The sequence below is a fragment of the Micrasema longulum genome, unplaced genomic scaffold, assembly GCF_059751315.1.
Source record: "Micrasema longulum isolate JH-2025_06_02 unplaced genomic scaffold, ASM5975131v1 h1tg002096l, whole genome shotgun sequence".
In the NCBI taxonomy this organism is placed as follows: domain Eukaryota; kingdom Metazoa; phylum Arthropoda; class Insecta; order Trichoptera; family Brachycentridae; genus Micrasema; species Micrasema longulum.
In genome coordinates this window covers 5,619-75,557 of record NW_028279263.1, presented here as the reverse complement: position 1 = coordinate 75,557, position 69,939 = coordinate 5,619, and the positions used below count along the sequence as shown (strand labels likewise).

General features: G+C 31.6%; 1 protein-coding gene across 1 annotated transcript; it reads left to right on the top strand.

Moving 5' to 3' along the window:
• The first annotated feature begins 9,489 nt into the window (after positions 1–9,489).
• On the top strand, positions 9,490–54,322 carry onecut (homeobox protein onecut). The gene is made up of 4 exons (XM_088239227.1): positions 9,490–10,489; positions 46,295–46,318; positions 48,322–48,437; positions 53,216–54,322. The coding sequence occupies exons 1-4, from the start codon at positions 9,583–9,585 to the stop codon at positions 53,462–53,464; spliced, it is 1,296 nt and encodes a 431-aa protein (XP_088095353.1). The 5' UTR covers positions 9,490–9,582; the 3' UTR covers positions 53,465–54,322.
• Positions 54,323–69,939: the final 15,617 nt, after the last annotated feature.

Here is a 69,939-nt window from a genome sequence, read left to right as displayed (position 1 = left end):
GTATTTGTGTGAGAGTAAGTGTTCAGGTGTGTGTAAGTGTGTGCATCATTAAAAAGCAAGTGGGCGCGTTTTTTATTTTTTAAATTTATTTATTTTTTAACAGACACAAAAAATGGCAAACACAAATCTTTATAATATGAAACATACAGGCAAAATTGATCAAAATACAAATAAATAAAATTAAAGCTAGGACAAAAAATTTAACAGTAATTACTATCGCAACACAAAATATGGTCTATCTTAGTGATTGTTTATTTATTTATTTATTTATTTACATACATAAGTTTAATGTACATTATTTAAGACATAAGTCCCAACTCCATGGGACTAAAAGTCCTGTGTTGAGATGGGACGAGCAATTAGTTGACACAGCCACATGAGTATATCACCACAAATATAAGATCAGAAACACAAAAAAAAATATTAAAAAAAAAAAAAAGATTATATGGCACATCAATATGGTAAATAGTAATCTCAAACATTCGGAAATTACCAAGGAGTTTCCTACTAAAATCCAAGTTTAAATCTAGAAAGACTTACACCTAAAAAGTCTAGATCCTGTCACTTGTCACTCTCTCGCAAATACCTACCTGGTATTGAGTGAAAAAGACAACTTAATGTCGGACTGATTATGCCTAACTAATTAAAAAATATATATTTATAGTCATAGTTATAAACAATGCATAAAGAATAACAACAAATATCAAGACTAATTACGAGTTTCATATAGGAACAAAAATTAAAAAAAAACAAAACGGACAGTTTGCTTAGGGCGAAAGAAATAGGAAAGGAAAAGAAGAAGAAGATATGGTAAGTAAATCTAAAAGAATGAAAAAAGGTAAAATCGAGGTTTCGTTGTCCCGTTTTTTGCACCCCGGAACTAAAGCAGTTTTTTTTGAGAAAGAGATCTGTGTCGGTACCTCCAAAAATGGCAAATAAAACTAGGTGCTTTTCGGATTTTTGGATGGTTCCAGCTCATATAATAATAGATCAAAAAAGCAAAACCATAGTCTGCTGAAGTGCCATAATCCAGGGAGAAAATACGGAAATGCGTTTGTGTGAAAAGTCAGTTAGTTAGTTACATTCAATATTTGTATATTATTAGTTTTTAGTTTCGGAATTCAATCATAAACAAGTACCTAGGTACCTCCTTATCAATCAAAAGTCTTTTTCCAAGCTTATAGCAGGCACGCCAACGATCAGGCAGGACAACGTCTGTTGGGTCCGCTAGTTTTAATTAATATGTATTTTATTAGTGTTGAAATGTAATTGATGAAAAATAGTGTTTTATCTTAGTGTTGAAGAGTAAAAAACCAGAGTTTACACAATGTTATTAAATTGAGGTCAAATCTCAGAGTGATGGTTTGCTAAAAAAGCCCTTAAGCTTTTTTGCAAAGAACAAAAGCATGGCAAATTTTTGGATTGGTTTTTAGTTAAAAAAAAAAAACAACAAATTTACAAAATTTTCGAAACTCTAGATTTCCTAAAAATTTGACTGTAAACAGATGCAATACAACTGCAGCTTTAAATTATTATTCATATGCTAGGAAAAAAAAAACTTTAACAATCTTCCAGAAATCTTAAATACATCCAAATATTAAAACGTGATCGGGTTGTGGTCCTGTGGCTAGTGTCTCGGACTTACGGACCAAAGGTCTGTGGTTCGAATCCCACTCTACTCCAACTTGATTCCATTTTCTAATAGTGAGTTATTCGCTCGTTGAAAATGGCCCTCAAAATTAAATAATTGGGTAAATCATAAAAACGCAAATATTTATTTTTTCTAAAAAAAAAAAAACAAATCTAAATTTAAAAAAATGGGTATCTTTTAGAATATAATATCTAAATATGTTCTCATCATCACTATGGCAGCATCATCTGCATGGCACGTGATGTTATCTTATCACACCTTATCTCCCTTAGTAGATTCACTACTTTTTTTTATTCTTAAAAGCGTTATTTGTATATATTTATTATCTTTGTGTTAGAAAAGGTTTAAGGCGTATATATTGTTGTGCTATATTTAGTTATAAAGGTGCTAAACTTGCTTTGTTTCTTTGTTGTTCTCAATATGTGTTATTTTCTAAATGTTAATATTATTTATGTCCCGAATTCAGTTGTTTATTTGATTTATAAATAAAAAAATTAAGAAATCTTTTTTAGATAGTAAAAATGAAATGTTAACAAAATATAAAACATATTTATTTATTTACGGTTCCATGAACTTTTTACATAATTAAAATAAAACCAGTGAAAAAAAAATACAAAAAAACATAGCATAATATTAAAAAAAGAACATAACTACGAGAAAAGTATACAATGACAAACAGTATTTATATTTATAAAAAAAGAAATATTACATCTGTAATAAATATTAATATTTACCTTACCTAAGGTGAATTAAAGAAAATAGCCGTTTTAAAAAAGAGGAAGGGAAGAAAAAAAAAGAGAAAAATAAATAAAAGGAAAGTGCTTTAAAAGGAAAGTTAAAAAGTTAACTTTATGGTTTATATAAATATTAGTAACGAAACAATAATACATTTCAAAAATAATTATACCCACAAAAGTAAAGAGTTAGAACAAAAGTGAAGTACTAATCATTATTTGAATTTTTAATTGTTAATTCTTTTTCAAAACACAGGACTTGATCATCAGCGGCGTGGTATATAAAATAAATCTAAATCACCACAGAGTTGATTTGCAAGTCTGACTGTAAAACAAAAAAATAAGTCTTGTTGGTCTATGTGGAATACGAAAGATTATTAAAATTAATAGTTCGGGGTAATCTATATTATTATTTAATAATTTATAAATAAACAACAGATCATTTATTGTCCTCCTGCTTGGAGTAGAAGTAAATTTAAATCAGTCATCGGGGATTTATAATTTATATATTTTTAAAACTTTCTTTGTACTCGTTCAAGATCATGTAAACATAAAAATAAAAATAAATGTGAAACTGACTCCCTCTCTAAACACGAGTTTCCACTCTTTAAGAGACGTAGACGTTGTTATTTATGTAAGTACAAATCATTTGTTATTTTATACTAATTAAAAATAAAAAAATCAATTTTAAAATATTGAAAAAAAACTAAAGTGCAATCCGTTACGGTCCGCGCTTGCAGTTCTCGACCTAAGTACCTACGCCCCTTTGTATTGTTGTAAACTGTAGCTGATTTCGTGGTTAATTATCATAGAGTGGTTTTAGTCCATATGGGCGTCTCTATTAGACAGCAGCGTATTATTACTCATCATCATTCCCTTTCCGCACCTAATGGTGCATAGGGCACTGCACTGGTACACCAATCGCAGCGTATCTTGATCGTTTTTGTTACATGGAGGAAAGATGATCAGTCTTACGCTTCACGTACCAGTCCAGAGACTATGAAATATTCTGATGTTAAAACACCCTTTTAAATAAATTTCATATTTTCAATTTCATTTCATATCAACCATGCCGGGAATCGAACCCGAGACCTCTTGCATGGTAGGCAAACGCACTGATCATTACATCAAATTTGATAGTGATAGTTATTAATATAGTTTATATACATAGTATATAAAACTTTTTATTTTTTATTTTTAAATCAGTCAATGACAGGCCATAAGCCCTTTAAATGCCTAGATTTCCATATTCCCTTGTAAATGTTTTTGTGCTTTATACTGTTGTAATATATTACGTTCGTATTTTTTTGCACAACAAACTGGAAATCAACAAAGTTACGTCACAGTACACCTGGGCTTAGGAAAAATGTATTTTTTTTATCTACCGGGTATCAATCCCGGAACCCGCTGTGCATGAGGGAAGTGTCTTACTAACCTTACAACACGGAGATTGCCATGAAAACAAATTTTTAAACAAGTGTTTTATGTTATGATGAACTGAAAAAAAATGCATAAGTATTTAGGGAAAAGGGCAGCAAAATATTTGCACTGTAAATTTTTTCTTCACAAATTACGAAACACAGCCTTCAAATTTTCCATTTCATTTTAAGGGTTGTTATTTTCAGGAGAAAATGAGACAAGGGAAGTACTAACAGGATGGTTCTCCGTCACGTTCTAGCGGTGTTATTACTGCTCGGTGGGAAAGGAATGGAAAATCTGGAAAATGGGATTGGCGTCTCTTTCTCGCTAATGTTAAATTGACGAGGGAAATGAGATAACTTATATCGTGTCGTGGACGAAGATTATGATACAGTGTGGCTACAATTTGTTTATTTAATGTCACATTTTTAAAGTCTCCCGGAGCCGTGTAAACACGTGATTATATAACCCCCGGCAGCAAAAAAATACTAATAAAAGTCACTAGAAAAAAATAAAATGCATTTTTTTTGACAGTTGGTAAACCACGTGAATACACGGGACCAGGACACAACGCGTGGTTATTATAATCATGTGTTTACACTGCAACTGCTCCGGGATAAAAACCACAAAAAAGAAGTGAGACTCTGTATATGTCCAAACATTGCAATGTGGGGCTCTCCATAAAAGCCAATGTCGGCAAAACTATCATACAAAAATGTTTTATTAATTTTTTTCAAAGAAATAAGAGAAGTTTCAATTAATTTAACTAAGTATTTTTATAATTATGACACTTTTGAGAAACCCTTCACAAAACATGAAATTAACATATTACAACAGAGATGAAGATTTAAGATAAGGTAATATAGAAGTCTAGGCATCTACAGGTAAAATAATTCAATTAGACGAATCTCACCCGCATAAATAAAGGTTTCAGCTCTTTATTATTATTTATTTTATTTATTTATTTTATTTATTTATTTTATTATATTTGGGATTTTTACAGCTATAACATAAACAAAATAATTAGAAGAATCTTAACAATACTAAAGACAATTAAAAAAATCCACTGTAAATATAATGACACATAATATATAAGAAAAGAAGTTTGGTAATTGTATTTGTGTGACGTTTGTATTCATGTGTATGTGAATGTGTGTATGCGTGAATGAATGAGGGAGAGGATACATGTGCGTGTGGGAATGAATGAGGGAGAGGGTGCGTGTGTGTGGGTGCGTAAGTATGAAAAAAATAATTGTTTAAAATTGTATTAAAAATCGTACAATAAAGAGCTTAGTAAAAAGTTAGAAACCTTTTTGTTAAAATTCAAATGACGAAATGATATAAATTGTATTTTTTTTTTTAAGAATGTTAAATTTCAAAACCGTATTCTGAAAAAAAATGCATTTTATTTGAAAATTTAACTGATACACATCGAATGAATAATGTGCGACGAGTCCTAACTTCACAAACATCAAAAGATGAAAGAATTGAAGGAACATAGAAGTGAATCTTACACAGTGTGTAAAGTGGCCACTTAAACCAGCCATTGACAGGTCATAAGCCCTGTAGATGCCTTGACTTCTATATTTCCTTCTCTTTAATGTTCTTCATCTCTGTTGTAATATGTTAATATAAACAGCTCCCCAGGGAGTTGAATCCAATCCTTGTCTACAAAAATTTGGACAAACTCAAAATATTGTTGAAAACATTAAATTTCACAAAAATAGGCCGGGCACAGGGTAAATTCTATGTGTATTCGGCCAGTACTCAAAGTGTTAAATAAGCATCCGTAAAGGAATATAGCCACCTAAAAATGATGTAAAATTGTAATAAATGGCAATTGAACCAGTATTCTTTTAAAAATGATTTTTGTCACTTTCAAATACGGGTCGATACCTTTTGATAAATACATCATATTTTAAATACTCATATTCTTATAATATACAAAATGATAAATCAAACCTCTCATACTGATCAATTAACTAGAGCTAGCGCGTTTGCAAACTCACACAAACGCATTTAAAATCTACAGGATGTTGATTAAAAAAAGGTTGTGTTAAATTTTTACCAAATGTACTATATTTTTTAAAACCCGTGTTAGATTAGAGGGTTGTCTAAATGAAAAAAATACAATGGCATAAGAAAGTGTAATATATTAATTTATTTACACAGGTACATTTTTTATCTTTAAATATAAAATTCATCTGTACGTGTGATGTCACAGTACTTTTCCTAAACGGCTTAATCGATTTACATGCGGTTTTCAGAGAAATATAGATCTTTGCGCTGTGCGTGTTCGTAGATATTAAAATCTTCAATCGAATATGTAAAAAAAAAGTTAAAAGCATAAATGTTTTATTCGTCGATCTACTAGGGTTGCATTCAGAGAGAATGCATTTGCCAAAAAATGGAAAGATGTTTTTTTTTGTGTATAAAAAAGGTTTTTTTTTTAATGTTTACAAACAGCACTTGTTTTTTGTGGATCTCAATCAGATTCTTTCTTGAAATTCCTTATTATTTCTACCCATTTATTTCTTTTTATTGGATTTTTGGTAACACGAAAATAATATTAAATTCAATACATTTTTAAAAATTGTATTCCTACATAAGTACACCACTGTGTTGGTCAGACAACCGGAGGTTGACGTTTGCAAAAAGAATGCCATATTTGAAAAAAAATATTTATTTTATGTTTTGGAATTCAACCATAAACAAGTACCAACTTAAATACAATATTTTTTGAATATCAACAATTTTTAGTTTTGGAATTTAATCACAAACAAGTACCTAGATGAAAATTATTTTTCCAAGATGATAGCAGGCAAGCCAACGTTCGGGCAAAACAACGTCTGTCGGGTCCGCTAGTTTATAATAATATTTTGTGTTTATTATATTCGACGAGCTAAATAATAAAAAGGCTTTCTGCCACCATTTCTGGCAGATTTTTTGGGATCGACACGTTATAAATAAATATACGAAATTTTCTATATTTATTTATAACGTGTCGATCCTGATTGTTTTTTTTTGCTCTAATTCAAATAGGGTTTTTTGAAAAAACAGCATATTTGACTGAAATTTAATATGAAAGTTTTAAAATCAATATTCTGTTCATTAAAAATGTGTTTGTATAAGTATTGCGAACGCGCCAGCACTAGATAATCAAATATATTAGATTTAATGAAAAAGCATGTTTAAAAACCAGTGTTTTTAATCCATAGCTAAATATTTAATATAATATTATTTTTTGTTATTAAGAATCGCAGCAAAATTCAGACGAACGCAGATGCATCCTGTGTTTATTTTATTACCATATCGTTAGCAACTAACAAAACAATAGAAGTCTATGTTACGCTCATAAGGGCGTCTGAGCGCGAAAGAGACAGATATTATTTTCATAATGCGTCTGCCGTACGACATCATACCATACGCTTATTCACAAAAACTAGAAAATAGGTTTTTGCAGGTTTTGCGAACGCGCCAGTTTTAAATCATCGACCAGTACACACGTTTGTCTGATATTAATGTATAAAAATAAAATATACAGGAATGTTGCGTCTCAAAACGAAAAAATACGGACCAAAATCAACACCAAGACGTTGGAACAATAGGGATCATCCCTCTGTAACTACACATGTGTATCTTCCATGAATTATCAAGCAGCCAGTTGGTTACCTGGCGGCGGTATCTATCCACTTTCTACAAAAGCTTTTTTTGGGACATCTATCTTTATATTGTTCACCATAATGTTGAAACAGTGCTTTATTTTTTTAGTTTTTTATTGTTTACTTTTTGGCATGAACACTTGATAAATTTACTACTACGCTCTATGTTTACGTTTATATTTTGTAAATTCATTGATATCATTTTAAGTTGCTAGAATTCCACTCGTCCATGCGCTTTGTAGCTGCACGACGATTGTAAATCTTGCTTCTATATTTAAATGTTATCAACTATAAAATATCAAAAATTTGTAAATGGGGTCTAAAGGGTATTCCAATCGTCCATGCACTCAGTAGCTGCAAGACGTGTTGCAATCTTACTCCTTTTTATTATTAATATTATTTTATTTTTTTAAATTTCATTTATGCACTAAATTTCTTTGACAATTTTAACAATGTGTAAACGACGGCTAGATTTCTTAGCGTCCATGCGCTCTGTAGCTGCAAGACATGCTGTAATCAAGCTCCTATCTGTACATGTGCTCTGTAGCTTCAAGAGTACTGGGATATTTATTTACTTTACAGCGCTCTTAAAGTGATTTTTAAAAAAAATGGCGCTTTATAAATTATCCAACTTTATATTTATATGAATATAAATTATTCTACTCGCTTATGTTTACATTCTTTAATAATAAAAAAAATGAAAAATGAAAAAAAAAAAAATATTAAAATAATACTCTTTAGAATCATCCTGTAATATTGCATATCTTTCATTCGCGCAATAACGGTACAAGTACGAAAAGGATAGCTGATATCGGGGGGTCGCGCGTGCGCATTGTTCGGGACAAACCACTTCCTATACGAGGGGAGCGTAATCACCCTTCCGGGGAGAGTAAACTACAAGGGGAAGAGAAGGCTCGACCAGAAAGTGAAAGACCTAGCGAAGCCGGAGGAGACGGATTACGTAGTTTTTCCCGCGAAGTGGCGGAATTAATTGGGAGGGTAATCGAAAAATTTTCGACGCCGGGATGGCTAGTATCAAAAGGACAGACGCCGAAGGTAGTGACGCGCGTAACGATGAAAGGAAATAATCGAATTATTTAATGACTGTTACGAGAATATTCGATTGAGTGGCCGATTATCGAATACCGCAAATATAATGATGGGATTAGTTCGGAACTAAAGTCAGCCAACTAAAGACCTTTCTTCATACAAACTAATTCCGTATTTCCTCCCAGGATTATGACACTATAGAATTGTTTTTTTTGCATACTTAAGGTATTTATCTTTCGCATATCTTTATTATTTTGCTTGTTTGATTAACTGTTTTTAATGGCAGCTAGGGCATCAGCAACCATTCAAAAATTAAAAAAATCACCCAGTTTTATCGGCCGTCTACGGACGTACTCGTATGGTATACAAAAATGATAAGAAGAAATTAAAAAATAGTCATATCAGTTTTGTTTTGGGGTGCAGAAAACAGGACAGTGAAACTTTGATTTTGTCTATTTTAGTTAGGCAAAATCGTTACGACGGGCAGTTGTCTTTTTTGGACAGCATCGAAGAGACATTTGTGAGATAGTGACAGAAAAATAATGTTCAAATATTTATTCATCAAAATTCCCAAACACCGCCTATCTTCTTAAAGCGAAAAAAAATCATAGGTTTTTTTTATAAATTTAAGAATCATTCGATGTTTTTAAATGCAATCATTTGTGGAGGAGGATGGAAAAGGCCTACGTTTAGGAGTGGATGGCTACAGGTGTAAGAATGAGAAGATTTTTTGAAAAACTGGAAATAAAAATTTTCAATAAATTTTGAAGGATTTTTTTTCCTAATCATCGTTTAACGTTTGTTTTGTAACGAGTATTTCAAAATCAGTACAATGGGTAATTTACCGTAAAAGCGCTAAATAAATGACAGGTATAAAAAGAAAACGTAAAAGGGTATAATCGAATAGCTGGGTTATTTTCTTTACAGAATTGATCGGATATCACAACCGGTTACGCGCATCCCTACTTCCAACAGACGCTGCCCGACCGCCGCAGCGTGAAGTCGCGTCATGCGGTTAAGTGGATAAACGACAAATAGCGCGTAGTGCAAATATGGCGCGGTGAAGATGGAGTCCGACGACGGCGGACCTCGCCGGCGTGACGTCATCGTCGCCCCCGAGAGAGAGGGGCTCACGGTGATAGTCGCCCCAGATCAGGACAAGCTGTCCGAGGCCGGGTCTGACGAGCTCCTCGGGGGCGCGCTTCGCCTCGAGCCGGCGTACCAGACCCTAACTGCAGTCAACGGCCGCCTGACTCCGCCGGGATTCGACGCCGGGTCCTCCTACGCCACGTTGACCCCTCTTCTACCTCTGCCTCCTATCTCAACAGTCAGTGATAAGTTCGCCTACCACGGCGGCCCCGGGTCTTTCACGGTGATCCAGAACAACCAATGTTTGAATCTAGGTTCTCCGTACCTTCCCTCCATGGGGTTATCCCCGGGAGGGTACGGGTCTCCAGGTCTAGCTCGGAGTCCTTTAAGTCCACCGGGGTACAGCCAGGAAGGCATGTCTCCACACAAAAGCATGTCTCCAGCCTCGTACGACTCCACGTACCAGAGAGAGCTAGGGGGAAGAAGATCTCCCCTGAGCCCTTTATCGGGATCTTTGCACAGCCCTCCTCCTTCTAGTCCGCCAGCTCCCCAGCAGTTGCTTCCTTCCCCGTCTCCGCCGCCAGCGCCAAGTCCCCAACCCTTGTTAGGAAAACAAATCCTCTCTTCCGCGTCCATCTCGGACGCCGAAGAAATCAACACCAAAGACTTAGCTCAAAGAATTAGTGCAGAACTCAAGCGATATAGTATTCCTCAGGCGATTTTCGCTCAGCGAGTGTTGTGCAGATCTCAAGGGACTTTATCAGATCTGCTGCGTAATCCCAAACCATGGTCGAAACTAAAATCTGGAAGAGAAACGTTTAGGAGGATGTGGAAATGGCTCCAGGAACCAGAATTTCAAAGGATGTCCGCTTTAAGATTAGCAGGTGAGTCCAATCAACGTATTCCATTCAATTCACTTTTAAAAGCACCGAATCAAATCCCACATTGAACCATTGGAAAATTATTTGTGACAAATTTTATTTAAATCAATGTTCCTATATTCATTACTTAGTAATCAAACCAAAACAGTTAACAGTATAATCTTGACTGTCATTTCTGTGTAAGGAAAAATTCTCAATTTACATACGGCTTTATACAAAAATACACATACATAAAGAAATTGTAATGTTTTTGTGTGTTTTAATACTGTAATTGAATTTTTAACAGCAAATTAAATTTTTTTTCATGCATAAAATGTAAATTCATGTAATTTAATTTATATTCAGGTAGAATATAAACAAATCAATTTTCCATTCAACAAGAAACAAGTACTCTCAGAGCCATATTCTTCGCCTCCTTCCCTCTCGCAGTGCTCAGGGGATGTCGTCTCTTTCTCATAGGGTTGCTTTGTACCGTAGTACATTTAATAGGGTAAATGAGAGTTTCACAGTCGCCATTTTGTTTGTTTTACGACAAGTTATGCGTCATTTTACACGAAAAACCACTGACGTATAGTAAATACACACGTTATTTCTTACTAAATGCATCTCAGATTAGCAAATATTACGTTGTTCTCAACAATTTGAAATAACGATAGGTGTTATTATAAACATTTATGTGAGAAAGAGATAAAGAAAGACAACTATCTCCGAATTGAAATGCCATGTATTACGCGCTTGTTACGTATCAGTTTAATTTTACGTCATTGCAAGAAACACAATGATGATTTAATACTTTTAAAATTCGATAAAAAAAAAAAAAAAAAAAACAACTAAACGCAACTTTTTCATGCTTAGTAAAAAAAATTAATTCCATGTTATTTTTTTAAAAATATTTGTTAATAGACAAGCAAATTGAGTAAAAAGTTAAAAAAATGGTGTATCGCATTATTATCACTACATTTTTTTTCATTCGCGTGACTTCACTAGATCTCTTCTGTGAGTTGTTCTTAAACTTAAATCTATCACAACACTCTACGATTGGTTGCTTTAGAATAACTTGTGACGTCATTAAAAGTGTTTTTTAAAATTTTCATACATTTCGGAAAAATTTCGTTATATAATGAGGTAGTTCAGTGTTTTTTTTAAATATTTGTTTATTTGTTAATATACTAATAAACTAAGCGATTTTTTTTTTTTTTTTTAAATTTCGTATTTATGAAATTACTTCTCGTGTGACGTCTCTCTTCCCCTACTTGTTGATGAGTTCTGCTGATTCGACAGTTGACTTACCGGAAACCTATCACAACTCTCTTATCATTGGTTGATTCTGAAGAACTAGTGACGTCATACAAAGTAGTTCATTTGAAAAAAAAACTTTTTTTTAATCCATTTTCAAGGAACTTCGCCATACAATTTAATGCTCTTATTTTTATGGCGTCAAAGAATACACTTTTTATTTATTTATTATAAATACGGCCTAAGCCAATTACAACAGTTACATGAAGAAACATAAATGCAAGAAACTAAACAAAAATAACATGAAACTATGTAGCAAAGACAAACAATGACAAAGACATAAGACTTTGAGCTAAACCATGCCAATCCAACTTCATCCCACACTGTTTAGTCGCAATGAGATCTACGAATTGTCGGAAGATCTATCCCAAAGAATTCCAAGTCGTGTGAAGAATTGACTAATCAACACACTCTTGACATTGGGGCATAAAAATAAAAGTTGCTCTTAGAAGAGTTAATAAATAGCAGATTTTGATTTCTGGTGACATGTTTGGGAACATGAAAAGAAATTGATTGCAACAGAGATGGGTCATCACTTATAGCATTAAGTATTTTGAAAATGCATATAAGGTCCATCTCAGTTCTACGTCTCTCCAATGAAGACAAATTAAGTGATTGCTCTATTTCAAAGTAGGAAAAATTACCCCTTTGTAATCCGAACCATGCCACTTTTCTTAGAAAACGGTGCTGGACAGACTCGATATGGTCAATATGAGTCCTGTAGAATGGAGACCAAATAGGAGAAGCGTATTCTAGATGGGGTCGAACTAGTGAGCAATCAAAAGTTTTGATGGTATTAATATTTTTGAAGTCCGTCGTCACTTGATTGATAAGACCGAGAAGTTTGAGAGATTTGTTTACTATATTATCAATATAATTTATATCCAATTTTCTTTGTATCACAGAACTTCATCATTGTTTCATATGATACTTGCTAGTGTGGTGCATTATAAATTGTAGAGCATCCTTTTGAAGAGCAAAGTAGGGCTACGCGTGAGATGTTGGATGTAGGATTTCAATTGACTCCCTACACCACACCACGCCTGTAGCGTAGGACTAAAAACATCTACGCTAGAGTAGGCCGATGATGTATAACGATTTTTATTTTTTTAGACATCAAAGTGAAAGGGGTAAAAAAGATGCAAAAGATGGACCACATTGAACGTAAAAATATTCCATACTACTGTTGGCCCTCAACCGAGGTTTAAAGTTTAAAGTTAACTGTCTGAACATTTTGTTAATTATCTATGTTGATAAAATTATTTTTTTGTTGGTAAAAATATAACTTAATCACATTACCAATTCGAACGCGTTTTTTTTTATTTTTTAAAAGAATAACCCGCTAAGCCTCTATTTTAGAGGCTTGTCAGCAGGTGGGCAAGAGAGGATATGGAAAGAGGTAATGAAAAATTTACCACAACACGCAGACCAATTAAGAAAAAAATCTTTCATGGATTCTTTTCTTGCAACTGGTGGGAATCGAACCCGTGACGCCAGTTTCACAGTCGGCCGACTAACCAACTGCGCTACGACGCCTGTCTAAACTACTAAACTAAAACTACCAAAATGCAGAACGTTTACACTCCGCGGAACTGACTCCGTTGAGCGCCTGCCTAATATTGACGAAAACAATGGCTCATTAAAACAATGCTACCCATTTATTACAAAACAAACTGCAACTCACGCCCTTAGATGCTTATTTGATAAGGTCTAATGCATATTTAAAAAAATAATTGGACTGATTTTCTTTCTTAAATACGAAATGACTTTATCGCAAAAAAATGACTTTTTCTAAAACTTCAAGCTCTGGTTGAGGGCCAAAAGTCGTATCAAATATTTTTTTGCATTCCGAGTAATCAAGGAGGCAACTTTTTAGACCCCTTTCATTTCAAAATTCGGAAAAAAAATATTAGCCCACCCTTATCTACGCGTAGCGTATACACGCTGATAGGCCTACCTACTGAGCCAGTAGCAGACTCGACAATTAGCCGATCGCTAATGAGTGATCTTCACCACGATTGGTGGCCACTACAACTGGTGATCCCGACAACGGGTCAATCCAGGAATCAAGCCTGGAACTTAAAGAAAGTACATTCATCGGTTTCTCTTTCCAGGATTTTAACCCGAGCGTAGCCATCTAGCCGAATACACTCGTCCAGGATTATTTTTCTGTTTCACAAAGGGAAAAAGTAAGATAATAAATTATCGTATTATTACACGACAGGACAGCTGATAAATAAACTTCGTGATAAATAAGCGCAGATGCGTCCATTCAATAGTGAGTTCCTTAACCCCTAGTTACGATGGGGTAGTTTTTTGTATCAAACCAGGGTTGTACCCCCGATGTAAATATAATGTCCGTGAAACGTCACAAAACATTTATATCGGATAATTTATCAGCACTACGTAACTTTTAAACAGAGGTGAGTCATCCATATAACAGTAACGAAAAATGTTGACATAATAATAATAATAATAATTATAATCATAATAATAATAATTATAATTATAATAATAATAATTATTATTATGGATATCTTATATAGCGCCATTTTCATAATATAATACATCAAGGGCGCTTTACAAAGTGATTATATAAAGATATAAATGTAATATTACCTTTTTAATTTAAGAAAAATAATGTACTTTTTCATATTACTTTTTCACCACATGCTAAGAATTTGTTCAAATGATTTAGAGAACAAGTGGATTTTAAGTTTCTTCCTAAACATCACTTCACTCTCACAGTTTTGGACTTCTGCTGGGAGAGCATTCCATGCCGTAGGGCCTGCGACCGCAAATGCACGTTCGCCGAATTTAGTGCGCTATTTGCATAGAGGTATAATAACTTTTCCTTTCGACGTAGATGTAGCTGATCTAAGCGTAAAACGTCTGTCAGCTAGTTCATCTGGAATGCAGAGTTCCCTTAGATATTCTGGAGCAGAGTTGTGCAGTGACTTATACATAAGCCAACAGAGTTTGTCTTCCACCCTCTGTGGAAAATGTAGCCAGTGCAATTCCCGAAGTAGTGGAGTGATATGACTGAACTTAGAGATTCCAAAAAAAGTCACGCTGCAGCATTCGATACAGACTGTAGGCGAGTCATTGAGTCAGTAATCGACTCTAGACACTACAAACGCATTTATTAATTGACGGGCGGCATCAACTGGCAAATTTTTGCGTATGCATTTAATCTGTCTCAGCTGGTAAAAGCATGAACTTATCGTTCTACTAATTTGAGCGTCAAGAGAAAGGTCAGAATAAAGGATGACTCCCAGTAGTTCTGACATACACAAATATAATAAATTGAGAACACATTTTAAGATAGACTCCTTGGATAATAAACGTCAGATAGCTGATTAGTGTTTTTATTCAAGCTTTTAAATGGCATTGCTGACTGCATAATTGACTTATTTTAATTAATTTTCGTGTACCCTCATGCATACATAGAATTAGCAATTTGTATAATAATATTATTGGAACCAATGCGAGCGATATGTTCAACTGAATCGGGTTGTGGTCCCGTGGCTAGTGTCTCGGACTTACGGCTCAGAGGTCCGTGGTTCGAATCCCACTCTACCCCGATTTGATACCCATTTTCCAATAGCACAACAGCATACATGCATTATCGTTGTAGGTAAGTTATTTATTTATTTTACAGAAATTTACAGTAACAATGAATAAATAAATAACACAATAAAGTTAGGTTTAAAGACAGTGAAGTTTCTAAATAAAAATCATACTTGTAAAATTATGGTACAACAAAAGGGTGTGTAAGTGTGTATTTGTATGAGAGTAAGTGTACATGTGTTTAGGTGTGTATAAGCGTGTATAAGCGTGTGCATAATTAAAAAGCAAGTGGGAGCGTATTGCAGCCAGATAGAATGAGTCCTGATTTTTTAAAAATAAATTAAGAGGCATGTAATACAGGGTGGGCCTTAACTGTGTTCAAGGTTTGTTTCGTTATTTTTTTGTTTATACGTTGGGCAGGCACGGTGCAAAGGGTAGCATTAGGTGCGCTATTTTGTAGAATTTTTAGTCGCCATGGAGCCATTTACGGGAAAGCAGCGCGCGTTTCGTGTTCGCTCATATTACGTAAACAATTATTCCGTGACGATTTCGAGACGAATGTACCGGGCGCGCTTCGGTTTGCAAGACATTTGTCAAGCAGCAAGCGCAAAATCTATTCGGAAATTGTTCTAAATGTTTAAGACAACCGGCTCAATAGTAAGAATAATGAATGAAGGCCACTCGAAGTCGGCGAGGATACCAGAAGTTATTCAGCGTGCTAGTGAATCAGTAAGGGAAAATCCACAACAATCAACTCGCAAGAGAAATCAAGCCTTAAACAACAAGAAACCTTTAAATTTTACTGATGCAAGAATTGAAGCCGAATGATACCTATCTTAAACCGTTTGAAGAAGATGTTCTCAGGGAAACTCATTTCACGAGGAGGAGACATTGAGTGGCCTTCACGGAGCCCGAATCTCAGCCCTTGTAATTATTTTTTGTGGGGATACTTAATATCAAGAGTCTACGAAAACAATCCAACAACAATAAATCAGTTCATTCAACAAAACAAAACATTGTACGGGAAATTAGCGCCATCCCACGGGCATCTTTTCGACGTGTTTTTTTAAAATTTGCGAATCCGCCTTAAACAATGTAAACATATTGGTGGAACTCACTTGGACAATATATTTTTTTAAACTTAGATATTATTAAAATTTTCATTTATTGTAGTTTCTGAAAAAATAAATGAAACATTTGAAAATTATACACTTATTAAATTATTAGTTATTGAAACTAGGTATACATTTAAGGCCCACCCTATATAACTTATGACACATTACGTACGCTGTAAATTATAAGTTTGAAATCATGTTTAGTCTAGTATTAAGTATTTATTATATATTTTAACTGTACAATACAATACATTTTTACAATACATTTTTTTTTTTTTTTTTGCACCACAACAGGCCAGGAGGCCTAATTACAGTGATGAATTACATCACAGAGCACCCAGGCTTGAGAAAAATCACATTTTTAATTTTTGTGTTCTCACCGGGAATCGAACCCGGAACCTTCCGTGCGTGAGTCAAGCGTCTTGACCACTACACCACGGAGGCCGCCCGGTATATATGACTGTATAAAAAAAAATACCAGACAACAAAACTACCGAATTAAAAAAAGCAAGGACAAATACCACTTACCACTTACCACTTCAATGACTTACCTAACTACTAGAAAAATTACACTCGAGACAAAGTTAAAATCGATGACTACACTAATCAGGGTTGCTTTATGGATCTTATCGGGGGGGTAGAGAAGAAATAAATTTGATATTTTTTTTTTTGCATGCTAATACACTTTGCTTCACATAATTTTTTTTTAAACTAATTAATTCAGTTATATAAAATAATAAGTACATGTTTTTAATTCTATTAGAATTTTTTTTAAAAGACAAAAATAATACTTTCGTTCTTATGAAATCAAATATTTAGTTTTGAGAGTCATTTTTAACGAGTTGTAAACAACTTACTACTAGGAAATGGGAATCAAGTTGGGGTAGAGCGGGATTCGAACCATGGGCCTTTGAACCGTGATTTCGAGACACTAGCCACGGGACCACAACCAGATTCGCTCTACTAATCTACATTGATATATTTAGTTAATCCTTTAACTGTAATTTTCTAAAAAAGACTCGTTCCTGTGCTTGGAGAGTGACTTACACTGTTACAGTTTTTTTTTTTTTATTTGAAAATTTATTTAATAACCCTTACGGATTATTACATTAATTTTATTTATTTTTTTTTAAATTTTATTTATACTTTGTTGTTAATGATAATATTTTTTACATCTTTTGAATAGTTTGTCTGAGTCTTTTGTTTAGTTTTGTCTGGTAGTTTATTGTATAATTTCAGTCCCTTGTTTATTAGTCTCCACTGTTCTTATCTCGTTTTAGAAGGTTGTATATGATATTTTTCTGATGTTCTCGTATTGCGTCCATGTTTAGTATAATTTTTTTCTTCGTCTACAATTACATCAGAGGCTAAATTTGATAAATTTTAATGATTCTAGTCGAAAGAGTTCAGTTATATTTCACTGTTTAGTTTGTTCAAAAAGTTCTTGAGTTGCTGTTAGATAGGGAAGGTCATATACTAAATTTAATATTTTATTTTGCTGTCTTTGTAGTCTGTTTATGTACTTTTGATTTCTTGTTCTTCATAGTAGTTGCATATAACATATTTTCGTTTTTACATAGGCTTCAAACATTAGAATTTTTTCCGTTTTTGGAACAGAATTTTTTATTTAAACAAAAGACTCGATAATGTCCCCACTTTTATTTAGTAATTTGAGATTATATTATATCGAATATACATAAGAAAAAATACACGACATAAACAGAAAACAGAAAATAATCATACAGTAACACTAATTGGTCGGAGAGAGTCAGAGAGTGTTGTCCGATGTAGAAGGACGTAAGCTGGTTGCTTGTTTTACTAGTAATGACTTAGGACTTAGGATATAGAGATTTTGGTATTATTTATGTTTTCTCTGGATATTCATTGTTTACCTTTAAGACTGAAAAAGCACACATTATGATAAAACTGTAAATACTTTTAAATATCATTATAAAATACATAATTTACTGCCTTAGAACGGGGAAGCTATCCCTAGTTAGGCAGTTTAGATGAACCAACAGCAAATTAAAAAAATATATATGTTTACTTTTACTACTTAATTAATTTGTTGTATAAATAATAACATGTTTATTGCTGTAATAAATATGTAAAGAAAAAAAAAAGTTGAATACGGTTACAACTCTGTTTGCATATACAAATATTATTTACTCCCAGGTGGTTGATCCCCTTATTATCTGCAAAAAAATATTCTATTCCAGGGACTATGAAATATTCAATTGTAAAACCATCCGTTAAAACAATATTTCATGTTTATCATGTCGAAAATCAAACCCGAGACCATTTCCCGCTGACCTTTAGACCACAAACCAGATAAATTTTGAATAAAATTATAAAAACACGGAGTAAAATCAATCATTAAAATATTTAGTCATTGTAATTGTTATTATCAGTCAGCTGTTCACCCAAATGTTTTCCGGTGTTTGAACCGGTGTTACGATCCCGTATCTATATCGATTGCACGCACGTGTACCACTCGGCCACGTACGCGGTCGATAATCTACGCTCGCATTATGAATACATGCATACTAAATATACAGGTGTTCGCGTCGGAGGGGAACGGCCCGAGTTACGAGTGGTTTTATCAACCCACCCTTATGCACGCATTTGATTAGAATAGATTTTAACCCTCTGAAACCTAAATTAAATTTGGCAGTTTTAAAAATAATAAAAAATACGAGAATTTAATTTTTTTCATATTATTTAGAAATTTTTGCTATTTAAGTTTGAATCTTAAGAACAATAATGCACAGCCGCCCATACGGATAAAAATCATTCTAAGAATATCAATCACTACATTTTATAAATTTATAAAAAAAAATTTCAAGTGTTGGAGATTCCGTTAAGTGAATGGGAAAATAATTAAATTAATAAATACTATGCATCTACTCCATATATTTACCAAATTAAATATACCTACGCACAGGCTATGCCTATGGGGGATTTTTTTATTTTCATGTAAAATTATATATTACGTAATAAAAAATGTACCAAAAGTAAACGAAAAAATTATAGATGAAAATAAAAATAGTGAAAAAATAATAAATAAATAAGACAATATTATAGTATTTTAAAACTTTTCGGGTCAGTCTTTTAACCTTCGCATTAGTATTCAATTAAATAATTGCTGCCTGCATGTTTCTAAATGTAAAAATAAATAAGGAAATAAAGACTTGTAGCAAATACATAATAAAACCCACTTTAGTCAATAAATATCACTATTATGATGAAAACATTGACAAAAAAAATAATAATTTAAACTTTTTATGTCACAGGCTAGTTGACATTTGACTTTCAATAACGTACAAGTAGGGCACACATATCATACACATTGTTATGTGTGTTCTAATAATAACATTGCAAATATATTTAATTTATAAATTGTTTATCACATATGTCTTGACCATTATTTTAAATTTTTAATATGTTTTTTTCTTCATAAATATTTTTTTCCATTTCGTAATACTTTTTAATTGCTTTAAATAAACTTGAATTTTGTGACTTTGCCTTTTTCCTAGATGGAAGTCTAATTTTGTTATTTTCTCTAGTATTGTGATCGTGTTCATGCTGGTTCCGATCAATTATTATTTGCTTATTTTGCATTAAAATGTCTGCCTGAAAACAGGTTGTACCTAGTTAGGCAGATTAGACACGACCCAGAGAAATCTATTAAGTGTGTATGTAGTAGATAGAGAAATTGTTATTTTTGTTAATAAACCATAATTATTATTATTATTATTATTGTGCGAAAAATAAAATTGTAACGTTATGTTCGTTTGAACATACATACGGTCTTAAAGGGTTAAAGCAAAACCTAATTACTTATGTAATTTTTTTCATTAAAATGATGAAATTTCATAAGTTAATTGCATATACCCACAGAGATATTTATTACCAGGGTATTTTTACAACACTTCTTTATCAAGAAGCGACATGTGCACGTCGACCAAATTGCTATTATCGCAAGGTCCTGTCCGTGCGTGTTCACACGGTTAGTCATTGTTCCGCGGAGATAGCCTGCCCGTCTATCTCGGTGGCAATGTCTCCGGACAATTTTATTTACAAATTTCTATTTACATGTAAACAATAGTCAAGTCCCGGGACAACACAATATTGTATTGTCCACGTATGAACGGCCTTTTATTTGTATACGTTATATCTTTGATCTAATCATATTTGACCACATAACCGAATATCGCACGCAGCTACACTGGCTCAGTATCGGGCATAGTAGAAACATTCACATTCTATCACTTCTTTATAATATTTTGAACAATCCCACATCGCTTGTTTATCTAAGAAAGCTCTTCCAACCACCATGACAGCATGGGCTATCTTTTCGTTCTAGTAACGAGAAAACCCTTTCAATACCCATTCAACGCTCTTATTATTTTGCCTCCACTTTCAAAGTCGTAGCAGCACGATTGTAAAATAATCAACACACTAATCACAGTGACGTTCTGCTCTATTCACATTCAAATCACTATTGAAATTTCACTTCCTGAATATTCGAGTTTTTCTTACTCCTCCCTCTTTCCTTACCTTCTAACCACCGTCTTTCTTCATAGTTTAGTGTAGATATTTAGTCAATTTCTATTTCCAAAAAAATATAAAAATATCAATATTTTGTTTTATATGTTTTTCAATATGTTTTTTTTAAATTTTATAATGTGCCTACAATATGTTAATGTACAAATGATTTTCTCAAATTTAATGGTTTGGGTACGTAGTAAGAAATTTCCTTATGGCAATATGCCCGCCCTTATGCCTATGTAAGTGAACTGTATATGTATATAAAGTGTATATGTATATAAAACCTACATTCTAGGAAACGCCTGAAAATGTTTTTTTTTCCATTTTTATACTAAAATTTCAGGCGTTGCCTAGTATGTAGGTGAAATAATTCAATTAGATGACTCTCACTAGCATAAATAAAGGTTTTAGCTTTTTAACTTCACAAACATCAATAGATGAAAGAATTGAAGAAACATAGATGTTCAAATATGGGCAGAATGGTGAATGTTACACAGTGTGTAAAGTGGCCACCTAAACCAGCCATGACAGGTCATAAACCCTGTAGATGCCTAGACATCTAAATTGCCTTCTTTTAAATGTTCTTCATCTCTCTTGTAATATGTTAATATTAACAGCTCCCCAGGGAGTTGAATCCAGTCGTTGTCTACAAAAATTTGGACAAACTCAAAATATTGTTCCTATATTTTTTACATACATAATAGCACAAATAAAATAGATAGCAAAATACATGAAAAATAATATTATTTTATTATTATTATACAGTAGGCCAGTAGTTTCTTCACATTTTTTTTTCTTGGCCGAAATTATGTTTTCTTTGTGATTTTTTTTTTATTTAAAAAAAATTAACAACCCAAAAAAATATTTAGATATTTCGCTTTGTAAAAACTTTATTTCAATTCATTAAAATTTTATTTCACCAATGATAGAGCTCACATGGAAAAACCCATTTCAATAAAAAAACGCATTTGGTTTTTTTGAAGAAATTTCACTTTGTGACAACGGTCCCCAATTATCAAGGTACACCAGGATTGGTGCACAAATGCAGTGTCCTATACACCATTGGATGCAAAGGGGAATGATGATTATGATGATGAATGGAAATTAAAATAAAATTGAAATTATTATAATACTCACCTTTTAAAAAAATCTAGTTGTGGTCCCGTGGCTAGCGTTGTGAACTCACGGATCAGAGGTCCGAGGTTTGAACCCCACTAACTTAATTTTCATTTTCTAATAGCGAGTTATTTACAGCTTGTTGAAAAAGGCCATTAAGATTGAAATATTAATTTAAAAAAAAAAAATTGATTCGTGTAAGTTTTTAAGTGTAAATAAGAATCTTCAGCAATGTTTGAGTATGTCCAAATGATTGCAGACTGGCTGGATTTCCTCTTTGGGGAAATCCAGCCAGTCTGCAATCTATTTTTTAATTTATTTCAACAGAAAAGGGAAACATTTTTGAGGAGGGAATTTTGAAGTCTAGGCTTAAAGTTTTCAGCTGATATAGTTCACAAAAGTCAACAGATGGAAGAGTTGAGGAAATGTGGATGTTCAAACATGGGCAGAATGGTGAATGTTACACAGTGTGTAGAGTGGCCACTTAAACCAGCCAACGACAGGTCATAAGCCCTGTAAATGCCTAGACTTCCATATTCCCTTCTCAAAAATGTTTCCTCTCTCTGTTAAAATAAATTTTAATAAGAAACTTCATCCCAATTAAATATATTTTTTTTTTGCGCGCGGTAAAAATTAGAGCATTAAATTGTTATGCAAAGTTTCTTGAAAATGTACGAAAAACAAAATTTAAATAAAAACGCGCTACTTTAAACGACGTCACTGGTTCGTATGAACTAACCAATTATATGAGAGCTGTAAAGGATATCCGGTTTGCTAACCGTAAATGAACTAATCGGAAGAACTGACAGAGAAGATACTTTGACGACAGACGCGGAGTTATTTCTAAGTAATGCGTAAGGATGAAATTTTACGTCATGCCGGTTACGTTACGGATTTTTCAGAAGACTGACAAAAAAAAAATGTAAATGGAGGGTAGCAAAAACAATGTAAATAGAGGGTAGCAAAAACAATGTAAAAATATTTTTTTTTAAAATTATGGAGCGATGTTTGAAACATGTCATAAATTCACAAATATAAATATTTGTAAATAATAAACGACTGGAAAACACAATAAATCACAATGTTTGTGTCCAAATGCTTGCAGACTGGCTGGACTTCCTCCCTAGGGAGTTATTCATATTTAAATTTATTTCAACAGAGAGTGAAAATATTTTTGAGAAGGGAATATGGAAGTCTAGGCTATTACAGGGCTTATGACCTGTCATTGGCTGGTTTAAGTGGCCACTTTACACACTGTGTAACATTCACCATTCTGCCCATGTTTCAACATCGAATGTCACACAGTGTGTAAAGTGGCCACTTAAACCAGCCAACTAGTAATGACTTGGGACTTAGGATATAGAGATTTTGGTATTATTTATGTTTTCTCTGGATATTCACTGTTTACCTTTAAGACTGAACAAGCACACATTATGATAAAACTAAATACTTTTGAATATCATTATAAAATACATAATTTACTGCCTTAGAACGGGGAAGCTATCCCTAGTTAGGCAGTTTAGATGAACCAACAGCAAAATTAAAAAATATGTATGCTTACTTTTACTACTGAATTAATTTGTTGTATAAATAATTACTTATATATTGCTGTAATAAATATGTAAAATAATAAAAAAAAAAAATTTAAAAAAAATTTAAAAATATAACTAGTCATTAGCCCTGTAAATGCCTAGACTTCCATATTCCCTTCTCAAAAATGTTTTTCCTCTCTGTTGAAATAAATTAAAACAATAAACCACCTTTAAAATTGCAACTAAAACATGAAAATGGCAGCAATAAACGTTCATAAAACACGATAAAAATAAACTAATGATTTCTACGTTTTGTCTATTGATTCAACTTACCAACAAGTTGGTATAACAATAGAGACTAACTTCAGACTCTTCAGCTGTCAGTTTTCAGGGGAGATTGTAATTTTTCCTACCAACGAGTTGGTAAATTGATAGAGACTAACAATCAGAGGTTAATTGCGGAGGAAAAAAGGTAACTGGGTTTTAAATAGCGCTGATAATACGACATATAAAAATTGAAAAATACATTTTTGGCTAAGTTTAATGGTCTATTGATAAATAAAAATAAATAAACTGGCGTATTGTATAGACTTCGAAGCTTGCTTCCTCATTCCGTTTTGTTTTCCGTCTACTACGCTTTGATTCGTTCCCACCTATCCTTTTTATCATGCATATGGGGTTTTGCCAGCAAAAATCAGATCTCGGAAATACAAGTTCTTCAGAACAGAGCTCTAAGAAACATTCTTGGAATTAAACGGGACTCCCATGTCAAGGATATCTACCGACAAACAAAGAAACTTCCTTTCAAGGTAATGCCACTGCATGACATAACCGATTCTATTTTAAATATCATCAACTTTTCTGCTCACTCAAATTTAAAACACACTTTAGGTCATAATATTCTATATTATATAATTACAACACGCGTTATTCAAGGAATCTTCATGTGTCTAAGTTTCGCTCAACAAAGTTTGGAAGTATGTCCTTGAAAAATATTGGCCATTCCGAATATAAAAAAAACTGCCTAATGAGCTAAGACACGAAAAACTGAATAAAAAATCCAGCGGTGTCGCAATTAAAAAATATTTCTTTAATCTTTTTGATATTGATAATTATTAATGTAGTTTATATGAGATGGTGTTTTATGATTCTTATACAATAATGTTTTCTTTTTATTTCGGATGTATTAATTTGTATGATATTATGTACTGTCAAAAAAATGTTTTTTCTTATGTACGGTCCCAAATGAGTTTCTAATAACTCCTGGGCGTAGAATATGTAATTTTTGTATTATATGTTTTATTAACAATAAAAAAAAAATATTAAAAAAAAAAAAAAGACACTAAACTTCCTCATTTTTAGGACCTCTTCCTCGAGAAAACGATCCTCCCCCTTCCCCCCTCCGTTTCTCCGCCGACCCTCCCCCCCGCCCCCCGCAACGACCGCCTCCGACTGGGACGCCACCAAGTTTGCGCGAGGTCGCGGGATATTGATTGGTCGCTACAACCGCCAACTGTGCATCCACCACGTGTTGGAAATCGTTATTTAGCCACCGGCAGTTTATAATCTTCGATTTTTATTCGCAGAACAATGTGACTGCACTATTGTGTAAACATTGGTGAGCCGAATGTTGGAGCGCTCGAATTAAAACTCCACCGGTTAGATCATGACGTTCTATTTTGAAAAATGAGAAATAGGAAATTTAGGTGATAATGAAAGTAGGTTGAATCCTGTCGAAATGCGATCCCTCAGGCGAATGTGTGGTAAAACGATTATTATTATTATTATGGATAACTTATATAGCGCCATTTTCGTGATAAAATACCTTAAGGGCGCTTTACATGGTGATTCTTTTGTTAAATTAATTTAATTGAAGCTTTTAAATTTGTCATTTAATTAAAACAATTTATTTTGCTGTCACATGCTACGGATTTATTCAAATGATTTAGAGAACGAGTGGGTTTTAAGTTTTTTCCGAAACATCACTTCACTTTCACAGCCTCGCACCTCTGCTGGGAGAGCATTCCATGCCATAGGGCCTGCGACCGCAAATGCGCGTTCACTAAATTAAGTGCGCTGTTTGGGTAGAGGTATAGTAACTTTTCCTCTCGCCGTAGACGTAACTGATCTAAGCGTGAGACGCCTGTCAGCTAGTTCATCTGGAATGCATCCCTTAGATATTCCGGCGCAAAGTTGTGCAGTGACTTATACATGAGCCAACAGAGTTTGTATTCGACCCTCTGTGGAAAACGTAGCCAGTGTAGTTCCCGAAGTAGTGGAGTGATATGACTGAACTTAGACATTCCGAGATTACGATGTATGATAGGTGCACAAATGTCGAGATCCGTGGAGTGTGTAAGGCTGAAACATGCATTATCGACAGAATCAAGAAAGGGGTGCTTCGTCGGTTTGGACATGTAGAGCGTATGGACAGCGAAAGAACGGCTAAAAGGAGCTACGATGCAAATGTTGATGGATGCAGAAAACGAGGGAGACCGAGAAAGACATGGCACGATCAAGTCCATCAAATACTTAAGGATGGACATGTCAAAAGTAGGAATAATCGGCGTGCGTGCATGAGAAGATGTATGAATGTAGCGGGAGCGAGGTCTGTATGCCAAGATAGAGTGTAATGGCGTTCTATCCTATCTGCCTACCCCTACGGGGAAACGGCGTGATGGTGGTTAAGTAGTAAAAAGTAACTTAAGAGTTACTTTATCTCCGTTGTAATATGTTAATGTAAACAGCTCCCCAGGGAGTCGAATCCAGTCCTTGTCTACAAAAATTTGGACAAACTCAAAATATGGTTGATAAATCCACCTGATTCATGAAGAAGTGTAGAAATTGAAAAAATAACATTTTCAGGCGTTGCCTAGAATGTAGGTGAAATAATTCAATTAGATGAATCTCACCCGCATAAATAAAGCTTTCAGCTCTTTAACTTCACAAACATCAACAGATAAAAGAATTGAAGGAATATAGATGTTTAAATATAGGCAGAATGGTGAATGTTACACAGTGTGTCAAGTGGCCACTTAAACCAGCCATTGACAGGTCATAAGCCCTGTAGATGCCTAGACTTCTATATTACCTTCTTTTGAATGTTCTTTATCTCTGTTGTAATATGTTTAAAAAAGTGTAAAGATTGGAAGTGCATTTTTAAATATGAAGACACGAAGAAAGAAGCAAAAAATAAAAATGAATTAAGAAGAGAAAGAAAAATAAAAATAAAATAAAAATCATTACATATTAGTAGAAAATATATGAGGATACATAATAATACATAAATATATTGCAGTCGAGAACAGGAGTACATTTTTTCGTATAGGTTGTATAAAAATAATCTTAAAATCAGAAGAACTTAGAAAAATACTTATTTAGAATACATATATAAGTCAATAAACAGTAAACAATTGAAATCAACATAGTATTATTTAGGTAAAACAATTTGAAGATAGTAAATTCATACACTACCTTTTAAAATTCAAAAGGGTTATATTAAATATATCTTCATCATTTGCGTATTCATTTGCAAATGTATGAATTCTCCTTATTGGCGAGTGTGCACTTGAAGATTCATTTACATAAAATAGTTTATTAAATCGGGTAACCCGGCCCGGAACTCGCAAGTTTATTAGTTGTAACAGTTCGGAACCATCAAATATTTAATTTAATATTTTAAATAAAAATAACAAATCATTTGTACATTTAAATATTTATTTAAGTAAGAGTAATTAATATCTTCAACTGAAATACCTAATTTAAAATTAACGAAACGTAAACATTTATGTTGAACTCTTTCAATATTATTTATATGAACTTTATAATATGGTGACCATATAACCGAGTTGTATTCAAGTTGGCTACGTACTAAAGCAATATATAAAATTTTCGTTATATAAACTGAGTCAAAATCTCTGATCGTTCGCAACAGAAATCTCAAAGTTTTCATGCTTTTATTTGTTATGCTCTGTATATGTTTAATCAAATTTAATTTTTCATCGAATATAATGCAAAGATCAGTCATTTCAGTCATTTGCTCCAAATTTATAGAATTTATGGTGTAGTTGAAAGCTATTGGATTCTTATTTCGGCAAAAATTTAAAACTTTACATTTGTCAACATTGAGGAACAAATTGTTCTTTTCACACATTATATTTAAGCAATTTAAGTTAGATTGCAGAGTTTAGCAATGACCTATGTTTGTTACCTCCTTATATATTTTTATATCATCAGCAAACAGCAAAACTTGTGACCTATCATTGACTGGTTTAAGTGGCCACTTTACGCACTGTGTAACATTCACCATTTTTCCTATGTTTGAACATGCACATTTCCTTAACTCTTCCATGTGTTGACTTTTGAAAAGTGGAGGCTGAGGAAGGTGCTGACAGCATTTTTAATCCATATTGGCCGGAGGGAGTCAGAGAAATTGTTGTCCGATTTAGAAGGACGTAAGCTGGTTTCTTGTTTTACTTGTAATGACTTAGGACTTAAAATATAGAGATTTTGGTATTATTTATGTTTTCTCTGGATATTTATTGTTTACTTTTAAGACTGAAAAAGCACACATTATGATAAAACTCTAAATACTTTTTAATATCATTATAAAATACATAATTTACTGCCTTAGAACGGGGAAGCTATCCCTAGTTAGGCAGTTTAGATGAACCAACAGCAAAAATAAATAATATGTATGTTTACTTTTACTACTTAATTAATTTGTTGTATAACAAATTATTTGTAAATTGCTGTAATTAATATGTAAAAAATAAATAAATAAATAAAATAAAAAAGCTAAAACCTTTATCATGCGGGTGAGATTCATCCGGCTGAACCAATTCACCTACTAGGCGAAGCCTGAAAACATTTTTTCAATTTGTATTCTTTTACTAGTTAGTTGATTCAACAACTTTAAATATATATATATGTTTGGACCCCTATATTTAGTAGCCTTACGTGTCATGTTCAAGGTTAAGGTACTCGGAAAAAATAGTTATTGTTTATTTTGGAAATAGGAGGTTCGATCACTGATTTTGGTTTATTACCTTTATGAGTCCAATTACCAGTCGCAAAGTCCAAGAACAATGTTTTGAGTATGTCCAAATGTTTGCAGATTTCCTTCCTAGGTAGAGTTATTTAGATCTAAATTTGTTGCAACAGCGAGGGAAAACATTTTTGAGAAGGGTGAATGAATTCATAGAATCCAAAACCTCTATAATGGTAGACAATCGCGCCAACAACTTCACAACAAGGATAAATTATCCTTACACATTTTTTTATTTTTACCCGAGATCAGCCAATGAGTCCAAAACACTAGACAAGGGTTCTGGTTCCATTCCACACACATAACTGTTTTCTATATTTATTTATTTATTTTGTTCAATAACGCCCAAAAGGCATTTACAAAAAATAAAAATGAAATACATGCTAACATACTAAATAATAAACAGAATATACAGAGAAAAATTGTGAAATTAGTTAAAAAGGATATGATAAAAAGTTTTACAAAGTAAAAAAAAAAAAACAATAATAACAAAGGTATGCAAGAAAAAACAGTAAGCATATAAACAAAAAATGCAAAGATATAAGCTTATGAAATAAATTCTGTAAAGCAAAGATTGGCCTATATAGAGAAAATGGTGAACAGTTGATCGAGATTTTTTTATTTTTTAAATTTAAATAATACCATTATATATTTTTACAGTTTTCAAAATTTTATTTTTATATTTTTACTAAAACTAAAATCCCACCAAGCCACTTTCTGTAGCTTGTTGGTGGAGATTATATTTATACTAACTTATTTAATATTATCTACATTTATAAAAACAATGAATAACAGGTATATTTAACAGCCGGAAAGATCAGAATATACATGTATATACAAATAATAATATTTGCACATTTTTTTAATACGAGAAAATATATAAAAAGTTGAAATATTTACACATAAGCTACTATTCATCTTTAAACTTTTGACTCCACTAAAGCCACTCTCTTATTTTGCTCTTGTTACATTGTAAGTTAAATTTAAGTTCTTTCGGCAATAAATTAAAAATGCTACGTACTAAATATTTTCTAGTTTTATTACCATACTTAATTCATACTTTTGGTACTACCAAACCATCATTGTACGTGAAGCGTATATTATGGTTATGTTTGAGAGGAAATTTGAATGTATTACAATTAAATTGTTAAATGTATGAAAGAACTGAAAGATTTTAGAATGGGAGCAAAAATGAGTGGTATAACTGTTAACTGTCTTCTGTATGCGGATGATGCGGTGCTTCTTGCTAGCAGCAAAGAAGACCTGCAATTCTTGGTAACAAAAGTCTGCGATGTATGCAAGAAAAGCAATTTGCTAATAAATGTTGATAAATCGAAAGTGATGGTTTTTGAAAGGGATGAAAATATAACTAAATGTGAGATCAGTGTGAACGGAGATATTCTGAATCAGGTGGAAGAATTTGTGTACCTGGGAAGTATGTTTACTAGAGATGGAAAGACCGAGAAAGATATTAAAAGGACGGTGAGTGCCGGGAACAGGGTAAACGGTCCACTGAAATCTACTTTGGAAAACAAATGTTTATAGCAGGAGGCTAAACTAACAGTTCACAGCGGAGTTCTAGTGCCAACTCTAATGTATGGGAGCGAAGTACGGAATTGGAAAAATGATGATGAAAGTAGGTTGAATGCTGTCGAAATGCAATCCCTCAGGCAAATGTGTGGTAAAACGATGGATGATAGGTGCACAAATGTCGAGATCCGTGAAGTGTGTAAGGCTGAGACGTGCATTGTCGACGGAATCAAGAAAGGGGTGCTGCGTCGGTTTGGACATGTAGAGCGAATGGACAGCGAAAGAACGGCTAAAAGGATCTACGATGCGAATGTTGATGGATGCAGAAAACGAGGAAGACCGAGAAAGACATGGCGTGATCAAGTCCGTCAAATACTTGAAGATGGACATGTCAAAAGTAGGAATAATCGGCGTGCGAGCGTGCATGAGAAGATGTATGAATGTAGAGGAAGCGAGTTCTGTATGCCAAGGTAGAGTGATATGACGTTCTATTCTCTCTGCCTACCACTACGGGAAAACGGCGTGATGGTTTGTTTGACTATTAAATTGTTCTAATGATGATGCAAAGCCACAGAAATCCTCGAACAGGCAGAGTTTTAAAAGTTTAGTACAGGAGAACATTATCACTTCTTTGTTCGTAAATCTCTGCTGGTACAATTCTCTTAACTATAGAGTACTGTAGACTCTAGATCATTTTAATATTATGTTTAGTGGAATGTCCCCACGACTTTTTCCATATCTTTTTATTGATTCTACTTAAGAAAAATAAATATATTTTAGAGTGATTTTAGGCAAAATAAAAAAAAACATATATTATAAAAAGTACTCACAGGAGTCCGCAATCGATCACAAAGTTTAAATATATGACGATCTCATTTTAAATTTTGATCTTAAAAAATACTCAAATACTTGTACTCCTCCACAAATTCTATGAGTTCACAATTGCATGTGTAAGAGATACCATCATGTAAGCAAGCAAGAGATACTTTGTAAATAATTTGGTTTACCAATTCAGTGCCCTATGCACCATTGGGTGTATATAAGGATACGATGAAATAAATCCCGAATTTAAATTTCTTACCCACATTTTGTTTGAGGTGTGATGCAGGAGCGTGCGTATGTTGAAAGTGTGTACTATCCACGTCGCCATGTTTGTTTATGTGTATAAGGGTGTGTTTGTGTGTGTGTGTGTGCTACCCCGTGGTAGGTACGGAGAGAAAATCGATACCGCCACCCCCTACCCCAGTCCGGCCTTTCACGATTTCACGAGCATGGGAGGGAAGCTCCCACCCTTAATAGGCGAGTAAGGGGACGGCAACAGGCGCTTGGCGGATGGGATAGAAATAAATAATTTAAATGAAAATTCCGTTCAGGCGGCGATAAGAATGGTTTCGTAGAAAAATAATCTGACCCTGGATGAAAAAAAGTAATCCGTTCGTAATTTTAAATAATTCAAATGAATAAATTATTTTTAATAAGTTAATTTATTTATTCACAGTACACAGTAGTTTTTAATTTAAACAATACGTCAAAAAATATTTAAGTTCTTATCGGTTCGAATGGCGTTCAAATTTTGCTCAAAACATACTGTAGAAATGAAATATTTACAACAAAAACATTCTTCATAAAATAAGTTTAAAAAACATATTCCATTAAAAAGGGTATGAAATAATATATTTTAACTGTTTTATTTTTTTCAAAACGATTATTGAAGGCAAAATTTAACGTAGAATCAAAGAAAAATACCGCAAAATTTATGAAATTTAAAATGCTTGTATTTCTGTAAAAAAACAAATATTTTAGATTTAACTGCCAAAGTTGTAATGTTGAATATTTTTTCATATACTTTTTTATTTATTTATGAAACATATAATTCACATAGTAAAAATTATACATAAAGTACATATTATACTCCCAGGAGTTATCTAAAAAACTCGTTTGGGACCGTACATATAAAGAAAACATTTTTGTGAAAATGCATAATACGAGTATCATACATAGTGAATACATCCGAAATAGTAAGAAAACATTGAATAAAAAACATAAAACACAGAACTTTACACCATCTATATAAATTACATTAATAACTATCACTACCAAAAATATTTCAGTAATATTTTTTGATTGCGGCACTTTTGGATTTTCTATTGGACTTTTCGTGTTTTAGCTCATTGGGCAGTTTATTAAATTCAGAATGGTCAATATTTAATTTATTCTCATTAAATCAATTAATTTTTTTAAGCTTTAAAACTAAGTTTTTATATGAAAACCAAAGCACCAAAGTTTAATCTAAATTGTAAAAGGCGTAATATGCCGGTCGAAAAGTATTTACTTTATTATGGTTATTTAAAACTTTTAAGTATATTTCCTTTTAAGTCTTTTATTTCTTTCTTAGTTAATTTACATTTTTTAGATCTTAATTTTAATAGGTACTTTCATTTTTTATTTTTTCTGTAGATATGAATTGAAATTTTCGATTTACTTTGTTTTTTTTTAATTTGAAAATTTATTTATAAACCCTTACGGATTATTACATAAAATAATATATACATTAATCATTTATACTCTGTTGTTCAAGATAATATTTTTTACATCTTTTGAAAGGTTTGTCTGAGTCTTTTGTTTAGTTTTGTCTGGTAGTTTATTGTATAATTTCAGTCCCTGGTTCATTAGTCTTGATTGTCCTTGTCTTGTTTTAGAAAGTTTATTTTTTATCTTGTTTTAATTACATTTATGAGCACACACTATTTATATGTGTGTTAATTTTTTTTCTTTTGTTTAAAATATATTCAAGTAAATTGCTATTCTTTGATTTTTATTGTATTATTTTAATCTATTTTCTTACTTAAAAAAAAACATATATATATTTCTTCAAAATATTTTTTATGTTTATTGTTTTATACGTATACAGTATTATGTCTGTATTAATTTTATTTGATTATTAATTAAAACTAATGTCTGAGAACCCGATGACAAACTATTATTGAATAGTTTATCGGGACAAAATATATTTTAATACTTTGTTTTCTTTATAATGTTTTAATATTGTAATAAAGTGTATATTTTAATAAATAAAGACTCTTTCATATATATTTTTTACAGAAATGTCCGTCCACTATAATTTTACCGTGCCGTTTAGATAAAGACGATATGTGTGAAATAGGCTATTCTTTGCCGGGTATCACGCGGCTGGATTGTTTTTTTTGAAGTTCTTGTAATAATGAACAGACTTTAGTTTGTATTGAGATATTTTGAAAAGTGATTTTATCCAAAAGTTAACAGGTTGATCATCGCTTATTTGATGCCATTTTAGTGTATTGGTAAATAGCATACGCACACATAATATTATATAAGTACATCAAAGTACAGGCTCTGTATAATGTGCGTTAATTAAGTATACCTTGCGACGAGTATTATATATTTTATACACACACATATTTTATTAATTATTATTATGTTCTCAGTGACACCTTTATCTCAGAATAGCATCTTTCATTGTAAAGAGAGCACAATTATTTATCTTGTCATTCGTAGGAGCAGTAGTCTAATAAACAGTAAGGAAATCACACAATCCTGCCATTTGAAAACGCCGTTTTTTCACTTTTGCATAGTTAAATAAATAAAGTAATAAAAACAAAAAAAAAACATTTTTGTAAGTTTATGTTAAATTTCTAAAGGCGTAATCTGCCGGTAGAAAAGCGATTTTATTTTAATTATGTAAAACTATTAAGTATGTATTTTTTTAATAAAATATTTAAGAAAATAATTTGGTAAGTAAGGAAATATATCGAGACATCCTACGTACAACTGTGTAACTGAAAAAAGTAAATTTTACAGGAGAGCGTTTTAAACATTAAAAAAAAACTCGTGATATTTCGCTGTTCTTACACGGTAAAGCTGTGAAATTTGGCAAAATGCTTTAAATTTAGTTATTTAATAAGATAAAAAATTAATGTTTTTTCTAAGATCACTAGTTTTTGTTTTATCACACATACACTCTTATACTTTGCTATGTAACCTGTCATCAATACTGTAAGTCGCTGATACAGGCTTGTTCAATGGGATTTATTAAAATGTTTCACGAGTATCTGCCTAGTTACATAGTTTCACTCTGTACTTTATTTGGTATCTTCCCCTAAAATGTTCACTTACACAGCTTTTACCAAAAAATCGTCATTAAATACGGTCTCATAACTATTCCTCGGATTTTGTTTTAGATATATGCAGTTAAACATTTATGCGTTTTAAAGAAAACATGTTCCAACGATTTTTAATATTTAAAAAAATATTTTATGTAAAAGTTTCAAAGGTGTAGATTTCATAAATGCAACCGTCGTATAACCGTGGATGAGGCAGTTACACAGTTGTACGTAGGATGTGTCGATATATCTATTTCAGCAAAAAACGTGTTGTAATTATTAAAAATTCTGGGCAAAGATGCATTCTTACTAGGATTCGTGCTTGAAATACCAATATGAAATAATTGTTGCAGCTGAGTTGTGCCTTGAGGAATACGAATTTTAATTTTTTCAAACAATTCTTGAAATATATTTGGAATATTGAGGATACCGAACAGAGGAACAGTTATATTTTATATTGTAAAAGACACTTGTGCCGCATAATAATTATGTAAAAAAAAAGTAACTAGAAGAGAAATAACATGACTTTATTATACATAATATGTATAACCAACGGGTTTGTAAAAATTATAAGTAAATACGTGTATATTGAAAAACCACCCTCTTCTGTTCCCCTTTTATAACGTTTTGACAGCGCCTTCTGTTAGGCAATCCTCTCCACAATGGTTAGTGTTCGACTGTTTCCATTTTTTCATCGAAACAGAATCTGAAAAGTTAGGCCGCGGCATAGAATTAAGAATAGTCCAGAAACCACATACGCACATCAAACAAAAGGTGACTAAACTACTCATAAATGAGTAGGTTTACGTTTTGACCCATTAGTTTCTTTGTTGACGTCGCTCAGAACGCAACTCCTGATTTGAATTCAACTATGCCGTGTTGTGTCCTTTTAAAGTGTAGAAATACTGCTAAGATCTTGAAGAAACATGATGCAATCACATATCATGTGTAATTAGCAAATGAATGTGTATTTAGCAAATGCATTACTTAAAAATTGAATTATTTTTCCATCTGTCAGATTGTCGAAGAAACAAAATGAACATTTCGTTAGTGTTGCCAGAGTTGTAAATTTGTTTACTCTACTTTGCTCATCTAATGAAAGAACTAATGAAAATTGGACCTCGGACTAAACAACTCTGTGGTGAACCGACATTATCTTTAAAACATCAAATTATATTTAACATGATTTAAAAATATCCGTTTTATGTCAAATAAAATTTGTTTTTTATTTTAAGTTTAAAGTTCATTAATTCAACTACTCTTATTAAATGACCCTTTACTAATCTACTATGTTGTGTCAATTAATATTTCCGCGTGCACAGTAAAATTTTAGATAAATTAATGAATTGTTTTTTTTACCTTACACTACGCGGCGACGTCACAAAATCGCGCGGCGAAAGTGATGCATAGTGGGGGAATTATTAGACATAGTCTGATGTATTTAAATATGATTCTACGCTCCTTATGGACTATTCTTGATTCTATGGGCCGCGGTCTCGATTTGGAACAATCACCGAATTTCTTAATTGTCAAGATGAAGGTACTTACGGACCTTGTGTATTAGATTAATCACAAGTTGACAACACTGTAGTAAAGAGTACAAATAAAAAAAAACAAATAATCTAACTATCGCACTGTTTCCCCGCGGGGCTATGAAGAAAGGATAGAACGCCACATCGCTGTTTTTGTTTTACGCAGACATCAGCTTTTTCTACATTCGTACATCTTCCTATACACGCACGCCGATCATTAAGACTTTTGACATGTCCATCTTCAAGTGTTCGGTGGATAAGTAGCTCAATCACAAATAACTATCGACGTGCTTAAAAACATGCTAAGAATTTGAGCGATCACAATGAACAATAATGAACATGCTTAAGTTATCGCAGTCATCAGTCAATTCTAAGTCGACGCTCGTGTAGGTTTGTTTTTTGTTTTTCTCATAAATAAATACAGGTCACTGGCATAAAATCGGCGTTTACTATAAAAAATAATACAATACATTGCATTTGCAAAATACTAAGGAGTATTTAATATAAAAAAGTAACAATTTAATAACAATTACTGTGGCGACTGCTTTTCTTGACATTTGACTTGCCAACTGCCGGCTTAATGCAATAAATAGCATGATAAATAATAAATAAATAATAGCAGTCGGCCTAGTGGGGTAATGGTCAGCGCGTTAGCCTGCCATGCTAGAGGTCTCGGGCTCGATTCCCGACATGGTTGATGTTAAGGGTGTTTTCACACTAGAATATTTCATAGTCCCTGGACTGGTAGCTGAAGCGTAAGATTGATCATCTTACTTTCATTTAAAAAAAAATAATCATGATACGCTGTGATTGGTGTACCAACGCAGTGCCCTATGCACCATTAGGTGCGGAAAGGGAACGATGCGATGATGATGAAATTCAAATACGTGATTGTGCAGCAGGATTATACGTCGCGATACGTAAATATTTTGACTTTTAATATTTGGTTTTCACGGATGTTCCATTGTGATCGCGAATAAGATAAAAAACCATGGTGAGAAATTGTTATCATGTCGCTTATTAGCACGTCGATAGTTATTTGTGATTGAGCTAATGGTCATCAAAATATCTTTCTATATCTTCCTCGTTTTCTGCATCCATCAACATTCGCATCGTAAATTCTTAGGCTGTTCTTTCGCCGTCCATACGCTCCACGCGTCCAAAAAAACCTAGCCCGACTTTCTTGAATTTGTCGATAATGCTTGTCCGAGCCTCGCATAATGTACAAATCTCGACGTTTGTTAAAAGAGAGAAAAATTGATAGTGAATTTGCGAAACCAAAAAAAGACACTAGTCTTGATAAAAAGTTTCGTGAAAGTGGTGGGCGCTTTTATTTTTTTTATTTAACAGGTTGTCGAACCAAATTGGGTTTTGAGTAATGGACCGCTCGCGATCAGTTGTGATGTTTTCTCTTATGGTTGCAGACTGTCAGGAGAGCGCTCGGTGCGCGGACGGCAATGTAAACTCGGATGGCCCCCGGCGGCGGGCCCCCGAGCGGCCCTGCCCCCCGCCGGCCCTGCCCCCCGCGCCGGCCCCGCCCTGCTTCCCGTGAGTCGCCATCACCTGACCGACTCTGCCTGACTCGCTTGCACGGTCCTTCCCGAAGTTCCTGTTTTACCGACCGAACTGTCAAACATCACTGTGGTTTCAGAAACCGACGCCAGAGACCGCTAACACCTAATGACAGCAATCTCCAAATAGGATGATTAAGTCTGTTATTAATATTGTTAATATGTCCAAATCTTTATGCTCATATCCGGAGTTAGATTATCTCGATATTGTATTATTTATTAACTGTTATTTAGAATTACGTCGGTTACGATCATCAAATGATACGCAATCAGGATTGCTCACGTGAGATTCATTTTTCACTGAATTTACAATAGTAAGAATAATTTACAATCAAGAGTTTTAGAGATAAAACGTCACATTTTAGTTTGAAGGCTGTCGGCGTAGAAAAGATAACCATTTCTCTTATGTTCTTTATAATGTTTTAAGAGTGGCCTCTGTTGGCTGGATTCACATATTGTGTGATGTTCCGGCACAGACAAGTTTTAGACACAATCCATGATTTAAACAAATTAAAATAGAGAGATTATTAAGTATTAGGTATTTGCAAAAAATCTTAGCTAAAACGCCAGTTAATTCAATTGAACCAACCGTGTAAGTGGACTTCAATCTAAAGCGTAGTACGATTCCAACAATTTCATCATCGTAGATGTTGCAATTCGTTTACTGCCGCAGTATTTTTTGTACTGTTAGGTGCAAATAATTTTAGAACTGTTCAGTTCTATAAATTCTTATATCATGTAAAATGTGCATTAGATCTGTAAAGGTTTCATATAATTTTTTCCAGTTTGAATTTTAGCATATTATGCTAGACTGATTCTCTATATAATCATATTTTACTTATGACCAGTGCTTAAAAAGAGTAAACACTTTTGATTTAAGTTGATCGTTTGAGTTTAAAGTAACTCTAATGTGAAGCAAAAACTTCATTTTATTGTTTAATATAACCTAATCTGACAATCGATATGGCTTCTTTTTCGAAGGAAAATAATTATCCTTATTCAAATATTCTGATCAAATAAGCAAATTGATAAAACATGGTAGGTCACACCATAAATTAGTAATTAGATCATGTTGGCCAAAAAGCAATAGATTCAAAAACTCTAATAAAACAGGTATATTTGTCTTCATGTCTACTTTGGTAGAAAGTGAGCAAAATGCTCAAAACCAGAAACCAAATGAAGAGTGCAAAAAAGTTTTGGTACAAAATTTAATATTTAGTAGATGCAGACGCATTGAAACTGCAAAATAAACCCAACAACGAATCGAATTGATTTTAGTTGCATTTAATGAGTGTAAAATAATATGCAGGTCGTAAAACTTAGAATAAAAGATTAAATAACATATAATTACCTAAATTGAAAGAGTTGTAAGGAGCATATGATGATGTGGTACAAAATATAACCTTATACGATGATTCGTAAGAAAATAGCTGTTTTCGTTTGAAATGTGGCTTTTGATCGTGAATTTTCCTTCCTCCTTTGAAGTGTCCCAAAAATATGGCAGAGGTCGGTAAACAGGTAAAGAGTCCTTTAAGTGTTATCCTTTCCATCCTGGAACGTTAAAATCCAACCGTCTTCTAGAACATTGCGGTAAACGCAATGGTAAATATAACAATCCTTTGTTTTACGACACGGGTTTATACAGAATGCCTAGCATCAACAATGAATTTGAGGCTCTTAACAGACCACATTTCAAACTTGTTATCACCAAACTGGCTCTATCAAAAATGTAGCCATCTTTGATAAATGTAGAATGTCTCAAAAACTCCAACCGGTTGTCAATTTAACGTTCCTAACATCATGTTACTAAGCTGTTGTTAACTTTGACGCTGGTTGTATTTGATTAAAAAAGATCACTATAAGTTTCTCGTACGATTAAAGAACGCTTCATCAAAACATGATAAACACAATCAAACCAACAAAATGCTATGGCTGGGCTATCAAACAATTAATGAATTGGTGTGGTGAACCCTTAGACAAAATTAAAGATAATACTAACGCCAAAGCGCGGTTCTTTTAGATGCTTTGTTCCATGGTTTCGGAGGCAAGCGACCTTGGTATTTGTCTTTACCGTTGATCGACGAGGAAAACCTGGCTATTGCTGTTAGTTTGTCATCAATTTTATTATGTTTAAGATGAAAGCGGTGGTTTTATGGATACGGGAACGTTATACTGATCGAGAATGTTAGATATTAAACTGTTGTAGAAAGATAGATGGCGATAGAGCCGAATGTTTGGTGTTTCACTTATATGTTTTGGTTGCGATAATCCCGAATGTATCCTAGAGCATTTCTGTATGCCGCTAGACTTCTACATGTCTCCTCGCTTCCCTTCCTTCCCAACTCCCCGCTGAGATCCATAGTTTACATTGCCGCCAGGTAAAGAGAGTTTTATTATTTTTGTTACGCTTTTTATCCATAGATGGCAGCCCCGAATCTAGAAGACGTCATCGAAGCTGATACTCATTTATTTTGATTGATTTGAGTTTTTTGTAATATTTTTTCATAGGAATGAGGAGGAATCAAATCAAATACTAAACCCTAAAAGGAAAAGACTGCAAAGTCCACAATGGATTTGAAAAAAATACAGCATTTTATTATTTACAGTTCGAAAAAACGCTTTGAATCAACCGATTCACGGACAAAATTTGACATTCAAAATAGGTACAAAAACCATTTTGGTCAAGATACAGATGTTAAGTATTTTTTCTCAAGATGTTATATTTTATTTGGCATATAATTAATGTAATTTTGTAAGTAAATTCTTTTGTAATTTGGTCAATATCTAAAAAAACGTTTCATAAATATTATTTCTAGGTAGGTATAATATATTAAGCTGAGAACGTGTAATAAAGTCGTGATTAATTACATAAATGTAAAATGATATCTCGCAGGCATTCTGCAAAAAAACATTAAAGTAAAAATTTTGCCGTATTACTAACTCAACAAAATATAAGTCAACAAAATATAAATTCTTCTAGGTAATAAGAAAAAAATATTACAACAATTTTACGTTTATTATCAATCGAAAAATAGTTTTAAACACCTAAATCAGTATTATCACAAATCAGGAACAACGTTAAAATCGTATTAAATATTTAGAGTTGATTTTTATTATCAATGCATAAAAAACTAGTATTCATTCATAATTTTTTTATTTTTTTTATTTTTTTATTATTTTGTCTTTAAATAGTACAAACATAATAAATGAATGTCCTAATATTAACTTATATCTAATTATTATTAAAACATATACTAATTATTAACATTTTTCATTTTCGGGTTTAAAACGAACACATACAAAACGGCTAGCAGTTCGCCTCACGCCTATTTGACGTCACGTCATGCCCACCAAGTACGTAAACTATAATGCGTGCCGTTTGTCCGATAGGGCACCAAACATCTTACTTTCGGTGAATCTAAAATATGCGTATTTATAAACCATTGTAGAGAATTTATCCGACATTGCGTCGCACGAAAAAAACGTTAAGAGTTCACTCCTGAAAACTAAATTCGGCCCGGACCGAAAGAAATATAATCATCTTGTTAGTGCGAACTGACCATAATATTGTTGTCACTCTGAAAAAAGTCACTTATCCTAAAAAAATAAATTTTGACTTGAATATGCCATTCGAAGCGGAAAATCATTATCTTTAAAAGGCAAACATCACCGAGGTAACTTAGTTAGAAAAAAGTAAGGTTAATCCGAATTATTGGCTGGCCCGAATCCTGCTTTGGTCGCAACGCGTAGTCCGCTGCAATGTCAGCCTGGACGAGTCTACAAAACAACGCAAATCGAAAGAATTCAGTGCATTTCATCTTGACAGTTCGTGTTGCCTGACCGCGAGCTCTTCATAAGTATTGTAAATTCCTTCTGCACGAAATATATGGAGTAACCCGTGTGTACTTTTACTTAAATAACTGCAATGTAATCCGTGAATATCTTACTCATTTTAACCTCAAATAAGCTTACGCACATCCATTCTATAATACTAACATAAATGAAATAATATGAAAAACATGTCAACAAATACTTATTTACATAAAAAATAAATTTAAACCACAGCACTATAATAATTAAATATAAAACTTCCTTCTTTTCACTAACCCTTATCGCTTGCATTGTCCAGATTATAAACAAGCAAAAGTCACTGATTAAAATTTTAGCCACCTTGCCTCATTAAAAATCTTCCAGATATTTTTTAATGTATCAGAAGGAAAAAACTACGAATTGAATTTATTAAAAAAACACAAATGAATTATGCTGTGTACATAAAACCTCCAGAACCCATACATCTGATTTTTCCTTGGTCTTTAACTTTCAAATTGCATTTTTTCAAAATTATGTTTTTTGGGTTAGTGACTTTTTCCCGAACGGCGACGGTATGTAGGTATCTCAGTTTTAAGAAAAATGACAAAATTTGACTTGTTGACAAAAATTGCATCTTTATGTCATAAGTACTGACTTTTATTCAGATGGGTTATTTATTAATTTATTAACAGATATATCGAGTATTTTTTAGATGTAATACAGCTTTAAATAAAATAAAAGAAGTAAACATTCGTTGGAAACAGTTTATTTTTATTGTATTTAAATAAATAAAATGTCAAAAAATGTCCCCTGCGTCTATCGGCTACATGGCGCATTCTGTTCAATTTTAAGACACTTTTTCCAACAAATTCGGCGTGATTTCCGAAATAATACGAGTTACTTTGGCTTCAAACGCTTCAAGAGTTGTTGGTTTGTTTTCAAATACCATGTTTATTACGTAGCCCAATAGGAAATAATCCAATGGCGCCAAATCACAGGATCGTGGAGGCTAATGAACACGTCCATTTTTAGAAGTAATGTGGTCGCCACATTTGTCACGCAGTAAATTCATGGTTTCACAAAGAGCTCTATATGTTACGTTTGGCGTTAAAAATTGTTCACTATTTAAAAAATATATATATAGAAAGATGCATACTACATTTTTTTTACAAATTCCTAACTATAAAGCCAAAAGCCCTGTGTTAATTTAGGATACAACATAATGGAAAGTGGAAGCATGCACATTATTAAATCATACCAAAAATAAATATAACGTAGCCCAATAGGAAATAATCCAATGGCGCCAAATCACAGTGAACACGTCCGTTTCTAGAAATAATATTGTAGCCAAACTTGTCACGCAGTAAATTCATGGTTTCACGAAGAGCTCTATACGTTTGGCGTTTAGTTTAGTTCAGTATTATTATTTTTATTTTATTTTATATTTTATTTAAGAAAGGTAAATATTACAAAAAATCAAAACGTATTCCTAACTATGAAGCCAAGAGCCCTGTTTTGAGTTGGGATACAATATAATTGAAAGTGGAAGCATGCATTTTATTAAAGAATATCAAAAATAAAAATATCAATTTTAATAAACATCTAGTCAACACGATTAATAGTAAATTCTTCATTCATAAAATTCATTGAATCACTTAAAAATGATAAAATACATTACAACTTCCCTGTACAATACAATTAAACAAATAGTCAATTAAACTCAACAACGAATTAATTCAAATCAACAATAAAATTGAAATCAGTAAACACGGATTCAATGCTATGCCGTCTTGTCCTGCAAATATTCTTTGACTCTGAAGTAGCTCTTTACAAACAGCCTGTGCTTGAGAAAATCTTTAAAATTCTTTGTTGCCAAAGACTTAAGTTCAAGAGGTATCTTGTTGTAGAATCGTATGCAGTTTAACTCAAAAGAATTATTAATTTTTTGCAGTTTACTAGTGGGCACAGTTAGTTTGTTTTTATTTCTTGGGTTGAACCTAAGAAAATCTCTGTTCTTTTTAAAATCATCTGGACACTGTTTTCTTGAGTAAATTTTCACGATTTGTAAGCGTTGTTCGAGTGTAAGGCTTTCTATTATTAATTTAAGTATTGTTATAGAACGCAAACGTTAAAAGAAACTGTCATTACTTTGACAAGAGATACTATTACCAATCGAAAGTTCTATCAGTACAAAAGAAAACCCGTTGCAAAAAAAAAAATCAGAAAAAAACGTCATGTAAAAGTTTATTAGAAAGGAGATGGTTAAATATTTTTCACTTGGGTGACATTAAGACGACAATCGACGATATTGAATTATTCATTCATTCATTTAAAATTATACACTTTTAAATATTAATGAATTTATTTAGGCATTTTAGGCTGTGCCCGTGTCAAGCCTAATAATACATAGTAAAATTAATTAGATTAAATTATAATGACATGTGATGTAATATAATAACAATCCAGAAAAACAAGGTATAAGTAATAAATAATAAAATTCAAATTAATACAATGTAAAAAAGATAATCAGATATAAATATTAAAATATAAATTATACAAATTTAGATTCATACAAAATCAAATATTAAAAATAATAGTATTATTGAAATCATCAAAATAATAGTAAAATATAGTCGTATTGAAAGAAAAAAAACGAAATAATGTTTATTTGATGTTGTTTTGTTTTTAATTTATTTAAAGTATTTTATTCTTACAAGAGACGCATTATTTGATTTATGAATTAAAAAAATAATTTTCCAATGGTTCATTATATTGAAAAATTCGTATGATTTGGTTTATTTATTCGTTTCATATACGAGTTTATATTATTTTTTTATGCTGTGAATGTTATAATTTAGAGTTTATTTTACATACGTATTTATTATTTTTATTGTTAAAATTGATATATTTAAATAAATGTTGTCAGTAAACTTGTTGCATGCAAAAAATAAATAGTTATTTTGAAAAAAAATGTAGAAAGTTAAATAATTGTTAGTTTTATAATTTAAAAAATCAGATATTCAATTTAAAATAGTTTTACATGCGTAATTCTGGTAAAAATAACATAACCTCAACATACAGCATAAAATGTGTTGAAATGTTTGTAGACAAGTTCTGAATTCAACCCACTAGACACTAAAGAGTTGATCAAAATTGACAAGATATTTCAAACAGAGATGTGACAGTCTTTCAGAATGAGATACGGTAGACTAGGTATTCACAGGGTTTAGTATGTCATTGGTTGTTTAAATGATCACTTCTACCTATGTTTAAACATGCACATTTCATAAATCGTTTGACTATTTATTGTAAAGTAAAAGAGCATACACAGAATCTTGAAAAGAGCATACACCAGCAAATTACTAGTATTTAATGACCAACAGAAGTTAGTGTTAACTCCAGTAAAAAGTTTCAACTGAAACCAGGATGTTATTTTTTTTTGTTTAAATTAACCAATAGTTTATTTTCTGTTTTAATTTTGGCAGAAAATCTAAATTCTGTCTTTCATTAGTCCTAAGCACTGTAAATGACATAAATTTATGTTTCCCTTCTGAGGAGATTTTCCATTTCTGTTAAGATATTTATCACACTATCATCGTTTGTGTTTATTTAGTATTTTTATTTATTTTGTCTTAAGTTATTATTTATTACTTTATATTTACATTTAACCCTACAATGCCCAATGAAGACGATCTACTACATACCGATAATTGGTGATTAAATTGATTTCAAACATGTAGTGTTTACAGGTTAGCCATTTTAATTTATTTTAAAAAATCTCCACCAGGGTAAAGTTTTTCGATTAAATTTGAAACAAAAAATCAGTAGCACGTATTCTGTCAGAAGTGTAATTTGGCTAAAGTTCAAAGGGTGATTTTTTAAATTTTTTTTTTAAGATTTGAAGTTGTAATTGCTACCGAAACTTTCATTGTTATATAAAAATATGTTAATAAAAATAGTTATTTCTTTTTTCCTTACATTCTTGCATTTTTTAACATTTTAATGCTCGATGTAGCATATTGCCCACATAAACCAAAATATGAAATTAAAACTGAAAAAAATAGCTGTTTAACAAATTAACGCATCAAAAAAATTGGGCTTTGAAGGGTTAAGAATTTTTTATACAATTTAAATCCGCATTTGTAAATTTATAAATATGTTTTATTCTTTAAGAGTATTTTTTGTCTATTTTCATGTGTTATTTATATTTTTTTAGAAAAAAATAGTTTAAATATTTAAAGTATTAAATTTGTGGTTTAACATATATTTCAATGTTATTAAATATTTGTATATAATGACTTATCGATATTTCTATGTCTGTCAGTTTCGCCAGGACACTAATTACACTTACATGCAAATCCAACTATTCACCTTCACCATATAAAACCAACGTGCTGATACGACCCATGTTATTAGAAGCCAATATCTACGTGCACTTAAAGTTGGCCTTATATTTTGTGCAACTTCTGTCGTTAAGAATTCTTGATAAATTCGTGTCGAATCATTTTCGGTGTATTGGCAATTTTATTGAATTAAACTTCAAAGAAGTTTTGTGACATAGGTTGCGTGTATTGAAATAAAATAATCACATATTATATGGAGTTAAATATAAAACTTGTAACTTAGTTGACAATGCAAACAAAACTGATTGAATCTAGACAAGTTAATGAACGTAAATTGAATTTACGTTTGCGTCGAATGTCATTAGCTTTGTCGTGTCGGTCAACCGGTACCAGCGCTGAGCGGAGAGAGTCCGGTTTACGTTTCCGTTTTATGGCAGTTGATGACGTTTTAGTTTGGTTTGTTGATGGGTCTGGTACTTAGTATTGCCAGTGCCCATAGTAAGATCTGCATGTTAGTGTAATAAGTATCTTGACGAAACCGGTAGACTTAGAAAAGTCGATATATACTAACATTTATTAAATGTTATATTTTAATGGGATTTTTTTATTTATTTTTAATTATAATATGTAATAACCTTATTTTTTGTTTGTTACAGCGGCCCAGATTCCTCAACGTGGCAGTGAGTATCATAAAAAATTAGAGGATAAAATAAACGTATCAAAGAAATGGTTTTCACCAGATTTTGGGTTCGAATCCCGATTAAACAAAAAAATAATCAAGTAAATAAAATTACATTGTTTTTTTTTAAAAAAAAACTATGTGAAAATTTCACAAATAATAACCAAACAATATTCTAATAACGGCAATAATATTTTTTCATTACTATATAAAAATTGAAGGTGGTCTCCGTGGTGTAATGGCTAAGATCACAGTCACAGAGCGTGCCAGGTTCGATTCCCGGTTAGGAACAAACTAAAAAAGGATTTTCAACCAATTAGGCCTCCTGGCCTGTTGTGGTGCAATTTTTTTGAGCAGAGACGGAGATTTTATTAAAAAGAAAATATGTAAGCACATTATTTAATTGAATCAGGTTGTGGTCCCGTAGCTAGTGTTGCGGACTCGCGGGCCAGAGGTCCGAGGTTCGAACTCCACTCTACCCCAATTTGATTTCCGATTTCTAATAGTGAGTTATAAATTTAAAACTCGTTGAAAATGGCCACAAAAATTGAAATATTTGAATAAATCATAAAACGCTCATATTTTTTTATTTTTTTTTAAAAGAAAAAAATAGCGGTGAGATTCCGCCATCATTAGGTAAACCAAAACCGCCTAAATTTCTAAATTTTAATTAAATCTTCTCTCACTTCTATAAAAAAAACTATAATTTTCATAAAATTACTGAGGTATTTTATTTCATGTTTTTCTAAATAAATTTAGATGTAAAATACAGATGCGTAATTTATTTTATATTAAATGGACTAAACTTAACTAGTCTAAATGTAATGTAGCCTGAATTCGCAAAGCGCTTTGCCCTATTTATATGAGCGAAAGTTGCAAGAATATACTTCTGGATGTGTACGGCTTTTGGTGAATGCTGTAAAGATGATACTGCTGGATAGTATACATCATTCTAGATGTAAAATTAAGCCTGTTTGTGAAAGTTGCAAAGACAATACTACTTAATAGTGTGCACGATTCTAGATGTAAGGTTGACCCTGTTTGTAAAGGTTGCAAATACGACACTGCTTGATAGTCAGCACGATTCTAGATGTAAGATTGAGCCCGTTTGTTAAGGTTGTAAAAACAACATGATTCTAGATGTAAGATTGAGCGTATTTGTTAAGGTTGCAAAAACAATACTGCTGTATATTGTAAAAGATTCTAGATGATTGAAGATTCTAGATTAAGATTGAGCCTGTTTGTAAAGGTTGCAAATACGATACTGCTTGATAGTGCGCACGGTTCTAGATGTAAGATTGAGCTTATTTGTTAAGGTTGCAAAAACAATACTGCTGTATATTGTAAAAGATTCTAGATGATTGAAGATTCTAGATTAAGATTGAGCCTGTTTGGAAAGGTTGCAAATACGATACTGCTTGATAGTGCGCACGATTCTAGATGTAAAATTGAGCTTATTTGTTAAGGTTGCAAAAACCATACTGCTGTATATTGTAAAAGATTCTAGATGATTAAAGATTCTAGATTAAGATTGAGCTTGTTTGTAAAGGTTGCAAATACGATACTGCTTGATAGTGCGCACGATTCTAGATGTAAGATTGAGCTTGTTTATTAAGGTTGTAAAGACGACACTGCTGGATATTGTACATGATTCTAAATGTGTGATTGAGCCCGTTTGTTAAGGTTGTAAAGACGACACTGCTAGATATTGTACACGATTCTAGATGTAAAATTGAGCTTGTTTGTTAATGTTGCAAAGACAATACTACTGTATATTGAAAAAAAATCTAGATGTAAGATTGAGCTTGTTTGTTAAGGTTAAAAATATGATACTGCTTGATAGTGTGAACAATTCTAAATGTAAGATCGAGCCTGTTTGTAAAGGTTGCAAATAGAAGCTAAATGTTGTATACGATTAAGCCCAGATTTACATTAATATTAAAAACCAGTTGATAACAGATGCCTGAATTCGCAATGTGTTTTGTCTAATTCCCGTTGGCGAAGGTTGCAAGAGGAAGGAGGAAGTTATGGTTACGAACCAGGACCTACTTCCTTCACCGAAGAAGCCACGTTTGGTTTTCACCGACCTACAGCGCCGTACTCTACAGGCTATTTTTAAGGTAAATGTTAGTCAACAATTTTTTATTTTTGTTTTTATATTGATTTATTTAATAATAAGAATGTATTTCATAATTTTATTTATATCTATACTATTTTTATTTTTTTTATTAATATATAAAGTCTGGAATATACATTGTCATGAAGTTATTCCTGTGCGTAGATACGGTATGTCAACTAGCCCCGTTAATCGCGGCACATTTGCAATGTTGTCAGAACTGTTTATTTCGAACTAAGGTTGAACAACCTAAAGGGACAATTTAATGTTGTTATGCAGAAAGCAGCCAGGCATAGAAAATGAAACTTAGATAATAGCACATTTGTGTGAAGAGTGAAAAATCAAATCTACAAAACAGTTTGAATGTTTTTGACTTTGACAAATGGTAAACAATGAATACATTAGTTTTTTTTACATTACAAATTATAATTTAATTACGTATTTGACCAATTTCAATGATTTTTTAAGTATTATTAAGATGTTTCTAGTCTTGTGGGGTCTTTTCTACAAATTGAGAAATGCCGTTTTTGTGATCGGTACTATTTTCAGATGGTGATTATTACAGTTTTTTGTACAAAAGTGACCTAGCTGTTTTCAGGAAAACATAGAATTTACCTTACTGCATTCTAAAACAATTTATTTTTTTTAAAATTGTGGACTGGCTGCTTTCTGCATAACTACGTTCAATCCGTCGAAAAAATCCGTTGACGAAGGACCTCAAAATTTTGAGAGCTGATTTCCAAATCTTTACCGCAACGTGACCATCTCGAATCAAGAGATGTAAGCCAAAACCTACCCGTGGGGCGTCAAAACTTGACGCAAGTCCTCGATATTTTATCTTTTGCTATCGCGCGAGCTTCCAGATCAATTTTTCTTATTATTATGATATAATTTATTATAAACACTCTTTGTAAAAAATATTATGCATATAATTGAGGACTTTAGATATTTTCTCATATTTATCGTTTAGAATGTTACTTTTGTAATTTTTTATAATTTCTTTTTTGTTTTTTTACAATAAACATAAATGATAGGTGAGTTTTAAAAAAATAAAGCATAATTACATTACAATGAAATACATATTAATAGTAAAATAGTAAACAAAAATCCCACAAAGGCGTAGCCTGTTCATGTACATACAAGAAAATGTTGATAAATGAATTTTTGCTCCTATAATAAATAATGGACAGTTATAATATTTTTGTGTAACATAAGAAAGAAAAAACAAGACATTCGGTAAAAGATAATATGGTAATTTTTTTTATAGTAATTCAAAAAGTAAATAAAAAATATTTAAAAAAAACACAAAAATACTCCTTATTATTAAAGGGCAACAAAATAAATCATAGAAAAAAATTCCTTTATTTTTAAAAATTATTATTTATTTTTAAAATTCCTTTATTAATTCATTCCTTTATTGAACTTGTCTACTCCTTAGCGACTTCTCTTCTTCGTGGGATCTTATTTGCTCTTGACTGAATTAGACGGTGAACACGGGGGCAAGCATTAACTAGCTAGTATTCTCTTGTATTTTATTTATATGTATTTTACTTTCCAGTCTCACAAACCTTTTATACTATTTATTTTTTTATTTCATTATAATATGTAGTCCCTCTCTTCTGGGATTTCTTGAATAGAAACCTTTTGTTATAGCCCGATAGAAGTCAAAATTTTCAACTGTCTGAGACCAATTTGATATTTGTGTATTGTTTTAGAAAGAGTGCCTTTAGAAAGATTGGCATTGAAATGAATATAGACGAAACAAAGATTTTGAATCCAATACTTAGCAACATATGTACCGGAAGTAAAACTATCGGTGCTGTTGACGAGTACATTTACCTTGGGCACAAAATCAAATTGGGAAAATTTAATCAAATTATGGAACTGCCTAGACGAATCAGGTTAAGCTGGGCTGCGTTTGGAAAGCTGAAACACGTTTTCAGAAATAAGGAAATCCCAAATAATCTGAAAGCCAAAGTCTACAACTCTTGTGTTCTGCCGGTGGCAACATACGGTCTTGAAACCATGTCACTCACTGCTAGAAGTGTTCACAAAATTAAGCGCACTCAGTGGTCTATGGGAAGACAAATGTTGGGCGTCTCCTTAAGAGACTAAATAAGGAATGAGGAGATAAGACGCCGTACAAAGATGACCGATATCGCAGAAAGAGTGGGAAGACAAAAATGGCAGTGGGCGGGTCATGAGGCGAGACAAGAAGTAGATAGATGGACCCCCAGAATACTAAACTGGAGACCCTAAGAAAGTAAAAAGAAAGTAAGGAGACCACAGAGGAGATGGACTGACGACGTCGTCGAACCTGTGGGCCATGGATGGAAACAGAGTGTCCAGGACAGAAAAACATGGAAACATTTGGAAGAGGCCTATATCCAGCAGTGAAGAGAAACGGGCTGATAAGAAGAAGAAGTATTATTTTATGGAAGTAAAGCCTTTATACGGTTCATACTTGCTCAACTGGCAATCCATACCGTGTAGCTGATCTTCTGAGCATCTAAATGCGTAGGGAAGGGCAGTACTATGTGTTATAACATTTCAACGATTGATAAGATTTTATCAATGAAACTTCCAGGTCTACGATTTAAGATCCCATGAACTTAAAGGAAATGAAAAGTCACTGAAGATGATGTAAATGTCTGAAATATAAACCGCCATGCTTAGTAAGATTCTATTTCAAATTTTTCAGGTATACACATTCAGTGACCATGCACTATTGGGTGTTAAAAATGGAATGAAGATGATTAATGTACAGAATACAACTTTTAATGATTTATAAGATTACGTTTTAATATTTTCAGGTGTACAATTTCAGGGCTGGTAAACTAAGTATAGAAAACTCAAAGAAGATGATTCTAAATGCCTGGAATAAGAATTATCATGCTTAATAATATTTCATTTCAAAATTTCCAGGTATCCAAATTTAGTAGCCATGCACTATTTAGTTCAGAAAAGGGAATGAGGATGATGAATGTCTGGAAAATAAATTTCTATGGTTGATATGATTTCATTTCGAAATTTCCAGGTGTACAATTTCTGCGCCCATGAACTAATAAGTACTGAAAAGTCAATAAAAACGATGACAAATGGCTGGAATTGTAATGATATGCTTAGTGAGATTATATTTCAAAATTTCCACGTATCCGAATGTGTCCATGAACTATTTAGTACAAGAAAGGGAATAAGGTTGATGAATGGGGAAGACAAAATAAATTATTTTTCAATATTTCAAAATGCTCAGTTCTGTCTTTCACCAGGGCCCACATAACGCTTTTCTTCCGCTATAGAATGAATGACCAGAATCTTATGCGGATTACGAAGGTTAAAGATCTAGGCATCAATTTTGTGAGTTCCCTGACATTTCATGATCAGATCGAAACAGTTTGTAGTAGTTCGTTGAAGATGTTAGGATTCGTCTTGCGAACTGCGGAGGTTTTTGGCAGTACACGAGTACTGAGAATTCTTTATAACTCGTTGGTGCGAAGTAGACTCGAGAGTGGCTCGATGATTTGGGGACCGCGTGAATTGAAGTACTCTCTTATGGTGGAGAGGGTTCAGAAGAAATTTCTTCGGTTTCTCTACACGAGGGAGTGCGGATATTACCCATGGATTTATCCTCCTGAGTTCCTCAAGGGCATGGTTGGTTACAGCAGTTTAAAGACCAGAAAGAATGTGTATTTAACTACGCACTTCTTTCGATTGTTGCGCGGTATTATTGACAACCCTGAAATAATGTGGAGCATTAGCTTTTATGTTCCGGATAATTACCCTAGACAGCGTCAGCATAGACTGTTTCACATTTCAATATACAGGAGCAACCTGCCAATAGTTATGCCTGTTGGAAGGGCTATCTCTATGTTGAACAATATTTCTTTGGACATTGACATTTTTCACGTCTGTGAGGGAGTTTTTCGTTACAAGATTCTCTTACTTTTTTAACATATTATTCTCTGGATATTATGTATACTTATGTGTTTTTTTAAATACTGACCTTATTTAACCTAATTATTTTTATTTTTCCTATATGTATGAATTAAGATATTCCATTTTGTAATGTACATATATATGAATAAATAAAATTGGTTTGAAATTGAATTGAATTGAATGAATGTCCGGAATAGAATTTTTTTATTTATTTATTTATTTAGTTCTATGTAACATAGTCTAATATATATTTACAACACAATATTTACATCTATACTTATTCTAACATTATTTATCACTAATATACACTTAGTATCCTAATTTATAATATTAACTGTTTCATATGTACATTTTCATTAATTAAATTCACTTTTTACACTATAACTATATACTACCTAATATTTTTCACATATATACTTTTTACATTTAATTTTAAATATATTTACATTAATTTAATTTTTTATGCTTTCTGGTATTTCTTCAAATAGTTTTATTCCCTTGTACATAAGGCAGTTCTGGGACATTGCTTTTGATTTCTTTTCTAGTCTTATATTTTTAGATCCTCTTGTTGCATAGTTATGAAAGAACTCATTATTTTTTAGTTTATTTTGAAAATATCTCGGAACTATTCCTTTAATAATTTTGTTTATTTCATTGGCAACATTGAATTTGATTCTTTGATCAATTGTCATAATATCTAGAAGTTGAATCATTTTCTGAACATTTGTTCGCCACGATTAATTATTATATTAGATTTTACTTAAAAATTTACTGGTGAACGAATGATGATGATTGTCTGGAATTTAAAATGTCGTGATTGATAAAATTTCCTTTCAAAATTTCCAGGAAACGAAGAGACCTTCGAAAGAGATGCAAGTAACAATTGCTCGCCAGCTGGGGCTCGAGCCAACGACCGTCGGCAATTTCTTCATGAACGCCCGCCGTCGGTCCATGGACAAGTGGAAGGACGACGACGCCCCCAGCTCCCAGGGATCCCCAGGAGGCAGCAACAACAATGGACTTCTGCACGACGACGACCTCGACCTAGAAGACCCTGACCAAGATCTGGACGACCAGAATGGAGACCTGTTGTGACATAGCGCGGATGGGCAGGTTCACCCCGGCCTGTCCCTCAGCGACAGACACCTTCTGGTTCTTTGATAAGACACTGTTTTACAGAATGACGCTCAAAATAAAACGCATGTATTCGTTTTAAAAAAAGGCATTTAACCTTAATCAGCGGTATTTTTTGGTACAAATTTCTCAATTTCAAGAAGATTATGGTTATTTTTGAAGTATCGTAACCTTAGTGGTAAACAGACCTAAGTTTAAAAATATCATAGGTGCGATAAAAATGACCTAAGTTAACTAGCTTATATAACATTTTCGTTGCAATACTTGCACGAGAGCAAAAAAAAAACATTTAAATATGTATTAATGCTCGTAACTCAATGTTTATTGACATTATAATACCCAGTATTTTTTGTAGAATTTGCTCATTTGACTGTTAAAATATGTAAAGAACACTGTAGAATTACTTCAGTGTTCTTTTTGATATTTTACTCAATTGCTTTTATTTATAGATTTATTTATTTAATTCACGGACGAATGCAGTCCATTCATTAAAGAACATTGAAATTTGTGGTATGTCAAAAAAATCTAAGATATACGTTTTCTCCAAAGAAAGACAAAAAAGTGATTAAACTACCATCATAATAATTATTCAAAGGTCATTTTTAGACTAACAACAGTGTACATCTGGCGGTGCGATTTATTCAGCTGGGATAATCATTAAGGTAATATATTTTACTGGATATAAACATTAACGCCATGAAAAAGTTTGTTAAAAAGGAGATGTTAAGTATTTTTCAATTGGTCTTTTTGCCATCGAGACGACGATATACTAACTCAAAATATTTTTGATTTAATCAACTGTATAAAGAAGAATAAAAACATTTTAAAAAGGAAATGTGGAAAAATCAACACAGACATCGAATCGGTGGAATTTTTTTAAATCTTGTGAATTAACAGCGTTTTGAAGACAATTATCGATATATGAAGGTATTAAAAGCAGTCTAAGAAATATCCATTAAAGGAGTACTGAAATATTTGCGAAAAACTTTGAAAAAAAGAATTGTGAGATTTCTTATCATGCTTCACCAACTCAATGGAGAATGCTCAGTTTGCGGTGTCAAGTAGTATAGTTGAAATATGTTCTTGCAAGATTTAGAGACGGTTTTGAATTACGCTTTTAAGGTGGGTAGGTTTTATGTATAGTTTATTTTTGCATCAAGAACTAATTTTCCTTTTTTGGTAAAGATTTCTACGCTTGCTCTTAATACCCTCATATCGTAAGTATACTGGCAAAAAGCTTTAACTCTTAAATCCCTGTTTTGAGAAATCAAGCATTTAAGTTTTGTTCCAATGATACTCTTTTATATCTTATTTAAATATATAGTAAGATGTTAAGTGCTCATTTAAGAACACGTTTTTAATTTTTCCGTTTCTTAATTTTATACAAAGTAAATATTAAACAATTTAAAGCTTTAAGCCTGAATAAAATACCGGGTATACGACTACCTTAAATTTATTTTTTAAACTACAGACATATGAAATTGAATATTATTTAGCTTATTTTTCCAGCTTGTAGAGCGTTAAAAACTGAACTGAACTGAAACTGCACCATCAAGCCAAATCCGCATATTTTCGAGTTAACGTTTTTTGCCAGTATACCCACGATAAATAATAATTATTTCTCAACTTTTATTCCATTGAAGGTAAATGACGATGAAAATAATTTTAAAAAAAGCATTGTCAGTAAACTGATTTTTAAAAAAAAACACCTTTAATTGTATTGCTAGGTTGATAGCAGTTGCTGTTTGGCAATAAGTTTGTCACTGTGCAAATGTATACACCTGAGTTTCCACATTTTCTTTTTTTAATGTTATATATGTTTACTTTATTTGAGCCAGAGGCGAGTTTTTCACAGTGCAAAAATGACTATAGAAATAAAAATAGTTAACTATTTGTTGCGGTTTCGTCGAAATTGGCAAATCGGACTCTTTTATTTTACTCGTTTCGTAAAAACCATTTGTCTTTTTTGACAAAAACGTAACAATGACTTAACTTAACTTTTTGGTGCAACTGTTCCTAAGCAATCAAAATATCTAAATTACTATAATCCTTATCAAATATCCGTCTAGGGTTTAAAACTCCCCCTAAGTAACAGCTGCATCAATAAATTACGCATTCATAAAATTTTTGTATAACATCTGTATTTATTCGCAGATATTTTTGTCAAATTTAAGGGAAAATGCATTTATGAGCGTTCATTTTAAAATGTGTCTTTAAAAGATGTTTTGTCGTTGACGTGCCTGACAGCCACGTAAAACTTTGAATCAGTGCAATTTGTATCAATGTTATGATTCTGAATTGAAAAAGTGAGGTGGAAAAATGTAACAGTTAAATAGTAATTTTACGCTAAACAATTTCACAAAATTATTCTATTACAATTAGATTATAATTTTAAATGTGTTCATAATCATTTTTAAACAGTCATTATAAAGGAAAACAATGTCAAAATCATCTGAAATCTAAAAAAAATATTTACGTACCGGAGATCCTATGAAAAAGCGTCACATCTAAAACAGTGTTTTAATGATTGAAATTATTCTTGCAAGAATTTTTTATTTAAAAAAATGACTTGAAAATAATGGATTTAATTATATTTTTTCACGAAAGACATTTTTTATCTGCAATTTACATCATTTTGAACATTTTTTCTTACGCGTTTAGACGTCTCTAAATAAAGAAATGGAAGACAATAGGACAATTTTCAACAAAAATTAACATACAATACTCAGTTTTAACAACATTAATAAAGTTATGCTTGTGTGTTTCTTTCATATAAGTTAAAAGTTTAATATCATTTTAAAATTATTTGGAGAATTCTAAATAATCCGTATACAAATATTGTACATACTCCAATTACAATTTTTTCAAATTTCCACATTTGCTCAAATTTCTATAAAGTATTATTGACTGACATTGATTTCCTTAAATGATACATTATTTTGTATTTTAAAAGGCAAATTATTGTTATTTTATGTGTATAAATATTAAAAGCAGCCAACTTCATATAAAATAAAAAAAAGTGTACTATTTACAAAAAATGCCCGTGATTTGTTTTCTCATTGAAATGAATACACAATTTTAGTAACAATTTAATTCTAGATAAAATGATTATCTGATGAGGAAGTTCAGTAGTTTAAAAAAAATGGTTGAAAGTCTGCCAAATTAGGCCAAAAAATAGGAGTTTTAAATACCGTATTATTTTAGATTTGATTTTTTTAAATTTTGAAATTATATCGCCCATGATGTAACGCCCTTAAGTCGGTGAGTTTTCCTGACATTTAACAGGAGAATCCCCCACCTGTCAAAACACACTAAATATTGAAAAACATGGCTGCCTGGAAACCGCAAATCAATCACAACATATAACTATGCTACGATTGATTGATTGAATCAAACAAACCGGTGACGTTTCAAAGTAGTTGATTTTTATTAAAACTATTTTTATGAAGTTTTTTATACATTTCCGAAAAACTTCGTTGTACAATTAAATGCTATAATTTTTAAAGCGCGTAAATTAAAAAAAAAAAATAGATTTCCAGTAGCACTGAACTTCTTTATTGATTAATTTAAAACAATGAGTATTGCAGAAGTTGCTGAAAAACATTTAGAAGCTTTCGAAATCGATTCGATATGATTTGATAACAAAATAATCCAAACAATATTAGCTTAATCAATTGAGAACTTCTCATTTTGATATTAAAATAATCAAAAGTCATGTGGCACCTTTATTCAAATGACTAATTATTATAGGGTTCTTTTCCATAACAACATATTTGTAAATTCGATATTTTTAAATATAGACTGTCTAAAATAAAAAAATTGATACGACGTGGATGAAGTTAAAGAGAATAAATAAGGTCGGTCTACCAAATTCAAATACTTGTTTTGAATTTTTCTCAAAACTGACATGTTTTCGGAAATGGTCAGTTTTTTAGAAATGATTTTAATGGCTACATCCAGTCCAATAGATCTTCAGAGGTTGCAGTGACGTCAGGAGCTTATGTAGCACTGACCTCTACTTAAAAGACTGGCCATATTGAAAATAGTTCATTAAAAAAATAACTGATTTTGAAACTACAAAATCACCGGAAATCAGTACGTTTTGGCAAAAATGAAATATAAACATATTTTGAGTCAATTTTCAATTTTGAAAAAATATTTAACAATGGAAAAGAACCCTCAAATGTACTTACGTATCAAATATCATCAAATTGCTTTTTAACGCATATTTAATTTTTGTACATTTTTTAATAAGATGATTATTTCTAGTCATTTGAAATATTAATTTATATCGTAAATATCATAAAATGTAATTTTAGTTATAGATTGAGGTAAAATATTATGTATCTAGTCACATCCAGGAGATTTAAATGTATTTACTTTTTTACATACCATTTTCTTAACTAGTCAATTTTCTGTACTTATTTATAATTATATTTTTTATTTTAATCCGATTCTAGTCATTTTAATTCCGTTTAAAAAAATGTATTAATTGTAAAAATATCAATTGACATTTTAATAATCTCAGAAGATGCTGTTTTTACAAATAAATGCTTTTGATTGATCTTGTACTTATACTTTTATATTATAAGGTATTTGATACTGTAATCATTCGTGACAGATGTGTCTGTATTTCCTAATTTAACATATGATTTGCCTGTATTTGCTCATTTTACACATTCAATTAGTCCGTAATTGCTAATTCAACACATCCGATTTGTCATCAGAGTAATAATTAAGTAGAGAAGACTTTTAGCTCTATTGCATAGAAAAAACCGTTACAAATTTCGGTATGGTTTTTAGTTTAACATCAAACGTGTAACGGGCGGTTTTAGTTTGCAATTCTCGACGACTCATTTCATTGCCGTAATCTGTAGCTAACTTCGTAGTTAATAATCATAGAATGGTTTTTACTCCGTATGGGCAACTCTAGCCAGTGGCGTGTTGTTACTCTAAGGATTTGCCTGTATTTGCTAATTTAACACATCTTCTGATTCGTCTGTACTTGCTAATTTAACACTACTAATTTGTCGGTAGTTGCCTATTAAATACACCTGATTTGTTTGTAACAATTAATAATTTAACACATTTTATATGTGTTGATTTGGGAATGTAATACCTATGATTCATGTTTATTTTTACTGATTTGTCCTTATTGATAATGTTAAATTTAGATTTGTCTTTTTTATACTACTTTTTCTGTTTTTGCTGTCGGCAGTTGTGTGTTTTTGTGTTCCAACATAATTAGTATAATTTTGCTCAAAGCAAAAGTCGTAAAATAATACATTCTACCGATCTCATAAGTAAATGAATTTCAAAGTGATTTTTCAACCATAGACACTAGTCAAATGACGTAGAAAAGTGAACCAAAGACAAGAAAAGTGTAAAGTGAAAGGACTAGTCATTTATAAATAATAAATGATGTTAGAAAATAAGAGAATTAACTATTTTTATGAGAGATTTGAAATTGTATAAAAATACTTGGGAGATATGCAATAAGTCACAATCACCTGATATATAAAAGAAGCATTTAATATTTTCAGATATCATTATAGATAGTGGTCACGAGTACGAAGAAAAAAAACCCGAATATAATCATGATAAAAAGAAAATATTCAATTCATAAATTTTTGTATAGGTGAAAAAAAATATAAACATTTAACTGCACAAATGGAAGAAGTGAAGAAATATGGATGTTTAAACAGAGGCGGAATTTAATACTAATAAAGGAGATAAGAGACAAGTGATACTTAATCCACAAATTTAGAATAACTATAGTCCTTAATATAAAGCTTGATTAGAATGACAGCTGTCAAACTAATTTCATAAGTGATGGGAAATTACTGATTACTGATCAAATCGATTTTATCAGTTATTTCATGCAATCATGAAACTCTGTCTCCAAAAATTGATATAAAGAACGCAAAAACAAGCCTATTATGTGAGTTTGACACAATTATTCACCAAAATATGAGACATTTATACTTTTTTGAAAAAAAAATGATTCACATAAAATAAAATAAAATTTTATAGTGTATACCTAAATCTGAGATAAACCTACATTATTAATTTAAAATACGTTTTTCCCCATACAAAAGTAGACATTTAAACAAATGGTGTCTTTTAAAACCAGTTTTTCTTTATTTTTCCAGCTCTATTTATGTGACAAATCCGTTTTTTTATGGGACACTTTATTTTATTATTTTTTGCACCATAACAAGCTTTGAGGCCCAATTACCTCACAGTATTGTCTGCAGAACCTTTTTACAAAGTGTGAAGGGGAAATAAAAGAGTTTACATAATGTTTTAATAATATATCTATGTATTTACCCCGTAGTTTAAAAAAGGTCCTTCGGATAAAGACAATTAAATTAAATAACTTTAACTAAATTTTTCATAATTACTGATTTTGTGTAAATCATTTTCATCATTCCCTTTTTGCACCTAATGGTGTACAGGTTACTGCATTTGTATACTAATTTCAGCGTATCTTGATCATTTTTGTTCTATGAAAGTAAGATGATCAGTCTTACGCTTCAGATATCAGTCCAGGGACTATAAAATATTCTAGGGTTAAAACAGCGCGGTTAACAACGCGCTGACCACGAGGCCGACATTATTTTTTGAGTTAGAAGTCTAGAATGAAAAAAGTGAAAGCGGTTACTAGTTATTCCAAATTTGTATATTTAAGTATCACTTGTCTTTGATAAATTACAAAAATGTCAATCGATTAAACAGCCAAGGAGAAAGGTCTTAAGCTCTGCAAATGCCTACACTTCCATATTTCTTCTTCAAAAGTATTATCTATCAGATCCATAATAGCTTGTACTCTTGAATAAATTCAAATTACATTTAAGTCATTTTCATAATACAGTACAATAGTGACTTAAAATTTAGTTTGACAATGATAGAAAATACTCATAAAAAGCGATTTGTGATTTTAAATAATTAATATTGGATGTAAAATATAGGCTTCACGATATAAATAGCAATTTTTTTTGCAAGTCGTACCTTTGAAGTAATAGTGACGCTATAAACGACACTGTCTGTGTCCGGGCAAACGAAAAATACAGTTTTACACGTGAAAAATAATCAGAAACCTGGACGAGTGATTTCGACTCGATGGCTACTCTCAGATAAAAATCTTGAAAAAGGAAATCGAGTAGAGAAAAGTCCGCCTCGTAGTACAGCGCAGCGGTGTAACATGCCAACCTTCTCAGAAATCGAACCCTGAAATTCAATCATGGTAAGCGAACGTGCTGAATATTCCACACGAATCCCCTTTTAATTTTTTTTATTTGAGAACGGCCATCAACTCGAAAACACTCATCCACTGTTCTGGTTTATTTATTTGTTTAATTATAAAAATAAATATTTGCGTTCTTACGATTTACCCAAATATTTCATTTTGAGGGCCATTTTCAACGAGTTGTAAATAACTGACTATTAGAAAATGGGAATCAAGTTGGGGTAGAGTAGGATTCGAACCACGGACCTCTGAGCCGTGAGTCCGAGACACTAGCCACGGGACCACAACCCGATTTTCACATACAGAACTGTATTCTTTATCTGACCTGGTACAACGTTTTTTTGACAGTGATATTTAAGGATTCTTACCTAAGTCAAAGTAAACAACCAGTTTTTGTAGGAAATGTTGGTTTAAATTCATTTAAAATTTTAAGACATAATAATAAAATTACTTAATTTTTAGTGGTAACTGATATTTTTTATTAGTGAGCACCTATATAACCACTTATCGAATTTTTCATGCCCACCGCTTTTAAAACGTCTCTTCGTCAGGACACTAATCACTAATTCATTTGTATTTTAATACAAAAAAAAATTATCCATGCTACGCGAAGAATTAATGTCACGCCAATAAAGTAACAAATCTGTATGAGAAAGAGCACGAAGATAGAACTATTAACAAAGGAGACAAATCGGATTCTGTGGCCGGTGTTTGAGTGAAAGAGATTCAGTCAGTTATTAACAGTGATGGGGGGCGCGCGCGTGTAAGATGACAGGCGTTTTTATGATTTTCTATTTATTTGGCCATAATAGGGCTAAATTACGAGTAAATCAGAATTTTTAAAAATTTTGAAAAAGGAATTATGAAACAACATGTTTCTATGTTTTTTTTTCAAATGTCTGAACGTTATGATATTCCGTCTTTTGCTTGTGGTAACACGATGTTACATCACCGCGCGCAAAGGAATTATTTACCACAGTATTTTAAGAGTTAATGTTATGATGACGAGGCGGTAACATTTTGAAACTAGTGGACATTAAAGACGGTTTTATATTAATATTTCGTCGGTATATTGATACAGACTTTTAAATGAAAACCTTTTTAGAAAACAAGTAAAAAATGCTGTCATATGTAATTTTTAGAGCATCATCAACTGAAATAATCAATTAAATCTTCTAAGGGTTAGTTTCAAAGTTAGCACTCACATTTTTTAAATAGTTTGTAATAAAAACTATTTATTGCGTTTACCAAATATAATTTTCGTAATTTCGTATATTGCAACAATAAACAACAACAAAAATGGTTTCATAAATATGTATCATGTCTAAAATAGTAAATTATTATGAAAAGACTTGTATTGAGTCTATCATTCAAACTGATTTTTCACAGTACGGTCAAAAATGCATATAGAAGGTTTAATGAGTATACCGACAATTTATTAACATCAGTTTATGTTTACAAAGAATCCTTCAAATATGATATATTAATAAATGTGATTTTGTTGCGTCACTGTTTTTTTAAAAGTGCGATGTGTAAAATCAGTCATGTAATATTTTAGGCGATTCATACAAATTGAAATAATTAATTTATATGCTAGGCATCTTCTGAAAAATAAATTTGAAAACCATAATAACAAAATGAATCAATTAATTCCAAATTTTGGATAAATGAAAAACAATAATAAAAATTTCGCTGTATTTTGACTAAACCGTATTTATTAAAATGAATCACAAGCATGATATTTTATCTGATTTTGTCATTTTTCTCAAATGCAAATCGGACAAACAAAGATGAATAAATAATGGTCCAACAGATATACCTTTATTAATAAAGTCATTTATTTATGATTGGATAGTGTAAATTTATTTTAATAGTGGTCTTTCGATATAAATACAAGAATACTTACAATTTTAAACACACAGTTTTTCTACCTTTGAACAGGCTGGACAATGTTAGATGGAGACCAATCTATCCAGGGATGGTATTCTGAATCTTCTCTCCCTCCTATAGAGTGATTAATTTGGGGAACTTTATTTTTTTAATGCGAAGACATTTTGCTTCATATAATGGCCACACTTGTGATAAAATGTCAAATGACGCATTGAACTGTTAGGAAAACGAATGTGGTTTAGTCAGTTCAAACTAATTAAGTGTATTGGCTTAAGATCTCAATAATGTTCTAAATGAAAATCTTCATGTTGGATTCCATATGTTCATATTTATTTGACGTCTAATCATCAGTGTGGCCAGATATAAAGTAAAGTCTAAATGCATGCAAAAAAAAAACAAATTAATCACTCTCTAGGGAATATACAAGATTCAGAATAGCACCCCAGAAGACAAACATATATATTTTTTTTATTTTTTTAATTTATTGCGAAAAATTGGTATACATACTTAATAACAGGGAATCTATATAAAACTAATTAATGTAAAATGAAAACGGAGCGTTCTCTGTTTATGATAGTCTCCATCTAACATGGCTCAGCCTGTTCTAATATGGAGATTTTTTATCTTTAGAGCATAAGTAGTCTTATGCCAATAAAAAATAACATAAAAAAGAAAAATTAAAACTGCTTAATTATAGCTGCCTAGCTAATCAAATGTAAGAAATTAAAAATCGAAAGTTCAAATGCTTCACATATATTGTGAAAGACGCTAATGAATAGATTCGTGTGGCAGTTTATCCTCTCTTTACACTGGAAAATGTCCAGTAGTAACAACTTGACAACATAGTGAAATTTCAGGAAAAATTTTAATTTAACCAAAAATTTGAAAAATTCTAGATTAATTTTTGTTATTATGGTTTATGCACCGTTGAACTTTTGTATCTATTTCTATGTTAAAAATGTTGAAGAAAAAACTTATTTTAAGGTACTTAAATATAAAAATGTACAGCTAATTTATATTAGATATACACATATGTACAGTATTTATAATTATTTTAGAAAAACATTTAGTAAAAATTTTGGCTTTACTTACTTAAGGAATAAGCTTAAATTTTTATTATTAATATTAGTTTTTAACTCTGCAGTATCAGCGACAAATTTCATTGTTATTTCAATTGACTTAAGTATAATGCGCTATGATTTGATGAGATCTCAACAAAATTCATTCCTTTTATCATAAAATTATATCATAATTCTATTATATTTATTAGAGTTATTTTATACACTGAGCAACAAAAAAATCTGTTCTTAGAAAGAAAAATATGTGATTCAGATAGTATTTTTTTTCTTGAATTTAAATATGACATCGGTTTTTCGCCATCATGCAAGGTTTTTAAGAAACATGCATTTTAATACTTTCTGACTTCTTAACTGCTCGATATTCAAACATTCTGACTTACCTAGAAACTGTAAGTAATATTTTTGCACAATGCTTGCCAAGCTGCATTTTCCAGAGGACTCAACAGTTCTTCAAACTATTCATCCTGCTTAGAGATCGTATCTGCGGACCCACAGATATTCCTTCTTTGATTTTTGCAACACTAGTTTTAAGACATTTCTGTTTGCGGTACATTAAACCAGGAATTGTCCATGGCTTTGATTCTGTGGGTGATGGAGAAAATCCGAATACATATTTGAAAACAGGATAAATAACTGTATTAAGTGCACCTACTGGTACTCGTGAGACAAAAATTATATTGACCACTGTTCTCAATAAAAATCATTGGTTATTATTTTGTCTTATTTGACGAACGAGCGCTTTTGCCTTCAGAATCTCCCAAAAACTTCTAAAAACATCGACAACAACGATTTACCAGCTCTAATGATACCTATTTAGGAAAATGTGCTCTTTGGTTAAATATAACAAAATAATTAGACATAACCTAGGATTTTTGTAGATATTTATATTCAAATCATCCCCTATGGAATTTTATCAAGAATTTATTTATTTGTCCACAAAAAAATCAGTATTATTTCAATAAGTAACAAAAAGCTTTCACATACCTTCACATTTTTTGCCTTGACTCTTCAGTTTTTGGTCAGTCTGAAAATAAAAATAAAAGGTTTTTTTAAAATAAATACTAATACATGTTCAAAGATAATTTGCTATGAATTTAAAATGTTTTCTTAAACAAAAAACTACGTTTTTTGATTATTTGTTATTGAATTAGTGAATATTTTGATTTATTTTAAAATCATGTCTAAATACAAACATAATGCCCTGACTAGTAAAATATCTATATTTGCTAAGATATCTTTTTAACAGAGATGAAGCTGTTGAGAATATTAAAGGCTAGGCATTTACAGAACTTATGATTTGTCATCGGCTGTGGTAACTCTTTATGAAACAACTTTTAAATAAAAGATACGTGCTTAAATATTTTGTTAATATATTCTTAATTCTTTAGAATAACAGATTTAAAAAAATATTTTTTGATTTATTAATATTTTTTACATTATAAACAATAAATAATAATGAAAAAAAATGTGACCTCACTAGTGCTGGGGACACATAACACCACACTTTTTTTTTTTTCATTTGAGAATATACAAAGAAGACTTAATATACACAGAGAAATAACAAAATTTAAAGACAGTTTTGAACTCTACGTATTTATGTTTCATAAATATCATTCCCTTTCCACAACTAATGGTGCATAGGGCACCGAATTGGCACACCAATTGCAGCGTATCTTGATCATTTTTGTTACATGAAGGTAAAATGATCAGTCTTACTCTCCAGGTACCAGTCCAGGGACTTTGAAATATTTTGGAGTAAAAACACAATTTTGAATAAATATTTCGTATCAACCACAACTTGCGTGGCCAGCAAACACGCTGACTATTACGTCACGAGGCCGACGTTTATGTTTATAATGGTTGAATTCAAGACCTTTGTGCGTTATTTGGGAATGATTAATATCTAAATGGGCGTTTATAACTTGTAAAATTTGAGAAAAAATGTTGCTGGTCTCAACAATGACTGTTTTTGGCTTAACTTCGAAAAGTCCAGGACTTTTCAACAAAGATTTAGAGATACCCAAAATATTGTTAATAAAACCATCTTGTTCAAAAAATTCAGATTAATAAAAAATAATAGTTAGAATTATCCTTGTACATCTTGGACACCAATCATACATAAAGATTTTTGGTCTATAAAAAACTTACTGCTTTCTAACAATAGACGTCGCTAGTTATCTCCATACATTCATCCTCTATAGTAAACCAACACGCATGGTTATGTAATATTAAAACCAAGCATATATAGAAAATCAAAAATTACCATACGTGAATGTTAACGTCTACGTGTGGCCAGAATTGTAAATTTTACACAATTACAGATCATAAGCTCTGTAAATGCCTAGATATTCTCAGTTGAAAGTAAAACTAGTATTAATATCAATCAAAAATTTGTCTAAAAAAATTTGGATGTAATTAAAATATTTTTAATGCCTACATATGTTTAGTTTGGGCTTAAAATCAAACCTTTTTTTTAATGTATGTAAAAAGTAATTATTAAACCTTATGACATAATTGTCGCTTTTTTCATAATTCAATAAAATTATTTTTTAAATAAAATAAAGACAGCACTTAGACTACTATAATTTCGGGATAACTTGTCAACACATTTATAGTTTAAAATTGTGTAAAATAGTATAGAACAGTATTCTTTTTTAAATAACGTGTAATTATAACGAAGTGTTACGAAGTGTTACGAAGTGTTACGAAGTGGATGCCGAATTCACAGACGTAATATCTTATAATTTTATATAGCATTAGACTGCTAAGTGTTTCGTTGGTATCTACCTTTCGGAAGTATTAGCTTGCTCCATCATCAGGGTTCAATGTCTATGAAGTTAATCATAGAATTATTCGTGAATATTAAACACAAAAATATTTGTGTTTAAATTTAAATTAAAATAATGTTTATTTAAATGTGCAATTATAACTCAGTCATTTTTAACATAATAATTTATTAATTAAATATTAATAATTGATTGATTTAAACAAAACAAAAATTAATCGATAATTGATAATATGTGTTTCTAGTCACATCAAAAATAAAATAATTATTTGATTTTTGTACATTAAACGTTACTATTAAGGCAAAATCACTATCTTGCACAATATAATAATTCTAGCGAGTCGGAACAGGTCTATTCAGGCAGATTCATGGAAAAATAATGTTTTATTTTTTATTGTATATGCATATATTTAAATCATCGTCATCATCATAAATCTAGCCGCATCCAATGGTGCATAGAGCATTTAATTGGTATACTAAATTCAGAGTATGATCATCTGTTGCATGACGGTAAGGTTATCAGCCTTACCCTTCAGGTTTCAGTTCAATGAAAAATTGCAGTGTAAAACTACATTTTTAATCAATATTTCATGTCAACCTTTTCAGGAATCGAACCTAGGACCTAAAGCACGGTAGGCACACCCGCAAACCAATCTCCACTCGATTTCTTTATTCAATTTTTAACCGAGAGCAGCGAGTCGAAAACACTCGTTCAAATTCAAAATATATCAGTATTTAGCAACGTTTTTGCATTTAGTCGTTTATTCCCTGAAAAAGTAGAGCTTTTGCACCTTTTCATTCTAAATGATGTTATTTATTGCTCGAAAACGATTACATATCTCACTTAATAAATAAATAAAAACTCTTAACATCACAAAAAAACAGTTGTACAAATCTGTACTGCTAGGGAATAGCAATCTAAAAAGTTTTTATTTTTCCAGTACGACAAATTTACAAAAATAAATGGAAAACCCGCATTATAATTAAACCACAAAAATACATGGATTTTTTTTTTACTTGTTATCATAATTATAATATTGAGGTTTGTAAAGGGGTAGTAATTTTACACAACCAACGGGTGACATCTCTACGCAAAATGGATCCCCTGGAGTCATTTTTATAAACTAATTACTTTAAAAATTAACGAAACTACCTACTCAAAAACGTTTAAACATGTACCAAAATTAATAAATTACATCAATAATACACATAAGAGAAATGTATTATTTTACACCTGGACAAATTTGTGCTGTCGTGTCAAGGAGCAAATAGTTAACTCTAAAACGTCAGTGTTGAACTTTGCCACTATTACCGCTCAGATACGAAGAGTTTAAGATCATTAAGCTTATTTAAAATGTGTACAATTCTTGTTATTGAATGTACATATCGCATATCTGACAAAACAAAGTCATAAATCATTAACATCTGATTTTTAATTTAAATGTGACATAATTCTAGCTTAACGATAAACCATGTTGATGGTTTGTGACACATTTACATTAACACTTATTCGAATGCCACAAATCTCAAACAGTATCATATTTGAACTGTTTTCTTTTTAACAAAGATTTTCTTTAAAAACTATTACTGCATTTTTAAGGACAAATCTTAATATATGACACATTGGTATTGCTTCATGAGGTGAAAAGAAAAACAGACGTTTTTATTCTGATTCTTGAGTTATGACTATTTTGTCGGATGCGCAATATATTATTTTATATTAGTCAATTGTTTTAATGTTACCAAATATTTTCTCTCCTAACGTTAGTTTTGTGTCGTTCTTAACGGTGCAAAATAAATCAAAGTAAAAAAACGAATTTGCTTATGTGTTTTGCCTTAATAGTGACGTAATATTGTTTGAAGCGTTTTAAAAATAATATGTAATAAACACGTTTCATAATAGACTTTAAAATGTAAATAAACTTATAATTTTTTAATCAAATTTAAAATGTACATAGGATTATTGAGCATCACAGTTTTTTAGGTAAAATATTTTTTTAAATCCGAATAGAAAACATGATTTTATGCAAGGTCCAATATTATTTTGAATCTTTATTGAACAGCCTAATATTGCACAGTGCACTGCATTGAATCGTTTATATTCAATATATTTTTATCAATTATTCGATTTATAACGTAAACAACATTACAACTCCATTTTTTTTTTTTTTTTAATTCCACACAAAATGTATTTACCAGCATAATGTCTTCATATCTAATCTAAGTAGGACACAAAAAAGAATTTGTTTTAATAAATTGCTTTTTTTCGTTTTGATTTCGTTTGATCTTTATAATTATGTCAGTGAGTACGCAACAGTTGATTAAAATAATTGTTCCTTAACAGGCTTCGAGACATACTAGTCTCTTCATCAGGACACTAATAACACTAACATGCGAATCCTAAACTTCACCTTAGAAGTTGTAAAATATACAACCAACGTGCTGATAGGACACATGCCATAAGAATCTAACACCAACGTGCACTGATTGTAATAAGTGAAACTTGCACGTCGGTGTTAGCTTCTGATAGCATGTGTGCTTGTGTACTTTCAGAACGTCAATTTTTTGTTTTTGCAACTACACCATTGAAGGTATATTGTGGGATTTGCATGTTTGTGTAATCAATAAATAATAATCCGTAAAGGTTTATAATTTATTTCCAAATTTTTATTAAAACAATATTTTATTCCAAAATCATTTTTAAAAATGTCCTGACGAAGAGATGGGTACGTATCGAAACCGGTAGATACATGAAAGTCGGTATTTGGTTTTATGCAAATGTTTAATAACAAATGTTTAATTACAAAGTAAATGATTTAATAGTTATAATACATAATGTTTTTTTATTACTATAACTAAAACATAATTTAATTATGTCTCCAAATAACTTTTTGAACACTAACTTTTATTATTATAAAAAAAAAAAAACTTTTAATTCCTTAACTAAAACAATATGGGCCTTACTTTCGTAAAAGTAACGCGAAGGCATAGTGGTAGAATAAGGATGCGAATACTATCTACCCCTATTACAAGGATAATATTCCCATCCGTATTCTAACACTATGCCTAGACGTAACTTTATACCAAGTTTATGAGTAAGGTCCATATGAATATACACTTCCAGGATTCGAAGTATTTTTCGTTTTATTTATTTAAATTTTCTGATGACAATCTAGCTACAAATTAATATGGATGTTTGTTTTATACGAAAAACATCACCATCCCACGAAACGATGAGAAAGATCCAGCATCCCTTATGCCTTTTGGCATAATAAATATCTTTGGTTCTTAAAGGTTTGGATTGTGCTGAAACATTCACCCCCCATCGTGTGATGGCAATGAATTTCGTAAAAAAAAAAATTATAAATTTTTAAAAAATCTGTATCTCTCGACACCAAATCCTATTGATGAATACATTATTCTAACAATATTG

Excerpts from the sequence above, each read along its gene's own strand:
- onecut (XM_088239227.1), top strand. The coding sequence starts at position 9,583 with ATGGAGTCCGACGACGGCGGACCTCGCCGGCGTGACGTCATCGTCGCC. Across the intron at positions 46,319-48,321 it reads CCAGATTCCTCAACGTGGCA|GTTGCAAGAGGAAGGAGGAA; the intron begins GTGAGTATCATA and ends CCGTTGGCGAAG. Across the intron at positions 48,438-53,215 it reads CTCTACAGGCTATTTTTAAG|GAAACGAAGAGACCTTCGAA; the intron begins GTAAATGTTAGT and ends CAAAATTTCCAG.